The sequence below is a fragment of the Zingiber officinale genome, chromosome 7B (assembly GCF_018446385.1).
Source record: "Zingiber officinale cultivar Zhangliang chromosome 7B, Zo_v1.1, whole genome shotgun sequence".
Classification (NCBI taxonomy): Eukaryota; Viridiplantae; Streptophyta; class Magnoliopsida; order Zingiberales; family Zingiberaceae; genus Zingiber; species Zingiber officinale.
Window position 1 is genome coordinate 118341258 of NC_055999.1, and position 70746 is coordinate 118412003.

At 40.0% G+C, this 70746-nt stretch overlaps 7 protein-coding genes across 9 annotated transcripts; 4 read left to right on the top strand and 3 right to left on the bottom strand.

Moving 5' to 3' along the window:
* The first annotated feature begins 5010 nt into the window (after positions 1-5010).
* LOC122007190 (60S ribosomal protein L9-like) lies at positions 5011-7503 on the top strand. The gene is made up of 3 exons (XM_042563000.1): positions 5011-5439; positions 7037-7159; positions 7242-7503. Exons 1-3 carry the CDS (start codon positions 5077-5079, stop codon positions 7329-7331), a joined length of 576 nt encoding a protein of 191 aa, XP_042418934.1. The 5' UTR covers positions 5011-5076; the 3' UTR covers positions 7332-7503.
* A 1363-nt stretch (positions 7504-8866) lies between these two features.
* LOC122007193 (transcription factor ILI4-like) lies at positions 8867-9923 on the bottom strand. Its single transcript, XM_042563002.1, has 2 exons — positions 9379-9923; positions 8867-9281 (listed from the first exon to the last, which is right to left on the bottom strand). Exons 1-2 carry the CDS (start codon positions 9478-9480, stop codon positions 9126-9128), a joined length of 258 nt encoding a protein of 85 aa, XP_042418936.1. The 5' UTR covers positions 9481-9923; the 3' UTR covers positions 8867-9125.
* Positions 8867-12393, bottom strand: LOC122007192 (galactose mutarotase-like). Its single transcript, XM_042563001.1, has 5 exons — positions 12178-12393; positions 12018-12067; positions 11812-11935; positions 11630-11734; positions 8867-11562 (listed from the first exon to the last, which is right to left on the bottom strand). The coding sequence occupies exons 1-5, from the start codon at positions 12359-12361 to the stop codon at positions 10943-10945; spliced, it is 1083 nt and encodes a 360-aa protein (XP_042418935.1). The 5' UTR covers positions 12362-12393; the 3' UTR covers positions 8867-10942.
* Positions 12394-21134: 8741 nt separating this feature from the next.
* LOC122007194 (beta-xylosidase/alpha-L-arabinofuranosidase 2-like) lies at positions 21135-24508 on the top strand. Of its 2 annotated transcripts, none has more exons than XM_042563005.1 (6): positions 21135-21969; positions 22067-22354; positions 22435-22604; positions 22678-22775; positions 22861-23197; positions 23620-24508. In XM_042563005.1, the coding sequence occupies exons 1-6, from the start codon at positions 21535-21537 to the stop codon at positions 24320-24322; spliced, it is 2031 nt and encodes a 676-aa protein (XP_042418939.1). In that variant the 5' UTR covers positions 21135-21534; the 3' UTR covers positions 24323-24508. The 2 variants fall into 2 exon arrangements, with proteins under 2 accessions (XP_042418939.1, XP_042418937.1); XM_042563003.1 differs by having other exon boundaries at positions 21143-21969; positions 22861-23211; positions 23325-24508.
* A 3341-nt stretch (positions 24509-27849) lies between these two features.
* Positions 27850-28705, top strand: LOC122004802 (nuclear transcription factor Y subunit B-3-like). Its single transcript, XM_042559632.1, has one exon. The coding sequence runs from the start codon at positions 27868-27870 to the stop codon at positions 28435-28437; it is 570 nt and encodes a 189-aa protein (XP_042415566.1). The 5' UTR covers positions 27850-27867; the 3' UTR covers positions 28438-28705.
* Positions 28706-29893: 1188 nt separating this feature from the next.
* Positions 29894-31360, top strand: LOC122004803 (RNA demethylase ALKBH9B-like). Its single transcript, XM_042559633.1, has 4 exons — positions 29894-30440; positions 30529-30606; positions 30702-30786; positions 30904-31360. Exons 1-3 carry the CDS (start codon positions 30101-30103, stop codon positions 30758-30760), a joined length of 477 nt encoding a protein of 158 aa, XP_042415567.1. The 5' UTR covers positions 29894-30100; the 3' UTR covers positions 30761-30786; positions 30904-31360.
* A 30128-nt stretch (positions 31361-61488) lies between these two features.
* Positions 61489-63429, bottom strand: LOC122007195. 2 transcript variants are annotated; one of them, XM_042563007.1, is made up of 3 exons: positions 62550-63429; positions 62301-62468; positions 61489-62220 (listed from the first exon to the last, which is right to left on the bottom strand). In XM_042563007.1, exons 1-3 carry the CDS (start codon positions 63196-63198, stop codon positions 61751-61753), a joined length of 1287 nt encoding a protein of 428 aa, XP_042418941.1. In that variant the 5' UTR covers positions 63199-63429; the 3' UTR covers positions 61489-61750. The 2 variants fall into 2 exon arrangements, with proteins under 2 accessions (XP_042418941.1, XP_042418940.1); XM_042563006.1 differs by having other exon boundaries at positions 62301-63428.
* Between the last annotated feature and the right edge of the window lie 7317 nt (positions 63430-70746).

Consider the following 70746-nt stretch of genomic DNA (forward strand, 5'->3'; position numbering starts at 1 on the left):
GTTCAAGCTTGTTCACTTAGTTAAACAAGTTGTTCGTTTAATTGATCTTATGTGTATTGAACAAACATAAACAAGCTGAACATTAAGTTTGTTCATGAACATTCAATTCATTTACAACCCTTATATATAAGCTTGAAATATCATGCTCACTAGCAAATCAAACAAGCTTAAAGATGTAAAAGTGTCAAACAACTAAAGAAGATCTTGATAACATCTAAATGAACGAAGTTCAAGCCAAGCTGAAGCTTGTAAATGTTAAGACACTTTTGGAGCTAGAGGGGGGAGTGATTAGCTCAAATCGCTTCATTGATAATTTATTGTAGCGGAAAACTCAAAGCAATTCCTAACATTAGGATTTACTTGGTATCAACCTCCTTGAGGTGACTAATCCAAAGATCCACACACTTAACTATGAAAAACACTCCTTCAAGGAAACAATCCAGAGGTGGAGAAACCTCGTACAAGTTCACAACAAGACTTTAATAAAAGTAAGAAGTAAATATACAATACAAATAAAAATCTTTCTTACTTGATCTCTTGTTTCTTGTAGATACCTCTTGAAGCTTGGAAAGTGTAATAACACTGCTCTTCAACAACCCAAGCACCAACGATGAAGAGTGGAGAAGAAAAGTAGTGATTTGAATCTCTGCTTACGCCTTCCACGGGTTAGGGCTCCTAATCGATTAGCCTTACTGCCAACCAATCGATTACCACATCAGATATGATCAAATCCAGCCATCCAAACCTCTCAACGGTTCTTTTTTGCTTCTCCCAATCGATTACACATCTTTTTAATTGATCACCTAATCGATTATGAAATCCACTGTTCACTAATTGCTCGTAAACTTCTCTCAATTGATCACCTGGTTGATTTAGAAGCCACTATTTGTCGCAAACTTTTTAACCTAATCGAATACCTAATCGATTAACATGGCTTCAATCGATCGCCTGATTGATTCAAACCCAATCGTTCGTCGCGAAGAAACACGCCTAATCAATCACCTGATAGATTGGCATCGCTCTTGATCGATTACCGAATCGGTCCAAACACTCTCTGTTTCGTAAAGAAATGCTTCCAATAGATCACCGATCAATTGGCTTTGGCCCAATTGATTCACCCAATCAATTGCCCAACCCTAACTTGCATAATCTAAGTCTAGGTTTCTCTTGCCCAACTCTGGTCAATCGTGACCTGTTGGGATTTTTTCACTAAGTGTTCAGTTAATCTTTTACTCACTTAGACTTTCCATCTCATGCCAACTTTTCGTTGGACTTTCAATCACCAAGTGTGGTCCTCCTTAACCCCACTCAGATTTTCTTCTTGCCTAACTTAAATTAGGAGTTTTCCTTGTTAGTGTGCTGTCCTCCTTAACCCACTTGACTTTTCTTTACCAACATGCGGTCTTTCTTGACGCATTTGGACTTTTCTTTACCTAACCTCTAGTTAGGACTTTAACCTTGTCAACGTACGATCCTTTTTGACCCACTTAGACTTTATTTTGTCCAACCTCCAGTTAAGACTTTTCCCTTGCCTAACACTTGAGTTAGGATTTTACCTTGCCTAACTACAATTAGGACTTTTCCCTTGTCTAACCCTCAAGTTAGGACTTTTCGAGTCAAGTATCTAATCCTACATGACCTACTTGACTTCTCTCTTTTACATTGTCAAGTATCCGGTCAATCTTGATCTACTTGACCTCTTCTCACATATTATCCAAACATCAAAACTCAAGCTCAAAATCCACTCAAGCTTAGTCAAACTGGTCAACCTTGACCCAAGGATCATTGCACCATCAATTTCCCAGTAGTAAAAAGGAGACCAAGCCAAGTTTGAACAACTATTTTAATGACTTGGTTAATTTTAAACTTGGTTACCTTATCAAACAAGCTTTAATAACACAAAACTTGACTGTGTATGAATCATGATTTACATACCATGTTTGCCTTTTTGCTCCCTCCCTTCAACTCTGCTCGAGTAGTGCTAAGATGTGCTTCAAACTTAATTTTCACTACACTTCAACCTGCAAACAAGGTAAAGGTTCATCAACATGAAATTTTAAATTTCTTTCTTAGCTCTCTCGGACTATCTTGCCCAAGAACTCACTTAGTAGCTCTATGATAAGTGAAGGATTGGGGCACCATATACTTCATCATGGCTGTAACCACAAGAGCATTGAATGGGGAGACTAGTGGAGACTGCGCGACCCTGAACGAGGGAGATAGATACTTTAATAAGCTGGTTCGCGACCAGTGGAGACTGCTCGACCCGGAACGGGGGAGATAGATACCTCAATAAGCTGATTCGCGATCAGTGAAGACTGCTCGACCCCGAACGAGGGAGATAAATACCTCAATAAGCTGGTCCGCGACCAGTGGAGATTGCTCGACCCGAACGAGCGAGATAGATACTTAAATAAGCTAGTCCACGACTAGTGGAGATTGCTCGACCCCGAATGAGAGAGATAGATACTTCAATAAGCTAGTCAACTGTTGATATTCTTTGACTTAAGGATTTATAGTTGACGCTCGATTGTTGATTGACATAGACAAGGATTTATAGTCGCCACTCGACTATTGATTGCATAGATAAGGATTTATAGTCGCCGCTCGACTGTTGATTGACGTATACAAGAGTTTATAATCACTACTCAATTGTTGATTGGTGTAGACAAGGATTTATAGTCGCCGCTCGACTATGATAGACGTAGATAAGGGTTTATAGTTGTTGTTCGACTATTGATTGACGTAAACAAGAGTTTATAGTCACAGCTCGACTGTTGATTTGACTCGGTCCCATTGACTCCTGAATACCCGTGAAGTCAGGGAAAGAATAATTTGAGCCCTACTGACCGGCTGAGCGAGCGAAGCTTATAGCAATATGAGGGAACAAAGCCTATAGCAATAGGATGAAGCAGAGCCTGTAACAATAGGAAGGTACAAAGCCCCATGGGTGGAGGGTGTGAAAGTTGTAGCCGTAAGAGGGTGTAGAACCCCATGGTAGAGGGTGTAGAGTCTGTTGTAATATACTGTATCGGGGAGCCAAGCCCCTAGTCCTAGATCGAAGAGCGAGGCCCTTAGAGAGCTATGCCTCTAGTGTCTGATCTGGGAACTGCGCCCCTAGTGTCTAATCGGGGAGCTATGCCTTTAGTGTCTGATCGGTAAGTTGTGCCCCTAGTGTCTAATTGAGAAGCTATGACTCTAATCTTTGATCGGGGAGTTGCGCCCTTACCATGGGCGGATCCACAAGGGGGGCGGCATTGGCAGTCGCCCGTCCTTGATGGTAGTGCAACCTGTAATATTATGGGGTTTCACTAGTGAAGATAGAGGATACCGCCCCTTTTCTGTGTAAAAATTGACTGCGCTCAGCTCAGATCGTGATCGCCCCTCCATGCTTATATTCCTGGATACGCCACTGGCCCTTACTCTTTAATCAAGAAGTCTTAGCGGATCCTACGATCGAAAGAAAAAATATAATGAAAAAATTGACCGGCTAAGGATCTGAGTTAATTCCTCGACTTCCGAATACCCTTGGAGCGAGGGGAGAATATAATATGTTCGTCGAAATCCTTCAAGATCATGATGATGACAAATAATTTTTCGGCGTCATCCATCTTCACGTTCCAGACCCACAGACGACACCAATATATATAAAGCAAAAAAATATTGAGTTACTTACGGGTCTATGACATAAGTTGTGCGGAATAACATTCCTTTATATGAAGTTGTTTTCCCGGGCGACACACCTTGCACACCTCTGCACAACTATGCATCGCCCATTTTTTTTATTATTTTATTATTTTTTTTGCTTGTGGTTAAGCCGTTTAGGATTTAGAGGTTAAGTTATAGTATTAAGTAAAAAAAAAAGTTGAGGTGCTCACAAGATGTGCGGCATAAAGTGTGTGAGATAACATTCCTCTATACAAAGTTATTATCCTAGGCAATGAGCAATTGCGTGTCGTCTATTTTTTTTATTTACTGTTAAGTTATTTAAGATTTTGCCTTTAACGTTTAGGAGTTGGGTTATAATATTAAATAAAAAAAAATTGAGGTTCTTATGGAGCGTGCAGTATAAGATGTGTAGGATAATATTCCTCTCTATGAAGTTGTTATCCTGGACGACGCACAGTGCGCATCTTTGTGCGGCTGTACATAGCCCAATTTTTTTATTTTATTTATTTTTTTTTACTTGTGGTTATGCTATTTAGTATTAAGTATAAAAGAGTTTCAAAAAAAAAAAAATCAAAGGGCTCACGAAGTGTACAACATAAAGTGTGTAGAATAATATTCTCACACGTGTATAGGGTTTTGATACCCTACAGGACATTTTTTTTAAAAAAAAAAGTTATTTCCTCAAATATAAACTCTAAATATATTATTATATCTTGGAAATGTCTGATTTTTTTTTATTTTTTTAAACTTGAACACTCTAATCCAATTGAGTAGTTTGAATTCTAAAAATAAAATCTTATAATTTTTTAATGAATACTATAATCTAATTAGAAAGTCATATTATTATATTCCATAAATGTCTAAATTTTTTTTATTTTTATTTTTTTAAAAATTTGAATACTATAATTCAATTGTGAAAAGTACGAATTGTAGAGATAAAATGTTTAAATTTTTTAGTTTGAACATTGTAAATATATAAAAGAATGGTTCAAAACAATTAAATAAGTTTGACCCGAGAGCAATAACATTTAATCAAACGGTCTCAAACTCATGAAAAGAGAATCAGCCAAACTTAAGCGTTAGGTTTGACCGAAGTTGACTACCTTAAGTACAAAATTAGTGAGCAATTTAACAAAACGCTGGTTTCGTCGAGGCGGAGGACGAGACTCCAGCGAAGGCCTCGAGATCTTGACCGTTCGATGGAATTTTATCGTGGATCATGAGATCCACCTCCCTGGCAGCCGGAATCCCCATTACCAAGCGACACGTGTCTTTTAAGATTCGCGGTGATAGACGAATCATCATGTCAAACCCTAGATTAATGAAACGATCACATGATATAAGGACTAGGGTTTCTCTACTCGTTCGTTCTCGAGTCAGCGGCGGATCGTGAGACAGCCGACGAAGATGAAGACCATCCTGTCCTCTCAGACGATGGATATCCCCGAGGGCGTCACTGTGAAGGTGAACGCTAAGATCGTGGAGGTGGAGGGCCCGCGTGGCAAGCTCACCCGCGACTTCAAGCATCTCAATCTCGACTTCGAGCTCATTGAGGGCGGGAAGAAGCTGAAGGTGGACGCTTGGTTCGGATCTCGGAAGACTACGGCCGCCATCCGCACCTCCTTAAGCCACATCGATAACTTGATCACGGGGGTCACAAAGGGGTACCGCTACAAAATGCGGTTGGTCTATGCCCACTTTCCCATCAACGCCTCCATCACTCCCAACAACAGCTGCATTGAGATCAGGAACTTCCTTGGGGAGAAAAAGGTCCGATCTTTTTTTTTATCCTTATAGTCTGTGTAGTTTTATTTCTCTATTTCATGACTAGTTTCACGTCCAATCAAGCTTTAGGTTTTTTTTTGTTTGAAATTTCCCTTGTATTTTTAAGAAAACTAGGTCATGAGAGTGGGCAACGAGAGATTTGTTTTAGGTTAGCTACGGAAATATAGACATTTCGATTTGGTTCATGGAAAATTGCTTCAATTTGCGAAGATTATAGATGCATATATTGGATGTTTTGACTCAGTTCATGGCAATTTGCCAAGATTATAGATGCAAATATTAAACATTTGGATTTGGTTCGTGGCAATTTGTGAAGATTGTAGATGCACATATTAGATATTTCGATTTGGTTCACAGCAATTTGTGAAGATTATAGATGCATATAGGAGGCGTTTCAATTTGGTTCATGGCAATTTGTGAAGATCATAGACGCATATATTCCCTGTTCTAGTTTTTCCACACTCATCTACTGCTCCACATCTTTTCTGACATAATAACAGTCTAGTGTGGTGGCTTTTGTTGTTCTTCAATGTTATTAGTTAATTGCAAAGTTATCACTCAATCTTTTTTCTCTCAAAATTTTCTTAGTTGACCATTGAATTATCCTAGTATCGATATGGCAAATTATTTTGGTATTTTAGGACTATGAGAAACTACGGCTGCTCTGGTCTTCTTTGATTATATCATGTTTGACAATTTTTGAACTCTTTAGTTTTTTTTAGTCAAGGATGTGGAATGATGCTGTTCCTTTTAGCTTAGATGTTGCATTGACATTCTTGAATGATTTTCAAGACCATCCTATGCACTCTTCTTTTTTCATTCATTATCCTTTCTCTGTTCCCTATGTCCCTAAATATCCAAATCGAACAATGCTCACTCAGGGAAGAACCATACTATTGATTTGAAATCATTAGTGTTTCTAAATGTTTCATACTTGCTGTTTTTTGCAAGTGCTCCATAGGCATAACTATTTGATTCATGCTCGTCGATTGGAAACTTTTTCTATGCATTCATGATCCAATCTTTCTTAGCTTCCACATAGTATGTTTAACCTTTTTCCTTCAAGATCGTTTTCCCATGGATATGAGTAACTAATTATCTTTATCCTCGTTTGCGTATATTATGGTTTGGGCGTGTTCAAATATGAAAACATATTCTGTTTTTAGACAAGTTTAATCAGTTAGTGTTGCAAATAAGAGGCTTAAAGAATTAGTGAGCTTAGTTAAACGTGATTTAAGAGTATTTGGTGTTACTATCATGAAGATCAAATCCACTACCAAATTGTTAGGATTAGCATGGCTTGCTGATTACGACAACCATTTATATATGTTTCTACCTAAATGTTGTCTTCATTGATTCGAATACTGTTATTTTTCAGGGTGTTTTGAATTTTCCTTTATTATCCATAAACAGTTTAAACATATTAACCTACGAATTGGAGCCTATTTTTTTTTTCAGAGGCTCTTAATCTCCATTGTTAACCTGGAAAAATCTTCTAATTCCATTCATTTACTTATATACACCCCGATAGTCACCATTTATTCGCCTATGATATTGGTTCGTGATCTTAAAAATGCTCCAGGTTCGTAAAGTTGATATGCTTGAAGAGGTTAAAATTTTCCGGTCTGAGAAGGTTAAGGACGAGCTTGTCCTCGAGGGCAACGATGTTGAACTCGTCTCTCGCTCCGCAGCCTTGATCAACCAGGTCAGTCATCTAACTGCGCATTAAGTACAAGCAATCGATCCCTAGAGTGCCCTCCTCACTTTATTCCCCTTGTGCTCCTCAGAAATGCCATGTCAAGAACAAGGACATCAGGAAATTCTTGGATGGCATTTATGTCAGTGAAAAAGGAACAATCACCGCTGAAGATGCATAATCCACTTGATCCAGAAATGGAATTTCTTAGCGTCTGCTTGTTTTGGTTGTTCATTTGTGTTAAAAAGAGTTTTAGGGTTCCTCATTCGTCTTAAAAGTTCAAGATTTCTGGCTGTGGAGAACGCTTTTGTTTCTCTGTTTTTCATAACGAAACTATGAAGAAACCGTTTTTACGTTGTGTGACAGCAGAATTATTTTATTTCCTCTCAATATTTGGCATACTGTGGGAAGTTGCTTCGGGATACGTGGCTGCTTTTTTCGAGTCCACGTGTACCGGGGCTGAAAACCCGCGCGTGATTTCCTATTTAAACGCCCACTGGTTCGAGCGCAGCTCGAAGCCCTAGGCAGAGAGAGAAGGCGGAGGAGGGCGGCGATCTGCATATCTGGAAAGCCCTAGAAGGCCGTCGCCGCTGGCCGGCGTGAGAAGGAGCCACGGGGCGCTTTGGGTTCACAGCCAGGTGCGGCGGATCCGGGTTTCTCCCTTGATGTTGGTTTATGTTTCGAGCCAGCAGCGTCGCAGTCCTCCCCCACGGCGACCTTACGGCAGCCCATGGATCGGCTGGATTAGGTTCGCTTTCTCGATCTCCATCGTCTCATTTCCTTCCCTTCGTTACTTTACCCTATTTTGGTCTTCCCTTTTCCGATTCGCTCATTCCTCTGTTCATTCGTCATCTGATCTGTTTTCTCGAACAAATTTTTCCAGAAGATCAGATTCCCGCACGAAATTTTTTTGAGAAAACTTGTTTTTGAAATTTGATTAGACTCATTGACCTTGGCGATCCAGCTGTTGCTTCGTCGCCTTATTTTTGCCGGATCTGTTTTCTCGAACAAGTTTTTCCAGAAATCAGATTCGTGTACGAAATCTCTTTGAGAAAACTAGTTTTTGAAATTTGATTACTCATTAAGCTTTTCTATTGTACCAATTTTATCAACAACAGGCCCTTCAATCCGCTCCGCCATTCAATTTTCAAAAATCAAAAAATTTTCACGTCTCCTTCGAATCGTATGAAGCTCACTGTTGTCTTTTTCCCAGCGATGAGAAAATTGGAATTTTTTCCCCTTCTTTTTTTGTGTTATCGTACAAGTAAATATTTTTTGTGCTAATTTATCGATATAAACATGTCCCTCTTCTTTTGCCTTTTTACTCGTTTGTTTGTCCATTTGCCCTCAACTGCTACTTCAACTAACTCCGTAACTACCGGACTACAACCCTCTCATCAGCCGGACAGTTGGCCCGCCCACTGGGCCCACTCGTCCTCTCAGTATGCGACCTCGACGTCGACGTCTCGTCTCCTCTCCCTGCTTCGGCTATGCCAGCATTCACGTCGCTTCGAGCTTATCCTCCTCTCAACCCTCAACTGCACAAAATTCGACTGCCATTAATGATCCTTTCATGCGTCCACAATGTGTTCAAGACTTCAAGTTCTCATTGACTTAACAGGCGTCCTTGACGCCCCCAAATTGCTTCAGTGTCCAGTCAGAAGACTCAGAACATAGGAGTTAGAGCAGAGGAAGAATGCAGAATTGCTGCACACGTAAGAACAAGAGACGGACAGTGGATAGTAAAATACGACACTACATCTCGAACCTCGATTACATGGGAAGCATTACTGATTTTTTTAAGCAGATGTGTCGGTCGGTTGTCTACAGAGAAAACAACTCGAATCAGGCTTCGAGTAAGGAAAATCGCTGCTAGCTTCGTCTTCCTAACTCCTAGGCTTTCAGAACAGAGGTACGTACACTACATATATCTTTACGTCTGGAGTAAGTCCTAACTCACTATCAGGAATCTGAATCAGGAGGGGAGCAGGCTCCGGATGATCTCCGCCTCGGCGCTGTTGCTGTCCAGCGTCGCCATGAGCCCCGAGAGCCGGTCGCTGAGGTCGTCCACCTCCCTGTTTAGGCTCCTGATGTAGCTGCACGTCTCCTTCAGCAACTTCGCCGCGGACGCCTGCTCCATCCGAGAGGTTAGTAGATAATGCAATGCTCTGTCATACTCGTACCTTAACTACGTAGATAATTGTGTGCATGCACTTTTGGCTGCTTACCCGGCCAGCGCCCCGGCGGCGGGTTTCCGGGAGGAGAGACTGAAGTTTGGAGATGAGCTCATTGATCTCCTCCTCCGAGACCCTGTTCCTCCGGCTCGACATCTTAAATCTAGAACGAGAAGGGAAGGGGCGGAAAGCGGTGGCGAAGGAAGACGACCTTTATAGTGAGAACGAAAGAGAAGAAACCAATGGAAGCTAATCGACAGAAAGGCGTAGGTCCGGGATGTTCCCTTTAGTTCTCCTCACCCGACCCAACTCGCCACCCGACTTCTCCGCCAATGCGGCGGTGTTTCCCTCCCATGGCCCACGCGCTTCTGGCTCTCCACGTGTTCTTGTCCGGCGACCCACCTTCTAGCCTGGCTCTGTTTCTTTAATGTTAATCGAGGGGGCTTAAGTCTCGTGGGGGGTTTGTATTAAAATCGCGAAACACTCGTCCCCAGAGATGCCTTGTGATCCTGTCGCCTCCGTGTCGGCGTCGCGGATGGATGACCTCGTTCTCATTATTCCCCGTTTGTCTTATACGCAGCGGGGCCCGCTAATCTCCGTCTTAAGTATCTAATCACGTGTTAACGCGGTTAATGGCTGCGTAGTCGCCGTGTGAATGAGTCGGCCTCATTTACTCCCTAAATTTCGCGATGGCGACCCGTCCGACGGCTCGTGGGCCATTGGCCCATTTAAAGAGATCATGTGATTCGGTTCCCTGAGAAATAGGAGGAGATTTTATTTTGTCCCCGCCCTCCCAACTTTATTTTACCTTTGCCATTAAATTTTACCTTTATAATTTATATAAAGGAGGTGTCCTTTTGGTGCGACTAAGTAAGGAGGTAAAACTTGGGGTTGATTTCGGTACGAAGGACAAAGCCGTGTACGAGCGACCATGTGATGCGTTCCACATGGAGTGGAGCGGTGGCGACCACCGAATGAGCATGGAAAGAGACCACCCCATGTGAGCGAGCGAGTGCTGTGACAAATTAGCGCGCTGAGAATGGTGGCGACCGCACTGTACTGCACTGCACGCGGTGCTACTGCGACACACCCCGCTCGCTTTGTTGGTGGTGTTGTTGCCGCTGCCAAATTGGATGGGTCAGCTTCATGTCAACTTGTCCAACAAGTCCACATGGTGAGCTTTAATTTGCGTTTGTCATGTATAGCAGGGAGCCGCGAACAGCGGAGGAGGACGCGCGCTGTGCATCCTCCACTTGCTACGTGTCCGTCACACCGCCCCTCGATCGGACTGCTCTCCCCCTGGCTACTCCTGGCCGCTAACCGCCTTGTTGGGCCACGACTGCTCCCCCTTTAACTCTGAGTCGACTATGAAATTGTCACAAACAACAAAGAGGCCTTGATTTGGTAACTTGAAAAGTAGAGTGCATAACTGGGTGGTTTTTATTGTTTGTTTGGTTAGGCATTTAGAAACAAACTTGGAGAAAGATGAGTGCTGCTAGATAACTTTAAGCTTTTGACAAAATGAATGGGCTTTATTGGGCTCAACGGCTGCAGGCCCTCGGTAGATCGACGAGCCCAAGAAGAGCGAGCAGAGCAGAGCAGGCCAGGCCGCCGGCCTTCAGAAGGAAAACTGGTAGAGCATGTTGTGATGGTACTCCTCCCCCGCCGCCACGATCTGCGACGGGAACTTCGGGTGGTTGACGGCGTCGGGGAACCCCTGCGTCTCCAGGCACAGCCCCGCGTGCTGCTCGTAAACCGCCCCTCCCTTCCCCTTCACCCCTCTCAAGAAGTTCCCCGTGTAGAACTGCACCCCCGGCTCATCCGCCCACAACTCCATCCTCCTCCCCGTCTCCTCCGCCGTCACCGTCGCCACCCTGCTCAGCCACCTCTTCCCCTCCCACGAATCCACCACGTAGTTGATGTCGTACCCGCCGGGGACGCGGTCGATCCGCGACCCCACCGTCTCCGGCCGGAGGAAGTCGAACGGCGTGCCTTGGACCGGCGCGAGCTCGCCGGTGGGGATGAGGTCCGCGTCGACGGGGGTGATCCGGGAGGCGAAGATTCGGACTCTGTGTGACAGGATGCTGCCTCCGTCGTGGCCCCGCAGGTTCCAGTACGTGTGCTGCGCCAAGTTCACCGGCGTCGCCTTCGTCAGCGACTTTCCCCTCATCGACACGCTCAGTTGGTAGTCGCCGGAGATGCTGTACGTCACGTAAACGTCCAGATCGCCGGGAAACCCTGCAACCTCAAATTCATTACCATTGCCATTATCGTCGTCGTCGTCAACACTACTCTCATACAATACCTTGTTCTCCGTCGAAACTCCGGTAGTACAAGGTGATGGAAGGGAACTCTCCCTTTACTATCTTCTTCACCGTCCAAATAACACGGCTGAATCCTCTGTGTCCACCTGAAACATCGAACAGAGAAATCATGATCATTAATCACAACAAACGATCCAAAAACTTGCAATTTCAGTTTCCATACCATGAAGTGAGTTATTCCCATCGTTCCTGTACAGTCGATGCACAGTTCCATTAAGAACAAACCGGCCCCCGGCAATCCTGTTCGCCACTCTTCCGACTAAAGCTCCAAAGTAAACCGAATTATTCTGAAGAAAGAGAAAAAGAAGAAGACCCGGATCACCATAATTATCTTCGATCGACTCATCAAAAGCATGAGCAGATTCTTACAATGTATGGACCAAGTCGATCATAGCCAAGAACCACATCGGCCAAATTTCCTGCATGGAAAAGGAGGGAAAAGAAAAAAAAGAAGAAGAAGAAGCATGGGCCTGGTTATTTCTGATTTTTTTCAGAGAGATCGAATGGAAGAAGAAGAAGTGAGTGAAACCTTTGGAGTCAGGGAAGATGACAGAGGTGATGATGGCGCCCCAGTTGGTGACCTTCACCGAGAAGTTGCCCTTCTTGAGCTCGTAGATGCCCACCGCCTTCCTTGGGGCTACTGCATTGCAGGTGCCATTCTGCAAGGCCAGAGCCATGAGGAAGAGGAGGAAGGAAAGGGAGAACTTGCCCATGGCCGAATTGGAGGAAGAGGAAGGAGAGTTCTGTGGATTTAATGATTTTATGGTGTGGGAAAGTGGAGATTTGCAATTATTAAAATTTGTGGAATTAAAAGTAGAAAAGTCCAAAAGAGATAACGATAGCGTAGTCAGTTTTCCTTCGTAACGATGTCTTTTCGTTTGGAAATTTTTATTCTTATATTAGTAATATTATTAAAGAGATTAGTAATTTATGAATGCTTACCTCTTAATTATTAATATTATTATTATACCAAAATTAACAATACTAATATCCCACTCAATTTAGCCGAGCGATTTTGATCCTCTTAAATTTGAGAACTAGATAACTAAAAATATTAGTTGTATTTATCAAAAATCGAATAATAATGAGACAAGCTCGGTTTGAATATAAATCCTAAAATTTAACTCAAATCTCCTGATCCTTCATCCCGTGATTAAATCATCTGTCCCCAAATTTCTCTGTCCTCGTGTCCCCTTGTCGATCGGACGGATCAGATTACATCTTAAGGATATCTTGCACATCACGAGAATACTACATACATCTTAAAAATATCATGATACCTTAAGATGTAATCTGGTCCGTCCGATCGGTAAGGGACACGAGGACAGAGAAATTTGGGGACAGGAGATTTGATCTACTTAATCCCTAGTTTAAAATAAAAATATCCCTTGCATTTATAAAAAGTCTATATTTTATCAAAGAATATTACACTTACATTGAATATATTTAATCTTAAAATAACACTAATTTATAATTTTAAAATGTGTTATTTTGGAAGTGATGAAGAGGGAAACTAGAAATTAGGAACCAGGAGATCCGAGCCCGCTAAAATTAGCAATGCAATCATATTTGATTAGGTTATATGACAAGGGTATTAAAATGGTAAGGATTAAATAATAATTGGCATTTCTTTTTTTTTTATTAAATTCTGTTGATTCAAAAATAGTAAACTTTTGCCAGATAATTTACCATATTAGTCAAAAATACTAAACATACACCTAACTTTAATATTTACTAAAAATATATATTTTTTTCCTAAAATTCTCTTTATTTATTTTTTACTCAAAATAAATACAAAGTCTTTATCTCACGAAAGGGATTAGGGACGAAGGTTTCTTATATTATTAGATTTGATAAATCTTTTTAATTATATTTAAATATATATTATTTTATTTTAATGAAAAAGGAATGTACTTTTCTTTTTGTCACTCTTAACAAAATAGTTCATTCCATTAAGAAATATTTTATTTCTGATTGTTTTCTTTATTATAATAATAAAAAAAGAAAAATCTTCCAAAAATAAAAAAAAATTGGGGGAAAGAAAAGACTTTTCCTTTTCAACTTTTTGTATTAGTGAGATTAAAAGAGTACAATTATTTTTTTTCATTAGATTATTTCTTTAACCAGTGAAAATTTTAATAAAAGAATGATATTAGTGCAAAATAAAGTGTTCCTCAATAATCTAAATTAAGGAAATCCAAATAGGATGTATTAGAGTATAGATAATTGTCTTTAGTTCTCTTTAGAAGTATGATCAAAGGCTTATTTTTTAAAATAAGTTAATCTGGTGGAGAAAAGGGGGAAAAAAAGTCGAAGATAAAGGTTAAGTGCACAATACAAGTTTCGATGGATTAATGGATAAGGGTAGTGCATTATCTACCTAAATCAACAACTTTGTTTTAATAATTGATAAATATTTAAAAGCACGCCTAACTGTTATTTTCTTTAAAACAAATCATATTCATTGATTTTGAAATCCCTAACTCTTATGATTAGAAAGGTTTTTGGGAAAGGGGAGTTATTTTTCATTTATTATTAAAATTACACCTAATTCTCTCCGGACACATTTAACTTTTCGAAATTACTTTTAATTTTGACAGAGTTAGAAGATCACAAGTGCTTTGTAATTATAACATTATGACTTTAGAATTGATAAGTATAGATTTAAAGCATCTATGATACAATAATTATTACAACATAATATTGAGGAGTATTAATCGAAAAATAATTCATCAACTATGATTCCATAATTATAACATAATATTTAGCCCTCAAGTTATGGTCCATGACATCTAGATTGTTATTCAGATATTTATGATTCAATCCTCAATTATAGTGAATTTATAGGAAATTTTCTTTCAAATGAGGTGTGCAACTAAAGGATGCTGAGCTTCTAAGTTGTCCGTCGCTAACACTTTCTGATTTATTCTGGTGGTTGGTGAAAAAATTCCATGAGACCAGGTCGGTCCAATCAATAAGTCTAACTGGATTAATTATTATTACATAATATTTATCAATGTGGACCAAATATGAAATATTCATATTGTAATAGTTATGAATTATAAAAAATGATAAAACATGTAACACTGAACCTGGACAATCGGTCCAGTCCTATGAAAATTTTTCCCTGATCGTCATGGTAAATCGGGAAGAGTTCACGACGAACGGTCTAGAAGCCCAACATCTCGTGATTGCGCGTCTCGTTTGGAGGAAAAATCTCTACAAATATGTCGTAGCTGGGATTAAAATGTGGATGAGGGCATCAACTATGAATTGTAAAGAAAATGATGAACTAGATAACACAGAACTTGGGACGACCAACATAGTCCTACAGAAATTTTTCGTCGGTCACCAAAGTAAATCGAGAAGTACTCATGACGGGTGGTCCAAAAACTCGGCATCCTGTGATTGGACATTCCATTTAGAAAAAAAATTATAAAAATGTATCGTAGCTAAGGATCGAACGATCGGTGTCTGAATGACAACTTGACGTCTTTCTATTATACCATAGTCTCAGGGCAACCAGTATAAACTATAGCTGCTACACTTACAATATAGTGTTATTAGCATGGATTAGAATTGGAATACTACTATATATCATGAAATTGTTCATATTATAATAGCTGTGAATCGAAAAAAAAAAAACAGATCAAAGATAAATATGTGACCTTAAATCTCTCTAAAACCGGCTGATCCGGTGGTGGTAGGGCTCCGTCCCGCAAGATGTTAACGTCACGTGGAAGGTAAAAGTCAAGGCGATCAATGCCCCTAGGTTAGCGTCCGATCAGGCGACCCCATCAGTCGGTCGGACTAAAACAATGTCGGTCCGACGTTATTACAGCTCGGTCTCGCACCGAGCTTCCGACACTTAAAGACTATCACCAAAGTAGGCGTCGATCGACAAGTCATGTGCCGAGCGGTTGGGCATGTGCCGGGTGGACATCCGGATCGATCACAGATCAAATCACGGCCAGCGAAGCGGAAAACACGACCCATCAAACCTAGACAGCGGAAGTAGCCGAGCGACCTCCCCGCTCGGCCCAAACAGCAGAATTAGCCAAGTAGCCACTCGCTCGGCCCACTAGTAGACAAAAGCTGGCTGAGTGGCCCACCCGCTCGGTCCACTAGTAGACAAAGGCAGGATCGACTGATATCCTCCTCGAGACCCGTGCTGCAGACAGACAGCATGGTCGACGGCATGATCAGACAGAAAATCGCACGACGGAAATTTCCATTGTCTTGGCAGGATATGCTTGGGTTGTTGAAGTATGGTGTTAGGTATATGTTTTTGACACGTCATATCATGGAAAGCTTTGAGATGCGTGCACATTTTGAGGAACGTGCACGAGCATCCCTGGGAGCCCTATATAAAAGACCCCCAAGTTTCAACGAATGTATTCTCATTCTACTGTAGCTACAATTACGCTGCCACTTTCGTTTCTTTGCTTGCTTGCTGTTTTCGTCGGAAAACTGACTTGAGCGTCGGAGGAGCATCGTCGGGGAACCACTCCCTGGCTTAGCACTGACACTTTTGTGCTTGCAGGCTAGTCTCATTTGAGATCCACGCACCGTCAACAGGAACATCACATCTCTAATGTCTGTCACCTCGACTTTCGGACATGATCACCGATTATAAAGATATAAAAAAAAAAAATATTAGGTGTATGATAAAATAAATTTTAGACTGTTAATTTTTAATAATTGATGTGTGACTATTACGTTAGAGATGATATATGCATTCCGTTTACCCGGGACATTAACTGTTAATGGTAATTATGAGCCATAATCATTCCAACAACAGTATAATAAGGATAATTTTAAGAAAAGCATATGCTGACCTAATTTTGGATATTATTTTGATAATAAATGAAAAAGTGCTCTTTTGACAATTTTAATAAAAAGGTCGCTCCTTGAATTTTTGCTTAGGTTTTTTCGAGTAAAATTTAAAAAATAATAGTATATGGTGTAAAGTAATTTACTAAATGTTACTTTTACAAAAACACTGATAAATTCTAATTATTCAACATTCTTCTATATTTAAGCCCAAATCAATAGTCGCCCTTAACCTTCATCAAAATTTACAGAATTATATTAATTTTATAATGTAGAAGTTATAATTCGTGCTTCGGCCATAGTGTAACGGTAAGATGAGTGTTTGAGCGATCTTTAGTTTATTATTATATTTTAAATATTTATCAAAATTATTATTTTTATAATGAAAAAATATATAAAAATAATAAAAATAAAAAAGGATGAAATTTATATAAATACATAAAAATATGTATAAAAATTCTAGAAATATAAAATATAAAATATTATTTAAAAAATAAATATCACAAAAGTGGGGTAGTAATTATATAAAAAGATAAATTTATTAAGGTCATAAATATGATGGTAATTATGTAAAATAATAAATTTATTAAGAACATAAACCTTAACTTTTAATTTTAATTAAAAATCATAAATAAAACAATGCAAGAAAAACATCAAATTCTTACTTCTTACTTCTAGCTTTTGAGTAAAAATTATAGAAACTAAAATAGAATTTAATATTCACAAACACTCAAAAGTACTTGTAATTAGAATCTAAAAAGTGTTCTGTAGAAGCTCTACCAAATATTCCCTAAATAAATTTCTAAGCACTTATGATTTGAATCATAATTATGATGTATGTAAGTATTTTCCTTTAATGAGGTAAAAAATCTAAGACGTTGCTTTAAATAGATTTCTAAGCACTTATGGTTTGAATCGTAACTATGATATATTGTAAGTATTTTCCTTTAATGAGATGAAAAATCTAAAAAATCTAAGACATTGGTTGCTTGGAAATATTGAAATGAGCAGTACCCTAATTCTATTTTAGAGTAATTAATTTATCTTGGAGTAAAATGAAATTATGTTATTAGTTGAGAATTTATTTATTTTTTCAATATTTCTTATTATTATACATAAAAAGATAATTTTATGATTAAAACTAAGTCTAAATTACGCTAAGCAATTATTAAATAAATCAAAATTTAAATTTAATATATGGCATAAATAAAAAATTCCGCTTATTTTTGTTTGTATCAAAAAGTACTTTTTATTATCATTTTCATTAAAAGGGCACCCAAATTTTTCAAAAACATCAAAACTCATCCTATTTTTTATCCCAAAAATATCATTATCAAGCATGTAATTCTGATAAGTTGAAGCAATTATGATTAAGTTAAAAAATATTTTATGTGTAGTAATTTTGAGAAGTGAGAATAATTTTTGTATTAATGAAATAATAAAATAAAAATGATAGTATTTTTTTTTCTAATTCTAAATACTTAAATGTGCTCTCAATGTAATTTGTTGATCTAGCATAATTTATTTATATAATACTCGTTATAAAATTAATTTATTAATGAAATAATTAGTTGTGTATTAATTCATTTCATGTCCTACATATAGATGTTCACATGTTTATTAAAGGGGTCTCATTCAAATTAGAGTTAAACATGACGCGATCTACTCTACCAATTTGGTGGTTAGAGGTGTCAATGTTTAGAGGTTTGGTGTTTCAAAAACCCTAATTCTATCAACTTGGTGGTTAGAGGCATGAATGTTTTGAAAACCCTAATCATTGCTAGTTGGTATGATTTGTCTATTTTAACAAGACTTTAGGAAGTGGAAGGAGACAATGCATGAGACCACACTACTTTTGGCATTGAGTAGGGAGTTGTAGAGTTGTAGTGCTCCATGAGCAATTTCTCCACTTAGGGTTTAGGAGATGCCTTTCGATTAGATTCTCCCCTCCATTTCAGGAGATAGAAGATGCCTTTTGTTCTTTAGCTTGCTTAGTTTTATTCCATTTGATGGACAAGCTAGTGAACAAGAAAACTATGGATCGATATCATGTAAAGTGATCCTGTCCGAAAGTCGAGTCGACGGACTCTAGGGACGTGGCGCACTCTGCTGACTCTGCGTAAACTCTGGGCTGACATGGGCTCCGGTGAACCTGCAACAAAACCGAGCCGGGAAGTGGATCCCGCCGACGATCCTCCGACGCTCAAGTCAGGCGAGAAGAAATCGAAGCAGAGTAAAGAGGCAAAGAACTACAGTAGATGAGAATGCCTACCTCCGTCGAAGTTTGGGGGTCCTTATATAGGATCCCTGGGAGGCGCGTCCACGGTTCTCGAGGTGTGCACGCTTCCCAAGACGTACCTCAAAATGGATGTGTCAGAAAAGTATGTCTGACGTCATACCGCAACCGTCCGAGCATATCTCTGACATGATAGTGGAAACTTCCACCGTACGATTCTCTGTTCGGTCCAGCCGTCGACCATGCTGTTCATCGGCGACACATGTATCGAGAAGGATATCATTAGCTGTCCCCTTCGTCCTCTTCTGGTCTTTTTGTCTGTTACTAGCCCGACCGGGAGAGATGCATGGACCCACTGTCGTCCGAGAGGGGACATGTATTGGTCCGAGCGGGAAGGCCGCTCGGCCACATACTCGGACGGGAATGTCTTCGTTGATTCGCAGCTCGTCCGAGTGAACAGGCCGCCCGGCACCTCAACTTTCTAGGCGGACTCGTGAGCGTCGGAAATCCGACCCGTGACCGAGCTGTTTCTGCGCCGCACCGGGCGCTGTCGTGGTTGATCAGCTAGGAGGCCTTCTGATCGACCACACCTTTAGGTTGACTATCTTGACTTTGACCTCTACGTGTCATTGACCTCTATCCCATACGGGACTCCACTCTTACTACCTGATCATAAAGTATAATAAAATAATTTAAGAACATAACAAACATAATCATCAAAGTGAATTAATGCACCCTACAATCAAGATCCTAAAAGGATTATGAAATTCATACAATGCCATTTAGATTCTCCCGGGTGCTAACTCACTCCATCGACTTTACTAAATGCTTAGTTAGACTTTAGTTAGGGGTGCTACCTCACTCGATCGACTCTAAATTAGAATGTCTCCCTTATTTTAAAGGTGGATCATCTTTGCTTAGATATTCTATCTTTATCTCCTCCAACCAATTTCCCCTTTTACTTAAGTCTATTAAATACAAAACTATTAAACAATAAATTTAGTTGGATCAAATAAATAGTTGTGGTGGTCCAAAGGTAAGTAAGGATAGGACACAATTAAACCTCCATGTGCCAATAATATCATATTAATTCCCAATTCAATTCAAAATCATCACATTGGCTTGTGGCATAGGCAATAAACAAGTCCAGTTGAGTTAAATTTTATGATGTTCAAATTTATTTAATAAGATAATCGAGTTAAATAAAATCGAGATTAAAATAAACCAATTGTCGTTAAAATAATTATTTAGGCTTGATTTGATTTTTTTTATGAGCTTGAGTTTTGTTCAAGTTTGGTTTGTTTACATAATAGCGAAATCTTAATTCAAACTTATTTAATTGTTTGAAACTTTTATAATTTTTTATTGGCACCAAGTATTCAGCTTACACTGACTAATCCTAAGGTGACCAGTTTGGTCATACAAAAATTTTCTACTGATATTCAGAGTAAATCAGGAAGCGTTCATAGTAGATAACGTATCAGTCCAATATTCTTAAGTCAACTGCTCATTAAATTTTTACATTTAAAGTTTGTTTAGTTTATTATTAAACTTAATAATACAAACTTGTATATTCATTTTGATTATTTATTTATTTATTTAAAATAATAATTATTAATGAATATTATTAATAAATAGTGTTATGAACATTAACAAACACGTATACTCAAACTTATTTATTTGGTTTAATGAATTATTTAAATTTATTTAATTAATTTTATATGTATTTGATTTTATTTACTGCTCTACTTGTCACATCCAAATAACCTAAAATCCTATTTTTCATTTTGAAAAAATATTGTTGCATGATACTTTCGTTATAATTTGATCAACATTATCACTAAGTATATTAAAAATACTTTTTAATAGTCTTGGACAATAACATAGTAGTTAGGTCTTTCAAATAGTTTACCAAGCATTGAGGGTTAAATTTCAGTTGTAACGCATTGTAAAAATGTTTTCCCCGTCAATTCTAAAAATATTAGTTATTTAGATGGGCTTCCACGAAGGCTTCAAATTAATTTATTTGAAGAGCTAGATATCTTAATTAAAATTAAAAAACACTTTTTACTAACTTTATTTAAATTATTACATGTAAAATATTGTTATATCAAAATATTTACACTTAATCATCTTTATATCAAAAATGTCCATCCATAAATTAATTAATTGTTAATCATCTTTATTCAATTAATTACTTAGTAATCACATGTTCCTTCCCCTCAACTCCCATTCTTAAAATTTAGTTAGTTCAGAAACAACCATTTCGGTATCTTTCTCCCAATTTACATGGCGGCTACTCCACTCTGGATCATAATTCTCTATTCTCACGCCTTGCCTTGCCATTTCGTCCGTCCTCGATTTGGTCTTCCTTTTCTCACCGATCGCGAAGATCCGTGTAGTTTTTTGTGATTCGAGTCAAAAAAAAAAAAAGGGGGAATTTTTATCCGACTCAATCGGCCAATTAACAATTGCAGCGCGGTGGAACAAGAGTTTGAGATAAAGTCGAAGCTTTATCTCTCCCTGTTAATCCGATCGAATCATCCGCGTCGCCATCCATGACACCGAAATCCTCGCTGCGTCCGATCTGCGCCCTTTCTTATAAAGGCGAGATTTTTGTTGGATAATTGCAGCGAAGGTTTGGTTAGTGTGGCAGTAACCACTGTGTTAATCTGCGGTAATGGCGGAGTAGGGAAGCGTACCGAAGTCCCCTTTCGCCATCCAAAGTATTCACGCGCTCTGTGTCTGTGCGGAGAGTGAGCTCGTGACCTAGCCGCCGCCGCTGCTTGTGGGAGGAGGAGGAGGAGGAGGAGGGAGATGGGGGAGCGGTCAAAATCGCACCTTTTGGATCTGCTCCTGGCGGCGCTGTGCTTGCTGGGCGCCCTGCGGCCCAATGTCTGCGCGGCCGCGGACGTAACCGCCGGTCCGTTCTTCGCCTGCGACGTGGCGGCGAACGCCACCCTCGCCGGCTTCCCCTTCTGCAACGCATCGCTCTCAGTGCACGAGCGGGTCGAGGATCTGCTGCCCCGCCTCACGCTGAAGGAGAAGATCGGGAACCTGGTGAACAATGCGACGGCGGTGCCGCGGCTCGGGATCCCGAAATACGGGTGGTGGTCCGAGGCCCTCCACGGCGTCTCCGACGTCGGTCCGGCCACGTTTTTCTCCCACTTGATCCCCGGCGCCACCAGCTTCCCCCAAGTCATCCTCACCGCCGCCTCCTTCAACGCCTCCCTCTTCGAAGCCATCGGAAAGGTGACATTTTTACCCAATGCCGCTAAATCCCAAGTACAACTTCCGCCGACAAACATCCGCAAGATCGCGTCTTGCAAACAATTTGTTTCTTTCTCAGGTGGTGTCGACCGAGGCGAGGGCAATGCACAATCTAGGTCATGCAGGGCTGACGTTTTGGAGTCCGAACATCAACATTTTCAGAGACCCTCGGTGGGGGAGAGGGCAGGAGACCCCCGGGGAGGACCCTTTCCTGGCTAGTAAGTATGCCGCTGGCTATGTGAAGGGTTTGCAGGAGACCGACGACGAAGACCCCGAAAAGCTCAAGGTCGCTGCTTGTTGCAAGCACTACACTGCCTACGATGTCGATAACTGGAAAGGCATCCAACGATACACCTTCGATGCTAAGGTAATAGATAACTGCAAGCTCAAGGTTTGTGATCCGATCTATTGGGCTGTGACTGAAACTCTTTGGGGTTGTTTTTGTAGGTGACGAAGCAGGACATGGATGACACCTTCCAGCCCCCCTTCAAGAGCTGTGTGATCGACGGCAATGTGGCGAGTGTGATGTGCTCCTACAACCAAGTCAATGGAAAACCTACTTGTGCCGACCCTGACCTCCTCGCCGGCACCATCAGAGGAGACTGGAAACTCAATGGGTCTCTCTCTTCTTCGTCTTCTTCCCTTCTCCAATTCAAGTTCATGAAGCTGACAGTGAACTCATGCTTGCAGATACATTGTTTCGGATTGCGATTCGGTGAGTGTTCTCTACTATGATCAGCATTACACTAAGACTCCTGAGGAAGCTGCGGCCATCTCGATCAAATCAGGTTAATTTTAGAGATTTAAATGGAGTTTCGGTGATTTTGAGAGGAGGATTTCGGGGTTTCGGCATTAACGTGGAGTTTTGTCCAGGGCTCGATCTCAACTGTGGGACTTTCTTAAAGGAGCACACGTTGGCGGCGATCAAGGGCGGGCACCTGAAGGAGGAGGACGTCGACAAGGCGATCAGGAACAACCTCGCCGTGCTGATGCGGCTCAGATTCTTCGACGGCGATCCCCGGAAGCTCCCGTACGGTAACCTCGGCCGTGACGACGTGTGCTCCGCCGCCAACCAGGAGCTCGCCCGCGAGGCCGCCCGCCAGGGCATCGTCCTGCTCAAGAACGACTTAGCGCGGCTGCCGCTAGACGCCACCGCCGTCGAGTCGCTGGCGGTGATCGGCCCCAACGCCAACGTCACCGTCACCATGATCGGCAACTATGCAGGTGCGCGCTCTGTTTTCTCCGGCGATTTCAACGACGGAATCGTTTTCTGTGCTAAAAATTCGATTTTTTGGGGGTGAAAGATTAAAAATTTGATTTTTAATCGATTGTTTCAGGGCCGCCGTGCAAGTACACGACTCCGCTCCAAGGTCTCTCGGCCAACGTCAAGAACACCCTGTATGCGCCGGGTTGCGCCGACGTGGGTTGCATAGGCAGCAGCCTCCAGTTGGCGGCCGCCACGGACGCCGCCTCCAAGGCCGACGCCACCATTCTGGTCGTGGGCGCCGACCAGTCCATAGAGAGGGAGAGCTTCGACCGGGTGAGCCTCCTCCTCCCCGGACTGCAAACAGAGCTCATCACCGAGGTGGCCAAAGTGGCCAAGGGCCCGGTGGTTCTCGTGATCATGTCCGGCGGCCCCTTCGACATCACCTTCGCGAAGAGCAACCACAACATCTCCGCCATTCTCTGGGTGGGGTACCCCGGCGAGGCCGGCGGCGCCGCCATCGCCGACGTCATATTTGGATTCTTCAATCCAAGTGGACGGCTGCCGGTGACGTGGTACCCGGAATCCTTTGCTGACTCCGTCAACATGACCGACATGCGCATGCGGCCGGACCCCAGCACCGGCTACCCCGGACGGACCTACCGGTTCTACACCGGCGAAACCGTGTACAAGTTCGGCGACGGCCTCAGCTACAGCAACTTCACCCACCACCTCATCTCCGCCCCCAAGCTGGTCACCGTTCCCCTCGACGCCACCCACGCCTGCCACTCTCAGCGCTGCCTCTCCGTCCCGATGGCGGACTCCGGATGCGGCGCCGGCCCACTCAAGTTCGACCTGCGCCTCCAGGTGCGCAACGCCGGCGCGGCGCGCGGCTCCCACACGGTGTTCCTCTTCATGACGCCGCCGCCAGTACACGGGGCGCCAAAGAAGCACCTGCTGGGGTTCGAGAAGGTGTTCGTCGAGCCGAGCGGCGCAGCGGAGGTGGCGTTCAGTGTGGAGGTCTGCCGGGACATGAGCTTGGTGGACGAGAACGGCGAGAGGAAGGTGGCGCTGGGGGCGCACGTGCTGCACGTGGGGAGCTTAAAGCACTCCGTCAGCCTGACGATTTAAGGATCAATTAATTAATTTGAAGAAGGAAAAAAATAAGGAATTATTAATTCATTCCAGTAGAAATAGGAATTTAATATTAGTCGTCATTTCCTAGTTTTATTCTAGTGCAAATAAATTGTAATTTGGATTTTAATTTTATTTTTCTTTGCGTCGATTGGAAAAACCATTACAAGATTTATTAGACAAGATTTATATTATTATCAATTAATTGTTCCTTCCGGTTTGGGCGGTACGATCCGAGCTTGAGTCCGCCTCGGTTAGCTTAAGTCTGCCTCGATTCGAACTCGGCTGGATTTATATTGATTGAACCGCCTCGGTTAGCTTGAGTCTGCCTTGATTCGAACTCGGCTGGATTTATATTGACTGAACCGGAGTCCAAATTTAAATTTCTTTGTGATTGATCGTAAGATATAATAAATTAATTAATTCAAAAATATAAACAAATATTGTATCTAACATTCAATACATTCAAAATTAAAGCATAAATAAAAACTGCTATTAAAATTGTGCTGAGTCAGAATCTCATTCTAAGGATTCTTATGGTTCCGGAGAATTCAGCTATAGGAGAACCAGGAACGGAGAGCTCTCCCTATTTTTTCGGTCGACTTTTAGTCTTAAGAATGTTGGTTTTAAGAACGAGTGATTGCCCTTCTCCGTCCCTTACTGCCCAACCGAGGAGTGGACAACTAATCCGTTCCACTTATTGAACAGGGTATATGGTCGGTCCGTGACCCCTGGATGCCGAAGGCGTCCTTGGGGTGATCTTGTATTTCTTACGGGGTGGAGACGACGAGGTCGGTCCATGAATTTTCTTTCCTTTTACCACATTTCGCTCAAAGGGGTTGAAAGGAGATAGTGCATCAAACTATTCGCAAGGGCCAACTTGATCCTCTTCCCCAGAGATCCCAGATGAGGGAACCCCTATGGGAGTCGTCGACTCCAACTATCGTCCATGTACAATCCATACTAGATCTGACCAACTGATCATCCTACCTCCTCTACATTCTTGACAGCTCATTTCTTCTTAGAATCAAACTTATTAATTATTATATCATTATCAATTTTTTCAACAAACTTCCGTTCAATATAGATGACCAACTTCCATTTTGTTACGAAGTGTTGTTTTAACAAATTTCATAGATGAAAATTCTCGTTCCGTTGTTAATGTAGAAACAGGAAGAGTTAAAATAAGACGAATTAATCTATCAATTAAATAAATATATTAGATTTAATATATAAATAAATGATATAATTATTTAATTATGAGATCAAGTTTAAATTTTTTTATTTTTTTTAATAAATTAACTTTGAGCTCGAGTCACATTTTAATCGAGCCGCTCGACTCACAGACGATTGGACTCCTTTAAATCCCTATTTCCGATTACCTATTTTTTAATTCTTTAATTTTTATATCGACCAGGTTATTTCAGACTTGTTTTGTTTCGAAAATGAGATTTTTTTTCTTTTGTCTTTTACTCAAATGCCGTCTTTGACTTTAAAGCACTTTGAAAAAATGGCAAAGAGGTGTTCCGACATCATCTAAATAGGATCTTTTTGTTGGATTCCCTCCGACAATTTAACAAATGCAACGTTGACTAAATATTTAGTCCATCACAGTTATCATCACCACCCTATCAACCGCCAATCTAACGTGATAGACCCCCGGAGCTATTAATGAGATTTGAGGTTGAAATTTTGATAAAATCTAGATAAATGTTTTTTTTATGTATTAGTCATTATTTTAAAGGTTAATAGTCAGTCGTGATTTATCTTCTTCGTGTTGACCCTGGGATGAATTGGCGGGGGCGTTGAGGACGAACGTATTTACCTTTTGCCACCAATAATACAATATTTAAATTGAGACACCCATAATTTAATTTCTAATTATAATATATTTATAAAAAAATCTAAATATAACATGTAATCAAACTATATTGAGCTTCTAGATTTATCATCATGCATATTTTCTAATTTATCCTAATTATTAGTAGAACAATTTTATAGGATCGGACCAATCACCCCTAAAACTAGTTAATGAAGTTAACCAGATTTTCAATTTTTTTCAATCTAACATAATACACACAGGTTAATTTGACAAAAAAATAGAAGGACATCTCAACTTATATAAATCATGAAAAAAATATAGGGTCACTATATTAGAACATGTACCCTTATAATTTTTCCCCTTTCAGAGAATATGAGATTGTCTGAAGAGCCACAAAAGTGATGATTTCACCTTTTACTTTAATTAAAAGAATATTTTATATATATATAAACTAAAAAAAACACACCATTAGATGTTTTATCCCCAAAATATTTCTTATTCAACTATTAATAACTACTAGAATGTATAGAAACAACTTTGTATTTGTTATAACATATTTAAGATTGAGAGTTTACAATTTAATTTAATTAAAGTGAAATACATGATTTTTCACATTCTAACAACTACCGAGTAGTATTATATACACACTTGTATTTAAATCCTAAAACATATATTTTAAATCCTAAACAATATTATATTAAAAAAATTATCAACTATGAAAATTGTTTAAATTTTATCAAAGTCATTTTAAAACAATAGAAAAAACTATAAAATAACCGCTACAATACTATTACACTAGTACTAAAAATAAAAAACAACATTGTACTAACTATTTGATAGTGTATACATATTGTAACACTAATCAATACATAATAGTGGAACCAGCTCAAGTGATATATCCATGTTGATGTCAGGCCGTGTGCTACTAAGATCGACGCTGACACTATCACCCCAGGCTACATAGGACATAAGTGTTGATGCCGATGTCGTCACCCTGGGCTACCTTACTCCTTTTCTCTATTTTTCCTTTCTCCCGCGTAATTCTCCTCATCCTATTGTGCCCCTCGGCTACCGTCCGAGTAGCCATGAACCTGACTCCACCCGTGTCAATACATCAACATTGAAATAAGGGGTATTACATATATAATTGATAGTCATTTATTCCTTGGCTTATTGATACTCATCAAATCTAGTTAAAATGCTTTTGCCTAATTAATCTCCCTCTTTTCAGGAATGCAAACTCAATGAAAGGCTTTGTGGAGAAAGGAATAAAGTGTTGTTGTCCCATTTGGAATCTAACTTTTGTCCTTCGCCACTTGATGCCTTCAATTTGGTTTCATGTCCTTGTCATATGTCTCTCGCCTTGCCTTTCCTCTATAGAAACATCATAGACTTCCTTCTTATGGTCAAATAATCGACTTATTAATGTTTAAGTTCGCGTACAATTTATCATTATACAACTCTTAGAGACTCTTAAAATAAGCTAAAAGGGTGACAATTGTCACTCATGAGCCTCTAGAGATACCAATTTCACGAGTTGTGTTGAGGTGTGGTCGGACGGAGATTTAAATAAATATTTTTTTTAAATTATAAATAATTTTGTAAATAAATAAATAAAAAAATTGGGGGATTAAAGGGTGTTCCACGTTCCCTCTCGTTTCTTTTAAAAACCCCAAACCCTCGCCCCCACATTCCTCCGTCAAATCCCTAAAATTGGTCGATGAAGGGCAAACGCAACGCCCACCGGGGCGGCGGAGGCGGCGAAGCCCTGTCGGAGACGGAGTCGGACGCCGTGCTCGGCGGGGGATCGAGCTCTCCGAAGGAGCAGGACCGGTTCCTGCCGATCGCCAACGTGAGCCGGATCATGAAGCGGTCGCTGCCGGCGAACGCGAAGATCTCGAAGGAGGCGAAGGAGACGGTGCAGGAGTGCGTTTCGGAGTTCATCAGCTTCGTCACCGGCGAGGCCTCCGACAAGTGCCAGCGCGAGAAGCGCAAGACCATCAACGGCGACGACCTCCTCTGGGCCATGTCCACCCTCGGCTTCGACAGCTACGTCGTCCCCCTCAAGGCCTACCTCAATCGCTACCGCGAGGCCGAGGGCGACCGCACCCTCGCTCTCGCCGCCCACCACCGCCCTTCCGCCGACCAATCGATGGACCAGGAGGCTGCCTATAGTACTGACAATAACAACAACAGCAACAGTAAGTACAACGCCGCTGGGCTAGGGCTTACCGGAGAATCGTACCCGTCGGCGGGGATGGACGGCGAATGGGCTCGTCGGAGAAATTGAAAGGCAGGTCTTTTCCCCCAATTCTTCGGTTTCCTCTCCGATTCAATTCCGCTTTGAGATCGGTGCCACTGATCCAGGCTGTTGCTTTTCAGATAGTATTTATAGTTAAAATTTGAAGAATTCTGTAAAAATTTAAATCGTAGAAAATAATAATAATAATTTAAAAAGAATTGCCATGGGGTTGTTTAGTAATAATAATAAATGGAGTGGTGTAGTAAATAAAAATAATTTTAAAAGAAATTTGTGATGGTAATGCTACTCGAGTTTATAGGTGTTGTTATGATAATAAATTGGATTTAAATCGGATTTTATATTTTCTGTTCCATATCAATCGGATAATATCCATTTTAATATTTATACCTATTAAAAAATTAAATATTATATATATATATATATATACTCTAACAGGTTTGAAGAAAATTATCTTCCCTAGTTGTTTGGGATGCTGTTTACTATGGGGTCGTATGCCAAGTAAACACTAAAATAAAGTCATTTATGATACAACTATTTAAATTAAAAATAAATTAAATGGTAGAATTTACTTTGTTAGTGGATTGTTGATGGCCGTACAAGGTTCCTTTTGCTTTTGCCTTTTTAAGTATTCCGAATCCACTTTCAATTATTGGGATTCTAAAGCATGGAACCAACTTGAAGTAAGTTTTTTTAAAATTAAATTTAGTATATTTTTTTAAATATTTTTAGTTAAAATAACCTTTTAATCTTTTTAAAAATTCCACTAGAATATTGTCTGCCGTTAAAATATCAATAATGAAAATTATAAAGGTTGTGTTGACATTATATATTAACTTTTTCTATAAATACAATTTTTTTTTCAATTTTATAACAAATATTTTAGAGTCTTGAGAAAGAAGAGTCATTATTTCTCAATTAGTCAATTACATTCTCTAAAAGTTATATATTTTTCTAAACAAATACAAAACTATGAGAATATTTTTTATAAATTGAAACTGAATGTCTTGTTTAAATTAGATAAAATTGAATCATAATCATAATCATCATTAGAAAAGCGGATTAATGCATGAAAATTAATTGATTTATGTAATAAATTTCTATTATGTACATTAATTCTACAATTTTCCCTGACAGATTTATTATAATAAAATATAGATCAATTCTCAACAAATTTATACTTGTTACTTAATATCCTCCTTAGTATAACAAAATCTCTAAAAGAAGGTAAAATTTAGATATTTCCATTTCATTTTGAGACATTGAAATGAGTACTATGTCATTAAAATATTATATATACTTTTAGCCTTTACCAAAGTATTTCGGATTTTTTTTAAAGGACTCTATTTTCTTCCTCTTTATTAAAGTTTGTTGTAGCTATAACCATGGGAGCGGATCTTCTGGACCAGGAATTCCTGGTCCCTCCTTGGACCACACAGGTGGTATAAAACTCTCCCCTACGTGCAAAGCACGTGCACGCCAACGCCCAAAAGAACCCTAGCCTCCTCCAACTTCAGCGTCGCCTCCCTCGACGGATCGAAGCGCCTCTGCCACATCCGCGGCAAGATGCACAAGAAGGTCTGGATCGCTGCCGGGGACATCATCCTCATCGGCCTCCGAGACTACCAAGACGACAAGGCGGACATCATCTTCAAGTATATGCCTGACGAGGCCCGTCTCCTTAAGGCCTACGATGAGCTCCCTGAGAACATCCGCCTCAACGAGGGCATTGGAGGGCTCGACGAGGAGGACGAGGCCGGTGCCGATGACTACATCGAGTTCGAGGATGAAGATATCGACAAGATCTAAGGTAGTAGGATTTTCAGAAGATGATGATTCAGAGGAGATCAGAAGGTCTTGGATGGTGAAGAGGAAGAAGGATTTTCAGAAGATGGAGAAGGTTCACGGTCGGCTGGTCAATATTCTCGAGGGGCTCGGGCTCCACGCCGGAGTTTTCAGCCCCGCCGAGCAGAAACAGATCGTGGATTGCATCTATGTCCTCCAGAAGAAAGGCCGGAACGGTGAGCTCAGAGGTATGGATCACCATTTCATCTTACCTTTATTCCTGCATTTTGATAATAACTGGCGTTGTTCATAAGGTTAACTGGTATGTTTGTTCAGAACGAACGTATTCGGAGCCGAGGAAATGGTCAAGTTCGGATAACAATTCAGTTCGGTTGCTGCTACAATTACGCAGTGGTAATTTTACAGCTCTTGTAATTTGTAGTTATTTTACTGTCCTTTTTTTGTGTGCGTGTTTTGTTTTTGCTAAAGCAACCATTTCTGATTTACAGGACAAGAAGGGCAACTCTCCAGGCATAATTCGCGACGAACAAGTCGATCCCATTTCTGATTAGCTGCTATACCTCTACCTGTTGGGTATGCACTTGAGAAATTTGCTATATTTCTTTTGTTTTTGTTTCCCACATTTTTCTGTAACCATCTGTTGATTGTAAATTTGTTTATGCTCACCATATCGTTTGGAAATCCTTGCAGCTCTGTGCTTATTCTGAACGGAAATGGAGCTGAAATCGCTAAGCACTGTGTGCCCGCTGTGCCTTCAAGTATAACCCCAACCAGTTCAATCTGGATGACTTCCCTCCTCTTGGCTTTGGTTCGGCTAGCCACTCAAAGAAAACGACCCGTTCACTTAGACAGTGAAAGTGAATTCCGTCTGTTTAAGTAACATTGTCATGGATGTCTCAGAGGAACTGCCTGTTCGGCAATGAACAATTTTCTTTTTGGACTTGATTGAGCTTCAAAGCTCCTCTTTTCTTGTGTTATGTATTTGTAGATTTATCTGATTGATTGGATAAGGTTTTTTGCATTGTATAAGCTATAAAAAATATTGACAATAACACTGCATCTTGCCATTGATGGTGATTTTGTTTTGTAATGTTGATCGTTGAAACAATATCTTAAGTAATTTATGAGCTTAGCGTTTGGTTGTTTAGCCATTGTGTTAGTGTGTTGAACAAATGACAGAAATTATGCATTGCTCAGAATAATGCAGAATTCTACAGCATCGTGCAAGCAAATGTTTCGTTTATATGAACTCAAGGACACGAAGAACATCCAATTTAAGGCAAAAATTTAGATGCACAAAGGTGATTCTCCATGACATAATGTAGTATCACTACAGATGAGTGCAAAATTATTCGAGGATGAAATAAGAATTTGAACAACAACATGCTCGTGTTCCCGAGAAGTCCTTGAACAAGGCGTAAAATCACGAGAATAATAAAACATGCAGTAGTTTTTCACAAAAATATATGATCAGAGCAGGCATGACATTGCCAGCTATACTAGTGTTCTTAGTCGGCTCAAGGTATTAGAGCTTATTTTCAATCATCAAACAGAAAATTTGAAGCTTGAATTTGATCTGGGCGAAACATCCAAAGATGTTCAGCAAAGGGGGAATGGGATCGACTTGTTCGTCGCGAATTATGCCTGGAGAGTTGCCCTTCTTGTCCTGTAAATCAGAAATGGTTGCTTTAGCAAAAACAAAACACGCACACAAAAAAAGGACAGTAAAATAACTACAAGTTACAAGAGCTGTAAAATTACCACTGCGTAATTGTAGCAGCAACCGAACTGAATTGTTATCCGAACTTGACCATTTCCTCAGCTCCGAATACGTTCGTTCTGAACAAACATACCAGTTAACCTTATGAACAACGCCAGTTATTATCAAAATGCAGGAATAAAGGTAAGATGAAATGGTGATCCATACCTCTGAGCTCACCGTTCCGGCCTTTCTTCTGGAGGACATAGATGCAATCCACGATCTGTTTCTGCTCGGCGGGGCTGAAAACTCCGGCGTGGAGCCCGAGCCCCTCGAGAATATTGACCAGCCGACCGTGAACCTTCTCCATCTTTTGAAAATCCTTCTTCCTCTTCACCATCCAAGACCTTCTGATCTCCTCTGAATCATCATCTTCTGAAAATCCTACTACCTTAGATCTTGTCGATTTCTTCATCCTCGAACTCGATGTAGTCATCGGCACCGGCCTCGTCCTCCTCGTCGAGCCCTCCAATGCCCTCGTTGAGGCGGATGTTCTCAGGGAGCTCATCGTAGGCCTTAAGGAGACGGGCCTCGTCAGGCATATACTTGAAGATGATGTCCGCCTTGTCGTCTTGGTAGTCTCGGAGACCGATGAGGATGATGTCCCCGGCAGCGATCCAGACCTTCTTGTGCATCTTGCCGCGGATGTGGCAGAGGCGCTTCGATCCGTCGAGGGAGGCGACGCTGAAGTTGGAAGAGGCTAGGGTTCTTTTGGGCGTTGGCGTGCATGTGCTTTGCACGTGGGGGAGAGTTTTATACCACCTGTGTGGTCCAGGGAGGGATCAGAAATTCCTGGTCCAGAAGATCCGCTCCCCTATAACCATGTCTATATTAAATAAAATATTTTAAAAAAAAATTAAATAGAAGAATAAAGGTCAGAGGAAAAGATTATTTTACCTGCATAATGACGTCACGCAGAAAAGCACAACGGAAACGACGCGTAAACAGATGGGGCAACGGCGACGGATTCCGAAGAGGAAGCATAACGGGAATATAACGAAGCTGACGGCGTTTTTGCTCCGATCACTGCAGCGAACAACCACAAACATATCATTATCCGATTAAATGTTCATCAATTAATTAGTTCCCGATGATTAATTTTGAATGAATTTTAATGAGTTTTGATTTCTTTTATCGGGAGCGTTTATGTCAGTTCATATTCCGGTGTTTGTTCTATCGGCGAAGCATCGACGCCGGTCATCTGAGATTATGTACAGAGCCGACGGTTCAGGTCACTTCGCCGGATCAATTCCAGATCCGTTTCCCCTGCCCTTTTTTGTACAAAAAAAAAATGCCAACAAAGGGATAAAAATGCTCCGAATTGGCCTCCGACGGTCGCCGTCGGAACCGGCAATGTTGGCTGGGAGAAGAGTGAAAAAGTGTTTCTCGAAGTTTCTCAACGAACCTGATTCTAGATCGGCGGATCGGACGGCGGAGATTTAGGCATTTTGTGCATTGGACATCCGCGAGAGGCGGCTGGGGCGGGGTTGGAAGGCGGTCCGCCCCCGCTGCTGGTGGGAGGAGGGGCGGATGAGGGCGCGGTTCACCCACTCGCCCTCCACCGCCCCGATCCGGACCAGCGAGTTCGCCATCGCCGACCTCATCGCGTTGAGCCTATTCGACGGCGAAGCAGCGGCGGAGGAGGCGAGCCCCTTCTGGAGGTGGCAGCGAGGATCCGGGGTGGGTGGAGGGGGAGCAGAGGCAGGTGCGCCAAGCAGGCGCAGATCGGTCGCCGGCCGCCGCAGCCAGGGAGCCGGCGGGAGACGCAGATCGGTCGAGGGAGGACAAGCGGACTGAGGTAGCAGAGAGCACAGATCCGGCAGCGGCCACGCGGACGCGCTGGTGGTGGAGAGCGAGCAGAGAGGCTGGTCGACGACGACGCGAATCCCGCGCGGCCTCCTGCCGGCGACACCGATCGCTGGAATGGAAGAACCGATCCAGCGGACCTTCTAGAAGATGACGCCATTTCTTAATACCTTGTTAGGTAGCTAAGTAGCTAACCAGCTATCGATTGTGGCAAACGTAGAACAACTCCGACGTGGTATTTATAGGTAAACGAGCGAGGGGTACGAATGTCATAAAGTGGAAGTTTGGGCGGGAAGCGATAGTGGGCTTACTGTGATAGAAAAGGCCCTTACACTTGCATCTTATTACCACCATGCCACCGAAAATCCGTCCTCCCCGCTCAGACATGCGTATTATCGTGTCGATTTCACCAACGTTTCAGCCTTAATTTTCCCTTTTTTAAAATCAAAATAATTCCTTTTTTATCGTGTGATTATCCTTGGAGACTTCGGACAGGTGGCTGTCTGTGAACACTGTGGACCTGTGGTTGGTTGGAGATGGAGACACGCCGCATTGACAGTCGTCGATTAGTTGGGCGACAACGGCACGTTACGTGATTGGCGGTCGAAAGTAGGGCAAACGAGCCCGCAGCCCAGTCAAATTTTTTATATTCAAATTTATTCGATAACGGAACATAATTGAGTCTCAGATAGGTCAAACCGTCAAACTATTAATTCAAAATTAACTTAATTTTTTTAACGAATATAAATAAATTATCGAACAACAAACTTATTTACGAATGGCCAATTTATTTACGACCTAGTTTAAAGGGTGTGATAGGGATCTACAAACAAACAAGTATTAATGGTTCACTGAAAAAATAAAAAAGATTCAAGTGAGGGAGCATTCGGACCTTTTGAGCTGAGTTTCCATAGTAATAGATTGCATTTTTTTTCTTCAGGCCTTTCAGATCCTCCTTAGCAATTTGGTGTTCCAACTGTTCTTCATACTTCGGAAGGTCCTCCTTCTTAATTCCCCAGTCTGATCCAATTTTCAGAAAATCAAGGTAACACAAATATTGTCGAAAATATAATGAAAAGCATCATAAGCTGCAACAAATGAAATTAGTGCACTTAATTTTGTTAATTTTATGAAATTCAGCTAAAAGCAGGGCATGTTCTTACTTGTCCGGCCTAAGGAGTGGCATTTTGATCCCAACATCAAAGCTTCGGTACTGAGATCGTCGGTAAGGCCTCTCCTGAGGAAACAAATTGTTTTGTACTTGTGTTGATAAGGAATGATTCACTAACATCAGATAAACTGAAATAGTAATGTTACACATAAGCGTTCATAAAAGAGGTGATGAAACCACAAGTGCTAATCTAGCAAAAACTTTTGGTTTATAAATTTTTTGATAACATCTAGTTGATTGAATGAAATAAAGCAAGAAATTAGCATTCATCAGAAAGAAAGTACCACTGATTGTCACATTTTGCTAGCAGTGAAGCATCAACCAAACGACATGGTGATTAACAGAGAAATTGTCATGTCTTGCATTACAGATTATGGCTGATGCGGGAATAAAGAGGGCCCACCAAGCGTGGGTCAAAAGCAGAGACAGTAGTTAACGTGGAGGTCACAGTCAGGATGATCAACGTTAGGGAATCAACGAGCTCACCAAAAATGGACCGAGCGAAAGTCGATGTCAACTGTCAATCGGGCCTGAAGGGTCCGATCAGCCAAGAGGCTCATCGGAGTAGATCGCTCGTCCGGCTAGGGTCACTGCGAAAAAAACATCAGATGCTCACAACTGACCAAGCGAATGCTATGCCGACCAGAGCATATGTCCGGTCGGGCAAGAAACAATCTACCGAACCGAGATCCTACGGAGAAGAGAAGCTGAGATCGACCAGGTGGGGAATCTCAGCCGAGTGGCACATCCGCTCGACCAAGTAGTGGGACCCTCTCATATCTCGTAATATCCCCCTGGTGTAGGACCGTTAGATTCGATAGAGGGGGGGTGAATATCGATTCGAAAATATCGAGTAAAAATACGCAGCGGAAAAGTAAATGAACACAGTGTTTTTTACTTCGTTCGGAGCCTGTGACAACTCCTACTCGAAGGCCCGTACTCCGTGAGTACTTTCGTTGGGCAATCACTATCAATTCGAATATTACAAAGTTAAGTACAAGAATTGACAGATAAAGAAAATACCGACAATAGAATTAAAACAAAATCAGCAATGAGTCGGAGAGCTTTTCGTGGCGTCGCAAGAGCACAGAGCAGCAGATCTTGGATTCTAAGTTCTTATTGAAGCTCTACCCATACCCCTTCTTTTATATGAAGCTCAGGGCGCCCCGGATCCCTTCCAGGCGCCCTGGTGAGACGTGGCAGGTCCAACCAGTGAGCTCCACGTGGCGACGCGCAATCGGGATAAAACTTGCCTCCCGGGCGCCCGGATCCCCTCAGGGCGCCCGGACCACCTTTCTCCAGAACAGGTCCTTCTCCTGCAAGACAAGGTTAGTCCGAGGCAAGTATAATAAATTTCCTGCAAAACAAAGTGTTAGCACAGTTCATGAGTTTGACATGAAAAAGTATGACTTAGATTCCGTCTTTCCGAGACCGGAATCTAGTCACGATCTCGACTTAGATATCCGAAATGGATCTAAGCTGGATCGACGCCTAATGTTCCCTTCCCGGGAACGCGTCCTCGCAGTCACTCCCCTCCAGTGACTCACCTTACTTACCTGCCAGACGTCCGGTCAGCCCTTCGACCCGTCTGGACTTCTTGCCAGCTATCCGGTCAGCCCGTCGACCTAGCTGGACTTCTCGCCAAGCGTCCGGACAGCCCGTCGACCCGCTTGGACTTCTCGCCAGCTATCCGGTTAGCCCGTCGACCTAGCTGGACTTCTCGCCAAGCGTCCGGTCAGCCCGTCGACCCGCTTGGACTTCTTGCCAGCTATCCGGTCAGCCCGTCGACCTAGTTGGACTTCGTGCCAGACATCCGGTCAGCTCGTCGACCTGTCTGGACTTCTCCTGCACACTGGATCAAAGTGTCAGACAACAACAAGACTAACTTAACCTGATTTGTCATTCATCAAAACCTGCGTTAAATCGTTAGTGCTAACCGCACCAACACCTGGGAGATAATGTCGTTGACAACAAGACATGGTTAACAGACAAATCGTACGACGGAAGCTTCTACTGTCATATATGGGATTTACATGCCCTGTTAAGGTGTGATGTCAGAGACACTTTTCTGACAGGTCTTTTCATAAGATAGTTGGGAAAACGTGCCCGCATCTTGAGAAGTGTGCACGTCGCCTACTGTAGTACTATATAAAGGGGGTTCATGTACCGGTGGAGGTACGTGATACAGGTTATTTGTGCTTATGCTCTCATTGCTACTAGATTGCTCTGTCGTCTTTTGACTGTTTTGGTGACTGACTTGAGCGTCAGAGGGCCAACGACGGGGGCTCCTTCCCTGGTCCGGCACTGACGTTTCTTGTGTTACAGATCGGAACGGAGTCTTCACACGGTCAACCGAGAAGCCACATCCTCAGCTAGCCTTCTTCACCATTTTCGGACATGATCAATGGCGATTATGGACTTCGTTAACACAGATAATATTAAAAGTTGTACTGGTGTAGTTCATGAGTCAAAACATCCTTGATAGTGTTTGATGCGACGATAAAGGTGGATTCCCACAAAATGGATCAAAATGGGGAAGACTGCCCCCCGCCCCCCCCCCCCCCCCTCCGCTCGGTCAGATTTTATGTCTTGACCTTGTAAGGAACTAGGGCGCTAAACACGCGAAAGCGCAGCAGAAAACATCTAGTTCCTCCAGAAGATCCATGCGAAAGGAAACCATATACTAAGCTTCTACATGATGTTGGGAGTTATACCTTCGATGCGTGCACTCGATCTCCCAACAGCTAGGATCTTAGCACGATCACACGTTCGTGCCTCTAACGATATCCACACGAATAAGCTTCTCATCCGTCTCACGAACTCAAGGATTGGAGAAGAAAACCACCTAACGTTGTGCTAGTAACCAAGCAAGGTGGTTCAGTGGAAGAAAAAAGAAGAGAGGAAGATGAGAAGAAGACCAAATGAACACCCTTCTTCATTGGCCAAAATTTACCTTTTGTACCCCTAATGGAATACCAAAAGTCCCTTTTGCCTTTTGTTCTTCCTTCACAAATGACTTTTAGTCATTTTTCATGAAGAGCCTTTGATGTCTTCTATGAAAAGCCTTTTCATCTTCTTTTACATGATCAATTCAAAATTGATCTTTCTCCTTCCTTGGTGAATTCGAGTTCACCCAATGAGTCTAACTCATTTGACCTCATCAATCCAAATTAACTCCATGAACATCAATCCAAATTGACTTCATGAATCTAATTTGAATTAGACTCAATCCAATATTGGATTGAGTCTAATTCAACGAGTCTAATTTAGATTAGATTTAATCCAATGATCCATCATATGAACTCATCTTCAAATCAATTTGTTCTTTATGTATGACTCAATAGATTCTCGTAACATTGGCAATGTATCCAAATTAACATTTTAGATACATAAACAATGAGTGACATCTAGCAATGCATCATTGCTACCCAAGTGATGAGAATGTCGAGGTCCGACTTAACCTTTCCGTGGCTATTATCTTGTATAACTTGGTCCTTCTATCCTTGATATCTAGATTGATTAATAAGGCATAAATCGTGTCATTCTCTTATCAATCAGAGCACTTCGTGAAACACTTCATGAAACACTTCGTGTTGATGTCTGTCTGTCAGGCGTGATCGAAACTCCTCGGAGCAGTCGTCGAGCGCAGTAGCTTCGTAGCAGGAGCCCAGAGCAGTCGGAAAGTCGTTTGGATACGTTGAAGCACGTATGAGGGTTCTATATTTGAAGCTTGCTCAACCCATCCTTTTATAGTCCTTTGGAGGAGTCTCCAGAGCTTATCAGATCCCAAAAATTTGGATCAGATGAGGAGAGTTCGAATCTGGCTGATCCCAGGCGCGTCCAACTACTTGTCTGACACAGTAATCTTCCGAGGGCCATAACTTTTGACTTCGAACTCAGAATCAAGCTCTGTCAGTTGCTACGCGTGCAGAATTCGAAGCTATACATTTGTATCTACAACATAGAGTTATAAAAATATATGCATAAATAGTTTATATAGATTTATAATTTAGGTCTTGTCTTTCTGAGACCAGAATCTAATCAAAATCTCAATTTAGGGATCCAAAATGGACCTAAGCTGGACCGACGCCTATTGTCCCTTAACCGGGGCGCGTCCTCACAGTCACTCTCCTCCAGTGACTTACCTTTACTTACCTCTTGCCAGACATCCGGTCAGCCCGTCGACCTGTCTAGACTTCATGCCAGCTATCCAGTCGGCCCGTCGACCTAGCTGGACTTCGTGCCAAATGTCCGGTCAGCCCGTCGATCCATTTGGACTTCGTTCCAGCTATCCGGTCAGCCTGTCGACCTAGCTGGGCTTCGTGCCAGACATCCAGTCAGCCCGTCGACCTGTCTGGACTTCTCCTGAACACTCGATCAGAGTGTTAAATCAACAACACGACTAACTTAACCTAATTTGTCATTCATCAAAACCTGAGTTAGACCGTTAGTGCTAACCGCACCAACACCTTATGTAGCGAGCCATAGTAACTTCAGGTCTAAGGATTATTCGTACCAATAGTCACATGAGAATGTTTATGACACTCATATAACGATTCATGAAACATTCTCATGGCGGGTCATTCAGTATATATTCTCTAATATATACTCATGTGTCAACATGATATCTCATATCCATGACTTGTGAGATTAAGTCATCCGTTGACCTACATGCTAGTCTTAACGCATTAATATTATCCTTGCATATTAATGTTTGATTAGGAATAGCTAAGAGTAGTGTTCTATGTATATCTACAATATCTCACTATCAATTCAACTAATTGATATGTTATAGATTAGAACCTCGTACTCTAGGACATTATTATACTTATTCATTCGGCACTGAATTGAAATAAATATAATAACCAAGTTTATTTTTATTAATAATGAAATATGATAAAAAAAAAAAGCTCTTTACAATCATCTCATAATTGGTGTTAGGGCTAATACTAACAGACCCAGGGCAAGGAAGCCATCCTCATGGCTAATCGACCGACGACCTCAGCCGACCGGGGATGTGTGCTGATTGGACACGTTGTTCCTTTACGATCAAGTAAGTGGCCGAGTGGGAACTGAGTCGTTAAAGGCAAGCCGTGAGGCCGAAATAGCAGTCACCCCCAAGGGATGGCCGGTCGGCCTAACGCGAGCCCCACGAATATGTGGTTTTGTATTTTTTTTTTTTTAGAAGTTTGTGCTGTAAAGAACAAAGAATATCCTGCAAGCAAGTTGCACTTTAGAAGCTTCTCGCCTACCCAATCACAGAGATTTGCATGCCCTTTTAAAGAAAGGTGTTGGAATCACTTTATGACCTATCATTTCTTAGAAATACTTTGAAAAGTGTGCAAATGCTTTGAGACGTGTGCTTAAAATCAATAGTGACACTATAAAAAGTGATCTCCTTCTATAGGCGAAAGTATGCTATACTCTATAATTTTACACGCTCTTTGCTACGGTTCACTTTCACTATTTCTCTCTACAAATCGATCATTGACTTGAATGTCGGAAAACCAATACCGAGGACCCCTTCCCTGACCCGATGCTAATGTTCCTTGTGTTAGTGGACAACGCGGAGTCTCCATTTGATCAATAGCAGAGTCGTGTTCCCAGTTAACTGCCTTCATCGCTTTCGGATGAGATCAGTAGTGTTCTTTCAGTTGGTGTAGAACAAAATTATATGAGATCGAATTAAGCAACCCTAGTATGAATGAATAAAGGTTCAATGAGTTCCAAAACTTGTGAATCAAATACAGCATACCATGCAATTATTTTAAAAGGTAAAACTGGAAATTAATGCACTCAAAGGAGCATTGAATTGGTATACACATAATAGCTTTTCAAAAGAAAAATACTTACTTTTCCCTTAATAGTTTTGATTGCTTTAGCATACTGGGAGACAGCAGCTGGATCATCAGGATCAATTGTGATATTTTATTTCCAAAGGGTAACATCAAATTTGTTCTTCATCTCGTAAAAGATGCTCTTCAAAATCTCTCCCAACACAAACATTTGATCATGAGCAACAAGTACCAAGAGACATCAATTAAAATGAAAATTATCTTTACACTCAAAAAGAAATTCTGACAAAATTACAGCACACAGATTATCAATTTCGTATGATAAATACTTGAAATAGATATATTCAAGATAAGGCTAGTTAACAGCCCCTAATCAATCATGGTAAGAGGCAAGTTTGTATCTAATTTTCAATTGTTTTTGCAAATGTGTGGTTCATATATCATGCAATAATAAAATCTTTCATCTATATGCCTTTCAACTTTTAAAAGAATTAAGCTACAGTCAAACCATTTTAAAAATATTTTTGATTGTATCTGCATCCAGCAAGTCTCCTGAGGAAGTTAATAAATCAATTATTAAAACATATCATTTTGGTTGTATGCCCTTACAACATGGTATCAATTCTCATCTTCAAAGACTAGAGCTCTCCTATCTCATTCTTTTTAGCAAGGCCAATATTCCTCTAGGTTTACAAAGTACTAGTGCAGAATCATATCTTCAATTTAGTCGTCATCATCTTCGTGCCAGCCTATTTTGTGTCATCTATATAGATCATATATATTCCAAAGCTAAAATTTATGCAAGTTATATCACTGGTACCATTCAAATATTTTAAATTACTTTTAATTGCATTAACAAAAGTCTTCTTTGATCTCTTTCTACAGCCCTTCCTTTCATACCTTTACACCTAATTAGCACACAAATCTACTTAGCATTCTCAATTATTCTAAAAACATCGATCTATCAGACTAGATCATGCAAAAGTCGTAAAGAACGTAAATTTTGAACGTTATGCAAAAAAATTCAGCAACATTAGCGCAACAAAGACAGGAATGCAGAAGCGCTATTGATCCAACCACGAAGGCACGAACTTACAATACAAATAGATCAAAATCAAGGACTATGCGATACGTCTGGTACACTGTACAACTAGGGCTCCTAGACCTCGAAAGATCAAACCCCAAACACCAGAATCACGTAAATAATAACAAACGGGAGCAAAGGTATTCAGATATAGCTTCTCTGGATAAAATTGGACTAGATCCGCCGGTTCTACCGGATTTGAATATTGATGCGGTGATAATGAGGAGTCCTATCCTACTGTCACGGTGAAGATTAAAGGAGGTCAAAATCAAGACGGTCAACACTTAAAAGTCATTTACCGATCGGATATCATCTTTGACTCGGCCATGAGCCGAGCACTCGATGCTCAAATAAGAGGACGCTCAAGTGAGCAGTATGCAGAAACCGAGCCGAACGGTTCTTCTGCTTGGCCTAGCAGCAGACTCGACGTTAGCCGATCGAGCACGCAGACAGTAGACTTCCGGTCGAGCAGCTATCCCGCTGGGCCCAGCAACAGACCACGCGGACAGTAGACTTCCGACCGAGCAACTATCCCGCTCGACCCAACAACAGGATACGCGGACAGTAAAATTTCGATCGAGCGGCTATTCTGCTCGGTCGAGCAACAGACACAGTAGACTATCTTTTGACATCCTTTTGAGAGCTAGTGTCGTTGACAGACGATATGGTTAGACAGAGAATCGTATGACGGAAGCTTCCACTGTTCCGTCAAAGATATGCTCGGCCCGTTAAGTTACTGTGTCAGGGACACTTTACTGACAGGTCTTTTCAGAAAACGCTTTGAGACACGTGTCCGTCTTTGAAATACAGGAGCTCTATAAAAAAAAGCACAAGTATCGGCGAAGATATGCGATAGTTACTGTTGAGCTACAGTATTCTTGTTACTCTGCTCTTTGCTTCTTCTTCCTTGTCGGAGACTAACTTGAGCGTAGGTCATCGTCGGGATCCCTTCCCTGACTTGACATTGACGTCACTTGTATTGTAGATCGGAGAGAAGTCCACAGGAGGTCAACGGAAGCGCCACATCCTCAGTATCTATCTTATCAATTTTCGGACAACATCGAATACTATTTCAAACGACATCGATTAGGTTTCAGGAGACGGAAGGGATCGTGAGAGGAGACGAGAGACCAAAACCATGGCGGTCGCTGCTCGCAGTCCCGGCTTTGCTTTCCCCTTCGATCGCAGAGATGCGGATCTTCTACAGAGATGATCGCATTAGCCGCCTGAGCAGAAAACGTCGTTGGGTTGACATGCATAGCCGTTGGATAAACATCGAACAGTTGAAGATGAAGAGTCGGACCACCCGAAGTGAACCGGCTGACTATGTAAAGGAGCAATTTGACTTCACAATTTTGTTCAAATAAAAAATAAATAATCGTTCTTAAACTTTTAATTTTAATAAATATATACACATTGTTATTTAATAATGAATTTAGCATATTTGTAGGTTATAGCAATTTTTTAAAAAATAATAGAAATAATATGTAAATTAATTACTTATTAATTCAAATTTTCAATTGAATATTATTTGACAAAGTATTATTCTTTTATAAATTATCAAAATTATATATTTCTGCCAATATTATTTAATATATTTAAAATATATAAAATTAGTGAATAAATGTTTAATACGAGTGATTAATTTAGTAGTTAAAAGGAAAAAAAATATTAATGATGAGTTACGTTTCGAATTCATTTATGTTATTTATTTTTAAAAATTAATTCGATACTCATCACTTCCAGCAGTTTCTCTACCCATCGCTGAGCTGTTGGCTGTCAACTCCAGCGAGACATCAACAGCCAGCTGGCGATGGTGCTACGCCAGATCGCTGGCGGTGGTCCGACGGTCAGTCGCCGGCGGTGCTCCAGTGGGACGCCAACCGTCGGCTGTCGTAGGCGGTCCGGTCGATCTCCGACAGTGAATATTTCAGAAGTTTGATAATTTCAAAACTTAAAGAGTTACAAAAGTAGAACAATAGTCGGAATTTTTTGGGGAAAAAAGAGTTTTCCATGCTAGAAATCAACAAGTTCTTGCGAGGGAAGACAAGAAGACAGAAGAGAGAGATTGCATAACAAATCCCAAAGAGATCAACATTTTAAACACCGAAACCCAAAAGCAACACCAGACTCGATGCTAATTTACAGACATCATCTCTTACCAGATCATTTGTTTGCCTTCAGATGAATCGAAAGGCATCGACGGATCCGATCCTAAATATAAACATCAACGCCATCCATGATCCGATCGGTCGTTTGCCTTGGGATGGATCAGGCGGCGGATCATCCGGGAACAGGACGACGCAAAACCCTAAAAAAAAAAAAAAAGGGAAAACAATCCGCACGCGTATTTATGAACGGCGAAGGCGATTTAGACGCCGTAGAGGGCGTCGGAGAACTTGTTCTTGATCCACTTGAAGCTGTGGGAGAGGGAGGACTTGAGCTTGCGTTCCATGGCGAAGGAGTTGTAGGCGGCGATCCGGCGCTTGCGCTTCTGTTCCGGGTCGGTCGCCGCACTCGGCCCGTTGAAGTTGTAGGAGTTGGAACGGTTCTCGTACCCTAACTTTCCTCCGGCGACAGGCGACGAGGTGGAGTAGTAAGCGGAGGAGGACTCCGGGAACGACCGGCACTTCTCCATGAGGAAAGGGAAACAGAGGAAGCAGAGGAACGAGGAAGGGGAGAGACGGGAGAGGGATTCATATGGGGAGAGTGGAGTGGGTAGTTTTTCAAAAATGTCCCTTGATAGTTTACATTTTCTTAAAATGTCTTTTGAAATATTTATTGTTGATAAAATGTAAGATATAGAGAGCTTGACTTGTAAGATTTTTATTAGTAAATATAATTCATAAATTTTATTTATAAATAATTTATAATTTATATTTTAAATTAAATTAATTTATTTAATTAATTGGTTGCTTGAACTTGTCCATCTAGTAAACTTTTAGCTACCAAATGTTTATTACTTTTTAATAAAATTATTTTACAACTTTGAAGTGCCTTTTTAAAATTTTCTTGCATGAAAGGTGATGAAAGGGAAAGGAAGCATGGGCGATGTCGGAGGGGCCCAGGCTACATTTGTGGATTGCGGGGTCCTTCTTGTTGGGTAATTGGCCAGCCAATTGCATCTAGAGATGGATTTGCTTTTAAAGGTAACGACAAATAATTAAATTTGTGGAAAAATATATATTAAACCTCATACTATCTATGAAAAATTATATTTAACTATTATATTATAATATTAATTTTTTTATTTGATATCGTTTTAAAATTATAATGTAATATAAACTAACTAGAGAAGATAATAAATTTTTATAATCTGAATTATAAGATATTAATCTGATTATCTTGTAAGGTTATTTTTTAATTAAAATTTAAATATTAAATATACCCTTAGTCCATTTTTAATTTCAATCAGTCATCGACATCGCTTCCGTTGCAATTGTTGGATGCTGGGTGCCACCTTCATGCATCGTCGTCGACCGACAGTCAGCTGACGTTGTCGGCCACCGCCTCTGGGCACCACCGTCAACCATCGTCGGTGGTCATCGGTCGCCACCGCCACCATCGAGGACCACCTCCGGGCACCGTTGGCCACCAGGCGCCGCCTCCACCTCCGGACACCGTCAACCACCGCCTCTAGTCGCCACCACCGGGCACCAATGTCGCTATCGTCACCGCCGTCGGCTGCCACCATCTCCGGGTACCGTCGACTACCGCCATCAGCCGCTACCTCTAGCTCCCGCAGAGGTGCAGCAACTGTTGTCATCGGTCGTTACCTTCAGCAGAGGTCGCATAATATTTTTATTATTTTATAATAATGCAAATTACTTTCTTATAAAAAATATTAGACACCAAATAAAAGAATATAATCACTCTTATAATTAAAAATTACATACATTATATTAGTAAATATAGTAATCTAATTTTAATTACATTACAAGCTAAATTACATTATGTGTAACCAAACAAAATCAGATTGCTAACTTCTACGTAATATAAAAAGTACATGTTAGGTTTTATAATAATGAATTTATATTATTTTAATTTTATTTTTTTAAATGATAGTATGATTAAAATAATAATTTAACGAGTAAAACAATTAATGAAATTATGTGATACTTATCATATTTCAAATGAATCATGATCATTCCTGTAGAAGCTAAAGTAAAATAATTACAGAGACTCTGTGAAATATTATATTTTAAATAAATATTATATAAATACTATCTAAATATTGATCGACTAAGTATAAGTTAGTATGTAATTTCTACGGGTTGAAACTAACCATCTAACATTTTAAATAAACATGAGAGAGTGATCAAATAATGTAACACTATTTTGGATAGTTTACTTTAAATTAGTAATCATTTAACTTTAATTCGAAATTTGACGATTGATGATTTTGCAAATGACAGATCTATTTTGTCCTCGTATTTTTAATTTTTTATTGATATATATTTGAATAGGAGGTCAGATCCTCTAATTCATTATTTGCTGGATCAGTCTTCCCTAGCCCTATAAATTTATTGGTGGGATGAGTTAGACTTTATATTTAACAGGTGAAATTAAATCTACTCTACTAAATAAATAAATAGGCGTCTAAGATTAATTTAAGAATTTTGGATTAGAGGATCTATGCCCTTGAATAGCTAAACGTTATGTCTCTTCAAATGGGTCTAGTGGTTAGCACATGAGGTGTTGTCATAACGAGATTTGAGATTCGAATCTCGACAAAATCGAGGTAAATACCTTCCTTATGTATTAGTCATTATTCCAAAGGCTAGTAGCCGTCCGTGATTTACCTCCTCCATGTTGACCTTGAGATGGATTGACGGACATTAGGAACGAACGTATTCATCTTTTGCCATAATTGAACCGCTAACGTTATCATTTTGTACAATAGAGTAAGATTGCAATAAATTTAAAATATTTTCATATTACTAAAGGTTATCTAAAAGAATGTTAAAGTTGTCGTACTATTTTTTCAAGATTCTACGTTGAACCAAGCCAGGATGTCTTATTTTCTTCATTTAAAAATATCCTTAATACAATTTTATTGTAATAATTTCGATTACAATTATTATAATATAGAGTACTTTTAATTAAAATTTATTCAATATTAATTCAAATTACTTTATTGCTAATTAAAACGGCTTCAATATTGATTAGAAAATCTTAATATTGTTAAATCGTTTTAATTTATTAAAACTATTCTAATTTGATTAAAAAATTAGAGTAAATTAGAGAAAAATCCGCAATCACAACTTTAACTTTGCATGCAATCCCTATGTCTAAAAAACTTTATTTTCACTCCCTACATATAAAGTTTCATTTGCTTCAACTCCCCCATACAAATATCATTACCTAATTGCCCTTCAAATTTTTTAGGTACAAAAAGTTCAAAAATGAGTATAATTCATCTTAAATTCAATACTTTAAACTAGAATCCAGTATATTTCTATAAAAATTGACGCCTCTTATTTTTTAGGTATAAAAAATATAAAAATAAGTATAATTCCTTTTAAATTCGGCATTTTAAATTATATTTCAGTATATCTTCTAAATACATTTCAAAGAAAATCTAGTATATTTTCTATTCAATTGAGTACTATTTAAAGAAAATCTAGTATATTTTTTATTTAATTAAAGTAAAAAAGGAGTCGTACTCAATTTGATAGAAAATATATTGAATTCTAGTTTAATGGGCTGAATTTAAGAAAAATTATATTCATTTTTGGAATTTTTATACCTAAAAATATCATGGGTAATTAGGTAAATTAGTATCTATTATATTTGACTAAGGAGTGGAAACAAATATTTTGATATGTAAAATTGAGTTAATGATTGGGGACTGCATTACTCTAATATTATTATAACACTTGTAAGCAAAATTATTATAAGATAAAATAATTTTAATTAAATGAATGTTATAGCGAGAGTAATTTTTAGATAAAAATAGGATGTATTGTTGAGTTTAAGATGGTCTTCTACTTGAAACAAATAAGGGACACAATTTAATGTTGTGCCATTTTACACTGTTAGATTTAAAGGAGCTCAATCTAATTTTTTGGTTGCATGACTTAAATTTATAATTTTCAATAAATTTTAATAAAAAGATAAATAATACAAGTTTAGAGATAATTATTTATAGTAAACTTCCAATTCATATAAAATTTATATTAAATTTTAATGATATTATTTATTGTTATTTATAGGGGTGAGAAATGGTTTATGAGTTAAAAGTTTGACTCAGTTAATTCAAAAAATCAGTTTCAAAAATTATTATCGGTTAAACCGACTAAATTGAATTGTTACGTCTGAATTGAAATTGGGAGTTTAAAATCCCTAATTCTATAATTCGGGGTTCCCCTAATTTCCCATCCATAATTTGGGATTCCCCTGCAATATGGTCAAGACCTTCACCAGTCAGACCAAGTGCCCAATAAACTAAGGTATATGCCTCTTGGAGCTGAACCTTCCGATTTTGCTCAATGTTTTGAAAATCGGACCGGTTATTGAGCCGGTATAATGACCGGATCGAGATTTTTAAGATTTGATCGATCGAACGATGGTTCAACCGTTATATATATATATATATATATATATATATATATATATATATATATATATATATCTATCATGCTTCAATCCTGATTTCGAGTAGTTTTGATCGATTTTGAGTAGTTTTGACCGGTTTTATACGATTTTGACCGATTTTTAAAAAAAAATTCGGCTTTAATAGTTGACCAAACCGGATCAAGAGCCGGTTCGCGGTTCAACCGGTCGGACCGACCGGTCTGGTCCGATTTTCTCAACACTGATTTTGCTTGCTGTTCCAGCTGACATCGATGAAATATTACAAATAGAATTTTTGAAGCAAAAGATTGTTCATATTACTACTGCTATATTTTCTGAAACTTTAGTCGAACAGCTCCAGCAGAACCTAAGGACATTCAATTCTAAAAGTTTTTAATCACGCTGTTAATACGTTTAAAAAAACGTAAATGATATTTTTTCTGATACATTTGAGTATTTTTCTCATTGTATTTTTACTTCTATTACCTACTGTAATAATCACATTTTGTGGATAACTCATTGCATTTTTTACTTTTACTAACTACGTAATAGTCGCATTTTGTGAATAATATCTGAATATAAAAAAAAATATTGAGATGAGATCGTAAATATCTCAGGATAATTTTAATGTAATCAATCGAGTTAAGTTAGATCCTGTGTATTTGATACCTTATGGGTAGAGACTTAGGGATATAGAAAGTCAAACGTAAAACGCAGCAAATAAGAAAGATGACATAAAATGTGAGTCGACGGACTTGGTGCCTCCGAGGGACGTCGAAAAGCTATAGAAGAGTAAATCGGTTGAGCGAGAAGGACGTGTACGGTACATCCCTCGAAGAGTCGGAGAAGAAGTTTGCTCGAGGGGAATGTCAAAATTGAGTTCGGGCGAGCTCAACTCCAGACGATTGAGATCACCCAAGCAACCGAGGCTCGAAAATGATTAACTTGGATGTTGACTATGAAGACCCGAGGCGCATCACTTGGCTGGAGGCGTCTCGAATGCCTGAGTAGAAGAGCTACAACGGAATAAACTTGAGGCGCCTTAGTTGGATTGAGGCGCTTCGGATGAACAGCACTCGAATCACCTCAGTCAACTGGAGGCATCTCATATGAATAGTAGTCAGGGGACCTTCATCTAATCTGACACGCCTCAATTGAAGAGTAACCATTAGACTATCGTTGAGTTGAAAGTAAAGTTTTATTCAGTTAGAGGTGTCTCCAAATAATCTGAGACACCTCAATGCCACGTTATTATCGGTAACTTTTTTCTCAGAAACGCTATAAATATCACCATAGAATTAGGAGTTCAATAACACACTCTGTAATCATTTTCTAATTTATTTTTAAGCTTCAAAAGTTTATAAGAAGATACTCTGCATTCATAAAGAAAATTTGAATTGAGCTTTCCATGTCTAAATTAATAATTATCTAATTGTAATCAAATAATTTCCAATCCCTTATTTCTTTTATGCTTTCTATTTATATTTAATTAAACTTGATGCGAGGCATTACATTTTGAAATGTGAATATGACATTAACTTGCTTGACATAAGGTGTATTTTATTATGATATCTTGAAACCTTGGATTAGTTTTTCTAGCTATAGTCATCTTTAACATGATTATTATTATCTTGAAGATAATTGATGCAGCACGAACTAATTGTGCTGCTAAAAAAACCTGAACCCAACTTGTAAAGAGGAAAGTATTATCAAATTGGAGATGCCTCAACACATGATCATAGATTCGAAACAAGATTTTTTATCTATAAAAAATGACTTGATTGTCTCAAAATTTCTAACAACTTCATGATAAATTTAAACAACCTTTTATTTAAAATAATGAAAATAAAATAAAACCGCAGATTACATCATCAACAAATAGGAATAATAAAAAATTTCAAACATGTTTGTTTATTAGAATATTGTAAGTTCCTGAAACTTTCATCTGGTTATCTCTCTTTATGAAGTCTTACTATTTATGACTTCATGACACCCTGTTTTAGTTTTAAGATGTGAGATTTAAGTTAATAAGGAAACTTTATAAGCTTATATAAGTGAGCTATTATTACCATGGGCTTAAGCATTTTTAGCAAGTTGTAGAGTTTAATAAATAAAGTAATGGCACAATTCTCTCAACTAAGAAGGTGATAACACCAACGACTCATGGCTGGAAATAGCAATTGTCATACCTCGAGTGTCACCCTTTCTCATGGCTGGAAAAAACAACATTAACAGTGGGATAATTCCATCCATACATCCCTTTTTGTGGTCAAAAAGGGTTAGAGAAGATTGATAGCACCCAAAAAAGTGCTAATGGGAAAATCTTAGTTGGATTGATTGATTAAGATTGATAGTATAAGAGTTAGAGAAGAAGTGAGAAATAATTAGAAATTAGAAAAAATGAATGATTTTCCTAGAGTTTTAAAATTATAATATGAGCTTCCAGGTTTAGTTTGTATGCAATATCTTATTATATTAAAATAGCCAAAAGTCCTTTTATATGATTTGAATTTCTGGAATATAGTATAATCATAAAAAGATAAGAAAGAAGGGAAACCCCTTTTGATTTGCATTCTTCGAACAAAATATCATCCTTGGCTATGAAATGAGTGAGCCCTAAATCTAATTCATTTGCTCGCTGCTTACCATCACTACAAAAAAAATCAGCATTAGAGACGGAATTTTCCGTCTCTATTCCGTCGCTAAACTAGATTAGCGACTGATTAGCGACTGAATAACTGCGTCGACACGAGTTTTGTCGCTGACCGTATTTAGAGACGGATTTTTAAATTCCGTCGCTAATTAGAGACGGAATATATATTCCGTCTCTAAAATATAGCGACGAGAATTTAATAATCAGTCGCTAACCATAGAATCCGATCTCTAGTTTCTGTCTCTAATTAGAGACGGAATATTAAAATTCCGTCTCTAATTAGAGACGGATGTTTAATATTCCGTCTCTAATTAGAGACGGATTTGTTATGTTCCGTCGTAAGTTATCGTCATTTCAGACAAATTCAGGTCACTCAGCGACGGAAAATTATAATTCCGTCGTAAGGTATCGTTATAACAGTAAATTCCAAAGTGAAATTAGAGACGGAATATTAAATTTCCGTCTCTAATTAGAGACGGAATTTTAATATTCCGTCTCTAATACCTGGAAATTTTAGCAGCACAATTTGATTTCTACAATTATCCTTGTTTACATTTCATATCAATCTAAACCATCACATACAATGGTTTCCAAATAACACAATACATACACAATTAGACAATGACAATACAAAATAATATATGAATGCAAATATCAAACCAAGTATCCAATCCAAGCACACTACATTCTTACAACATCTCCAATAATAATAATACAAACACAAAACTAAAACTAAATATCCAATTAAAAAACAAAGATAATTATCCAAACATCTCTAACCATAAACACCTGATTGTATAGTACTACAACATCTGAAATTAAAAAACATAATACAACACCTTCTAGCAAAGAAAATCCAATCCTAAGCTAGCGAGTAGTAATCAATCCTGCAAAAATGTTAATACGATAGATTAATAATAAAACAAAGAATAAACTAGTACACAATTATGTGTAACATATTAAATTTAATATTATGAATTTATTTTACATACTTGAGTGCTAGTTTAGATATACGATGATGGTGTCGTATAGATATCAATGTTCCTGAAAAGATATAATACAATGTTAGACATAGTTTCATTAGTGAACAAAAAAAAATTAAAAAGTTAAACATCAAGATACCTATGGCAATCTACGGATCAGGGGGATTATTAGGGTCTTGAGTCTCCTGAGAGGCAAAACGATGTGGCGTTGCACTCATTTGATCCAAGAAGGCTTGCATATCTCGCCCAATTTTCTCAAGATCCAATCGGGATTGTCGCTCTGCTCGAAAATCTGCCTCCAAGTTTGAGAGACGAGTCTTCAAATCTGCGTTTTCTTGCTCTAAGACGTCTACTCTAGCAGATGATTCGGATGCACTCGATGATGTGCTGGGACGACCCCTGGCCCTAGGAGTCATCGCCTGATCATATACAACTCTCGCCTGGGCCCCAAGACCATAGAGGGTGGAGGTCTTTTTCCTTCCACCAACCACATCATAATAAATTTCATTTATCTGGTCAGTAGATAAAATCTGCTCCTCACCTCCCTCTAAACTAGGCTGAGACGCCTGTGCCACCCTAGCCGCAATTTCCTCCTATTTGCATAAAAAAAATATTATCAGATATTTACTGAAATGATAGATAATCATTGTTAATAGTTAAATATATTCAAGTATAGATTCTTACGTCTAATGCCGACGATCGACGATCTATAAAGTTGCCATCTTTTGACTTGTGTGTCTTCGTAAATATCTCCCAACAAGTAGGAGGTCGCTGTAGATCATGTTCCTGAATATTAAAAGATGTAAATATTTCCAGTGGTATGTTCTAGGTACAAAACTCTTATAGAATTTTAAAATTACTAACTCACCAAGTCTAAGGCATGCTCGACGATCGATCGGGATCCAGCGGTATGTTTTGTCGCTCCGGTACTAGGGCCAGCCAACTCACTCCTTCTATTGGCTCGAGCTATCATTGCATTTTCCTGCCATCTGTCTGCAGCCCAAATGGCTCTCCATGCATCCCAAATGTTCTCAGGTACATAGGATGGTTTTATTCCCTTTTGTCTTGCTTTGTATAACATGTCTTTGTATAGTTTGGCACAAGCTGCGTTCCAGGTAGCATAAAATTCTGCCTCGTGCTCTGTCTCCCAAGTATATCTTTTCTGCAATAATATGTTCACAAATTATTATAAAAATATAATAAAATCATGATAATTAAAATGACTTACCAAAAACTCATCGTAATAAAATTGCTTCATATCCGGGTCTACCCGCTTCCATGTAGTACCAGCAGGACTAAATCGCTCTTTAAATTTTGAGGTGATGTATGCAGCTACTCTATGACCATCTGGGGTAAAACTGCATTTAACAAATAAAATTAAATAAATATGTTAACAAAATAAATGCAGTGAATAAGACTAATAACACTAATACTTACCAACCCCCGATAATCCGTAGAACAATCTGGCCACCAGCGTCAGACATGTCTATATCTGTAGAATTACATTATAACACATACGCATGCACACTATTTTTTTATCAAAAAAATAATAATGACTAATAGAGTAAGACAAGTGATATAACCATGAATATTTAGATCTAAAATTTAACTTAACAATGCTTAACATGAAGATATAACAATTTTAATCGTTAACATTTTGTAGATCCTCCTCACTAGACTCTGTTAGTTCAATAAGTTCCTCGCTGCTGGATATTTCTTCATCATCTATTTCCTCATAAGGTACATTAACATCTACAAGTAATTGAGATGTTGATTGAATCTGAGAATCTACTGAATATATCTCCACTGTATCATCTTGAAATGCATCATGGTTTTGGTTCATGATAGAGTTGGGCATTTCTATGGTAGAGTGTGGCTTTGTTAAACAAACTGCTAACCATTCACTAGCTCTTCTCCTCTTCGTGGGATATTCAAGATAGAAAACTTGTGAAAATGAAAGGTTCATACTTGTTGAAGCTTTTGTTTGCATTACCTCAACTAAATTGTAGTTTGGATGTATTTGTACTGTTCTTGGAGTCGGATCATACCAAGAACATTTAAATAACACACATCTTTTGATGGGTAAAGCGAGATATTCAACTTCTATGATTTCTTCAAGTCTCCCATAATAATCAAACTCAGAATTATTGTTGTTGATAGATCCTTTCACACAAACACCGGAATTGAAAGTTAGTCTGCGTGAATCCCGTTGTGTTACGTGAAATTTAAAACCATTAACATAGTAGCTAGAGTACACTATTATCTTACGGAGAGGTCCAGATGCAAGATTGATTATCCTGGAATCTTGCACATTAGATATTCTTCGATCGGACACCTATAACAATAGTAGAATATAAAATAAACCTCTGATAATTTAATATGGATGTAAGAAATTAAAATTATGCTCTAACTTACATAGATTTGAAACCATAATGCAAATTCCGTCTCCAACTTTTCAGCTATCTCACTTGCACGAATTGATGGATTTTGTACTTGTAGTTGTTGTTCATACAAGCTGAAAAATAAGGTAATTTTAAGAAAAATACACTATCGGGAAACAACTTATTTTTTGATAAATGTTTGATTCAAGAAGTCAACTTACTTTATGTAGGGTTTGACTTCATCACAGTTTAAGAGTATGTATGTCCTCGCAGCATGATATTCTTGTGGAGTTAACCATCTAGAAACAGATGCTCCCATTGGCTTGCCAGGAAACTTGAAAATAGAAAGCATAGATGGGTCTATAGGTTGTGCATCATCTGAATTTCTAGGACACTTGCGATGTCTGGTTTTTACATTATCAGCAAAATAATAGGAGCAGAATGAGGATACTTCTTCAACCAGATAAGCATTACAGATTGACCCCTCAACTCTAGCTTTGTTACGAACATTATTCTTTAATTTCCTTAAAAACCGTTCGAATGGATACATCCATCTATACTGGACAGGACCAGCTATTCGTGCCTCGTACGCTAAATGTACTGGTAGATGTTCCATTGAATCAAAAAAACTGGGTGGAAAAATACGTTCAAGCTTACATAGTATGAGAGGAATGTCTGTTTCTAGTCGAAGCATATCATCCATCATAATACACCTCGCAGTCAAATCTCTAAAATATAGACTCAATTCTGTGAGTGCTTGCCAAACATTTTGAGGAAGTAAGTCATGAAAAGCTATTGGAATAAGTCTTTGCATGAATACATGACAGTCATGACTCTTCATTCCAAACATCTTTAACCTGTTCATATCCACGCATCGAGCCATATTCGAGGCATACCCATCTGGAAATTTAATTTCTTTCAACCAATTACATAAAACTTGTTTACCGTCTTTGTCCAATGTATAACAAGCCTTTGGGAATTTATTGGTTGTTTCATCCTGATGCAACTCTGGTCTGCTAACTAGTTCTTTTAATTCCTCACGTGATTTTGCAGTGTCTTTAGTTTTTCCATGCACATTCATCACAGTGTTAAAAATATTATCAAAGAAATTTTTCTCAACGTGCATTACATCTTGCAGTAGCTGATAATTGGGAATGACCAGATGGAATCCCTCCCCACACTTCTCTTTCACTAGCCTTTAACATGTCATACATTTGCTGAACTTCAAGTGTTGGTACATCATCTATATTTGAATGATCAACAGCGTTTATAGCGTCATAAATCATTGATTGCATTGCATTCTCATTAGATGATGATTCCCCTACAGGAGTTGTGTCTGATGAAGAAGCAACCGAAGTTCCAATACGGTGAGACAAATAAGGCTCTCCATGACAATACCAGTTGTAGTAATTTGGAACAAATCCTTTTTTACATAGATGTACTTTGACAGTATCCTCATCATGGAAAGCTTTATTTCTACATTTGGAATGATTACATGGACAACGTAACGTGACACCATCCATACATTCTGGATGACTCTTCGCAAAGTTCACAAACTCTTCAACTCCAGCAAAATATTCATCTCGGATAAATCCATTTTCTAATCGATTGTACATCCAATCTTTGTTCAAGTACATTGTATCCTAATAAACATAAGATTGATTACTTAGTAAGTATATAAGTAATATAATAGAGGTACTACACATATGATTCAATATATTCAAAAACCATACCATGAATACAAAATATTAAGTATATAATTAAGAAGTTGATATTTAAATTAAAAAAAATAAAATAAAAACACATTTAGATAATTTTAAATCAATTTCATAGGTGTTATCAAAATATCATATCATAATAGGTGGCAGTCGTATGGTGTTTTATTTTTTGGTCTCTAAATCATCATCAATCCTTTCTCTTTCTTGTTTTCTTAGTTATTCAAATTTCTTCATATTTCCTCTTGGTCCTTACCTTTTGATTTTTATCCATGGATTATTAGATTTGTTTGTATGCCTAGTTTTAATCTATCTTTAATATATTAGTTTGGCTTTAACTACTGGAAGCTTTAGAAGTTACTACAATATGAAATGTAAATCCTTCCATTGACTTTCTATATTCATATCCCTATACCAAGGCCATTTTGATCATCTTTGGTTAGGTTAAGGCTATATCTATGTCTCAGTCAATGATATTCTCATATGTATTTTGATTATCTTTTTTTAAATTTCAGTCTAACTTTACAAGAATGAAAATCAAATACAATCATGTTCTAATTTTCAAACAACTGAATATCTATAAATGAATGACTGCACAAGCAATAGACAATTACATGTATTTAACCATTTTTATTGAGGGATAACTTCTCCATTAGTCAAAATCATGACAAATCACTATCGATGATAAGGTGGAACTATTTTAGGATATTTGTGCATGGTTGATGAGAACTAATTATAAACCTACAAATGGACTTCTCTACTAAAATGCACAGGTTTCTTTCATTTTGGTTGACAATCAGAAGGGCAGCCAAATTCAAAGCAACAAGCAACCTTCTCAAAAGAAACATGAATTTCACAATTAGATTTTTTCTATAAAACAGAAGTTATACATGAGTTTGCAAGCAGCAGAATCAACAAAATGAAGCATGTATTTGAGGGAATGTATTCATATATTTGTACCAGAGACCGAATTAAAAGTTTGGCACTCATACAACTTGATGCAATACGAACAAATTGTGCCACCAAAACAACTCAACTCTCAACAAATGGGGAAGCAAATAATATTATTAACTCAAGATGTACAAGGGATCCAGCCCCTTTATGTTTTGAGGAGAAACAAGAAAGGAAAAGAGAGATTGAGGAGAAAAATGAAATCACCAGCGACGTGATGCTGCTTTGTGAAAGGGATGCTGCTGAGCTTCGATGACAGGACGGGGAAGTCGTGGCGCTTCCACTATTCCTACTGGAACAGCAGCCAGAGATTCGATGACTGGACGGGGAAGTCAAGAAAGGAACAGAGATTGAGGAGAAAAGAGAAATTACCAGCGATGGAGCACACTCTGCAAGGAAGAAGCTCGTTGGCAAGGATGACGAACAGACTGCGTTGAGCCGAGTCGGAGTCTGGCAGCGACAACTGTTCGAGCGTCGGAGGAGAGGACGCCGGAGGAGAGGACACCGGGGGAGACGGAAAGAAATGCAGGAGACGGAGCTCGAGTCGGAATCCAGTGCCGACAACTATTCGAGCGCCGGAGGAGAGGAAATGCAGGAAATGGAGAGGCCGAAGTGAAGAACCCGTGCCCTAAATCCCAATCATAGCGACGGAATTAATAATTCCGTCGCTAGTTAGAGACGGAATTAATAGTTCCGTCTCTAATTCGCCTAGGTGGGGCTTAATTCCCTGTTTGAATAGCGAAGGAATAAATATTTCATCCCTAATTAGAGACGGAAACAAAATATCCGTCTCTATTTAGAGACGGAATCAAAATATCCGTCACTAATTTTTACAGATTCACTCATTTAAAATTTTAAAACAGCGAAATTAGAGACGGAAGTATATTTCCGTCTCTAATTAGAGACGGAAGTATATTTCCGTCTCTAATTAGAGACGGAATTATATTTCCGTCTCTAAGTCCGTCGCTAAATGATAATTTTCTTGTTGTGCATCCTGTCCTTGCAAACTCTTCATCTGATTCTCTCTCTCTTTTATAGCAGTGTTTCATGGACAAATTTTATTATATTACTTGTTTGGGTGTAGTTGCCATTTTCGGAGAGGTGGAAACTACTAGAGGAAGAAGTAATTCGACCAAGGAATTATGACAGAAAACAATTGGAGTTCGAGACTTTAAATAAGTTGAGTCGAGTTAAGTTTTAGGGTCTTCAAGCTTATTTGATAAGGTAATCAAGTCGACCCGACCCGAGCTTAAAATAAACCAAACTTTTGAAATGAGTGTTCAAGTTTCGCTTGATTTATTTTTTACGAGCTTGAACTTGTTTGAAGCTTGGCTTGAGTTTGGTTCGTTTAAATGTTATCAAGCTCTGAATTCAAGCTTGGCTTGAGTTTGGTTCGTTTAAATGTTATCAAGCTCTGAATTCAAGCTTGGCTTGAGTTTGGTTCGTTTAGATGTTATCAAGCTCTCAATTCAAGCTTGTTTGATTGTTTAACTTTTAATTGTTTGATTGGTTATTGAGTTTGATAATTTAAATTTATTTATTTATTTATTTTATTTTATTATTTGTTTAGCATATTGAAAAAAGTTTTATTAATGAATATCGATACGGTGCATGATAGTGGGGTCGGACAGCGGACGTGGTCGGAAGTCAAGCCCTTGGGATGGTCAGAAGTCAAGCCCGCGTGACGGTCAGAAATCAAGCTCACGTGGCGGTCAGAAGTAAGACCTACGTGGTGGTCAAGAGTCTGGCCTATATGGAGGTCAAGAGTCTGGCCTACATGGAGGTCAAGAGTCTGGCCTACATGGAGGTCAAGAATTCAGCCTACGTGGAGATCAAAGGGTCAGGTTACAAGATAGTCCTGGTCAGGCACAAGTGGCAGTCTGAGCGCGTCGAGTAGGAACTCGGAAGCAAGGATACAAGCCAAGATTTATAGCCTTTGGACACAGGATACCTGGACCAAAGCGTACAGGTCGGGATGTGCAAACGAAGGATACATGTCAGGATTTATAGCCTTGCGGCACAGGATACCTGGACCAAAGCGTACAGGTCGGGATGTCCAAACCAAGGATACAGGTCAGAATTTATAGTCTTGCGGCACAGAATATAGGGACCGAAACATACAGATCGGGATGTGCAAACCAAGGATACAAGTCAGGACTTATAACCTTGCAACACAGAACACAAGGACCAAAACGTGCAGGTCGAGATGTGCCAGCTAAGATACAGGTCAGGATTTCTGGCATAGGACACATGGTTTAAGGCATACAGGTCGGGACAAACAGAATCGGACTAACGCGTACAGGTCGTGACAGACGGAATCGGACGGAGACGTACAGGTCGGGATGCAGACGGAATCAGGATAGGGCCTACAGGTCGGAACGGATGGAATCGGGCCAAAGCGTACAGGACGGGAGGTGCAAACCAAGGATACAAGTCAGGATTTCTGGCATAGGACACATGGATTAAGGCATACAGGTCGGGACAGACAGAATCAGACTAAGGCGTACAGGTCGGGACAGACAGAATCGGACTGAGGCGTACAGGTCTGGACAGAGACGGAATCAGGATAGAGCGTATAGGTCGGAACAGATGGAATCGGGCCAAAGCGTACAAGACGGGAGGTGCAAACCAAGGATACAAGTCAGGATTTCTGGCATAGGACACATGAATTAAGGCATACAGGTCGGGACAGACAGAATCAGACTAAGGCGTACAGGTCGGGACAAACGGAATCGGACGGAGGCGTATAGGTCGGGACACAGACGGAATCAGGATAGGGCGTACAGGTCGGAACGGATGGAATCGGACCAAAGCGTACAGGACGGGAGGTGCAAACCAAGGATACAGGTCAGGACTTCTGGCATAGGACACATGGACTAAGGCGTACAGGTCGGGACAGACAGAATCGGACTAAGGTGTATAGGTCTGGACAGACGGAATCGGACGGAGACGTACAGGTCGGGACGCAGGATAAGAGGAACCAAACCAAGACATACAGGTCACGATACAAGGTAAGGCAGGTCAGGAGTTCACAAGACAGGACACGCAGGACAGGGTTGGGTGTACAGATCTGGATTTGTGAAGCGGCAAACGCAGGTTAGGAAATATAGGTCTACACCTCACAGAGCGAGGGCGGCAAGCATAGGGACCCAGTCCAGGGTTAACAGATTGAGGCAAGCATACACTACACGACAAACAAGGTAGGGAATCATAACAACTTGTTAGGAAATAATCACTGTCTGTTAGAGAATATGTTAACGGTCTGGTGCTCACCACCCGCTGATTCCTTCCTAGACCTATAGGAGGACACCACGTGTCACTCACCGTCAGACAAAGCCTGACATCCAACATTCCCTGACACCCGTCAGACTCCAGAAGCACTCCTTGCAGTATAAAAAGGGAAGCTTTGTCCCTTACGCAGGTACGCTCACTCGTCTTTTCACACTCGTCTTTTACTTTTCATCTTTTCTCTGTGTTTCTGGGGAAAAAGTACCTGACTTGAGCGTCGAAGGACCTGACCGGGGACTTTTTCCCTGGTTCTGGGTCTCTAACGTGAGGCGGCTAGTCTGAGTGTGTGCAGGGCCTTCACCTCGTCATCTATCGACCTCTCCAGGGAGATATCCAGTCAACCAGGCGTATCAACAACCTTCCGTCAACACCGGTGATAGCGCGACTGGTCTCTGTTCGACTTAGCTTCCGGACGGGATCAAATATGATTCGTGAACATTGTTCATGAACATTGTTTATGAACATCGTTCACGAACATTAACGAGCTGAACACATATGTGTTCAAGCTTGTTTGTTTAACTTAACGAGTTGTTTAAGTTTGTTTGTTTAATTAATCTTATATATATTGAACGAACATAAATAAGTTCTTACTAAACCGAATATCAAATTTATTCACGAACGCTTGATTCATTTATAACCCAAGAGTCATCCGATTTATTGATATGACATGGAGCCATTTTCAGTACGCAACTCTAAAGATAGGTGTGTGAGTTGTTTGCTGACGTGCAACAGATACTAACGATCAACAAACTGAACAGGTTGGCAGGAAGGACTTTGGTTTTTGTCAACTGTTACAAAGCTCTTGAAGGAGTTCATTCCAAGGCTTTCACATGCATCTGGTGGTCTCATTTTTCAGGTACTAGATCATCTTTAATACTATCATATTATCTTGGCCAAATTCTGTTAATGTTAACAAAGGTTAGTTTGTTTAAGTTCATTTTCGAGAAGTGTGGTTTCATTGGTTTGGATATTCTCTTTCCTGGTGCAATGATTCTCTTTCAATAGGGCATGAATATATCAAATACCTCCATTGTTTTCTGACTTAGGGATGACTACATTGAACTTATCTCGCCATTGGATTTTATATAAGAGCTTATAGTTTGTAATATTTGTGTAAAGTTTCAATACTGCTCTCTATTTCGAGAAGTGTGCTCATTATGATCAAGTTTACAGGAGGTTGGTGAATACATGAGCCAGTTCTTAAACCAATGTAAGAATGACGCCACTCTCAGTGTCAGTTTGTATCTTTACAAAGAAAGCATTTTGTTCAATTTTCAGTTGTTGTTTATTATCGTTGTGATTCTGGTTGCTGTCTCTTCTTCCGCTTTTTGTATGAATTTGTTCTGTTCTTTGGACTCTTGATTAATTGATCTTGTTAGATTTGCAGAGAGATCTCGAAAAGATCGGAATCGGCATCCGCATCCGCCGTTTGGCTCTTCTTGCTGGCGCTCTGGCTTTTTTTAGCGGCGTCGAACCAGTGCGCGTCGATCCTCCCCATGGAGAAGAGCTCCAGGCTATCGTCGTCGCTGATGGCGGCGGCGGCGGCGGCGGCGTCGTTGACGGAGGAGGAGCGGACGAAGCGAGGATTGGGCGTCCGGTACGCGTTCGCCGGCTGGTACTTGAATCTGCTCTGCCCCAAATTGACCAGGATCATGGCGTCGGCGTTCGATCCGAGGACCGGGAACAGCGGAGCTTTGTACATGTCGGAGTGGCAGTGGACGACGTGCACCAGCTGGGAATCCACCGTGAAGAACACCTTCTTCTTCCTCGGATCGAACCCACAGCCGATCACCCTGTTCGCCTCCGCCCACTCCGCTTTCTCCGATTCGAAAATGAGCTTCTTTCCTGCAAAACTTTCCCCCTTTTGGAAACCTAGATCTGGTGAGCGATGAGGGAAGGTTTCAATTTGGGGATCGTAAGCGTACCGTCGAGATGGACAGATCCATTGGAGTGGAAGCCGATGGAGCCGGGGTATGTGCCGGAGAATGATCCGCTGGGAAGTGCTCCGCCATGGGCGAGGCCCAAGGAGAGAGTTGTGTCCTGCCCTTCTTCTTTGGCGCATGCGTTGGGTTGTGGGATTGGAGGCTGATCGGCTGCAAAGGGATTTGAAATTTCTGCGATCAGCTTGGCGCAATCGGTTTCCTTTCCGGCGTCCGTGGATTTGGTTCGCTTACTAGTTCCGGAAGGCGGCGGAGGCGTTGGTTTCAGGCACAGGACGGTGACCTCGAAGTATGCTTCTTGCGGGAAGGAGGAGAGGCCGAGCCGCGGGCCGGGGAGCGGGAGAAGCATCCTCGCTGTGGCAGCGGCTCCCTCGCCGCGGAGAGCGAGCGGGCTGCCCCTCCTCCCTCTCGGGCGCAGCCAAACCGTCTGCGAGAACTCCGACGACCCCGGCAGCACCTCCCAGTTCGCATCCACATCGCCGCCACTACCCTCTCCACTGCCCTGCGCCGCGGCGTCCTGCGGCCAGCAGCCGGCGAACACGAAGCGCGACCAGCCGTGCTCCACCGCCTCCTCCTCGAGCCGCGGGTGGTCCTCCCAATCGAACCGGCTCGGTGCCTCGCCGGCGAGTTCGTGGTCGTAGTGGAGGTGGTGGAAGAGGAAGCTGGCCTTGCGGCCGGTGCTGGAGCGGTAGGCGAACTGTAGCTTGGCGATGCCGGCGTGGAGGCTCTGGCTTCTGGCCTTGCTTGCCGATTGAGGCAATCGCGGGGTGTCCGCAGCGGAAAGCAACCGCCTGTTTCGTCGTCGTCGCCATAAAATTAGGAAGAGAAGAACAGCGGCCGCGGCGGCGATTGCCGGAGGTAGAATTTTGACCCATAACCTCATCTGACTATCTGCCGACGTTAAATTCAACGTCGAAAAAGAAGGAGAACGAGAAATCCGGCATCGATCGGTGAGGCGTCCTTCGTTGCTGTTATCGCAAGGATCGGAGTCTCAAAAAGTTGGCGTATCAGGAAGAAGACGACGAACTCCGGCCCCGGCTCTGGCTCAAGAAAGGAATAGTAAGAGAGAGGATTATTCAAAGGAAACCGGTGGAATGTTTAACGCTCAACCAAATCAGTTATTATGGTAACATTTCACTTGGCCTCCTATACTTTATTTATATCTCCAACATACTCCTAAACTTTGTTTTTCATTTTTTTTATAATAGGTAGACAATTTACTTTTTACCGATTAGTTTTGAAAGCGATCGGTTCTGATTCAAGTACAGTGGACATATGATGTGTCATACATGATGTGAAAATTGAACTCTAGTAACAAAAAGATAGAATTCATCATCCTATTAATCTCACACGATCAACTCTACGATTATATGTGAGGAGATAAATTAAGTAGTCGTTTGTCAATATGAAGGAGGGTTTTCTTTTTTCTCAACTTTGTTGAGATTCAAATTCTTATCTTACGATAACAACTCTACCATGCATTAGTCAACTTAATTTTATCCCAAGGATGTGAAAAGTGAACTTTTAGTTGTATGAGAACTTATCATAACTCTCATCATTGCATCGTGCCTTCGGGGCATAGATGATCTTTTATTGATTCACCAATCGGATACACATTTAGAAGTTGATCTTCGAGTGTTTTTTCTATTGCATTATGCTCGTGGGGCTGCTCATAAGGATACAATAAAATAAAAAAAAATAGAAGATAAAAGAGAAAAAAAAAAATCAGGAAACACAATCTGACTGGTTTTGATTTGATGATTTTGTTCAGTGGTTCCCAAATGTGACAAATTCAGCAGCAAGATTTTGAACCTTTTGATTTTTAGATTTTCATAGGGTGTTTTCTGCATAAAGAGTTTTTATTATTTTTTGTACTTAGGTAAAGATGAATAAATGGATGGACAAGCCAGCCATTATAAGTGGCAAATAAGCTAGACATTAATTACCATTAATGAAGCCTAAACGCCGTGGATTCATGGTTTTTGATTTTTTTTTCTTCTTCAAAAATATCATAATCCAAAAACGTTGAATTTTGTCTCGTGTAATCAAATGTCAAAGTTGAAGATCGACGCGTCACATCACCAGTGTCCAGTGCCGAAAAGCATAGGGAATGCCTAGGGCCCTAGTAAATTAAGAATCTTATTTTTTATATTGTAATGTTATTTATATTATTTTTTTTAAAAAAAATATTTATTATTAATTTTAGACTAATTTAAAAACAACAATTTTAATTTTAAAATATTTTAATTTTATTTATGGTTGATTTTTTAATTATATATTTTATTTTTAAAAACCTATGTTTTTTTTTCTTATTCATATATGAAAAAGTCTTTTTTTTCCTCCCTCGCCTAGTGTGATTCCATGTTCTTCTTCTCCATCGCCTATGATCCTCTGGAAAATTAATACTTTAAAAAATAATAAATTCAGAATTAAAATTAATACTCAAAATACTAAACCTTGTAAAAAATTAAATTCTTTTTTCAATACATAGGTAACTTATACAATACAACTAACACTACATGTTAGTATAGCTTAATAAATTTTCCAAAATTAAAATTAATAAAGCCTTATTTACATATAATAACATTTTAAAAAGATTAAATAATTTAATAATTTTATCAATTAAAATATTTTAATTATGAAAAGTTAAATATAAAAAATTTAATTAGTTAAAATTAGAGAATTAAATATTATATTTTAAATTAATATTATTATTTTTAAATATTAAAAATCTAAATATTTTTTATTTTTTCCTAAGGCCTCAACAATAGTTGAGATTGCATCGGTTAGATCTAATTGACTTGCCTAGTTCATTCCGTCCGATCAAATTGACTAATTTAATCATCCTAACCAATTCATCTTACATGTTTGATCTAACAATATCGACGGTCTTAACTAACCCATCTAAATTGTTCGATCTAACTAATCTAATCAACTTATTTAGACTAACTCAACAACTTGAGTTAATGACCTATTAGATTTTGTATCTTGATTGACTAGTTTATTTGATTCATTTAGATAAACAAACTTAACCATTGACTAAGTAACTTAATTAATCTTTTAATCTGCTTTATGAAAAATTTGGTTAAATAATTAAAATGCTAAATAAAAGTCAATCTTTTTAAAATTATTCATTGTAGTTTCGAATTATTTATTGAATAAAAATATATATTTATAATTACATGTACAATCATAATTTTATAAAATTTCAGAAAATAAAACAATGGTTAAATTTTATGACTTAAATCTAAAATAATGGGATTTTAGATTTTAGCAAAAAGATTGGTGGGACGTAGAAGAAAAACTTCACTACTTTCTTTCATACATCTGTTAATACCTTTTCCTTTGGTCTCTTCAACCTTTGTATCGTGATATCTAAATATTGCTAGCGATATAGCTTTGTATCAAGATTTACGTAACCTCTTTTGTATGACCTTGGATCATTTAGTTGTGAATAGTTGTTCTTTGGATCATAGACACTAACTATGCACATAAATAGAGAAGACTAACGACAACTTACATATATATACATGATGCATCTGTCGCATCCCGAAGATAAGATTGTCCGACGGAAATTAGATAGTGCCTCTCCTATAATAATGACAAATGAAATATATATATATATATATGACAACTCACAAGCTATCAACCGTCACACGGTTGGAAGTAAATACAATCATGCAGTTTATAAACAGTCCACTCGACTGGAAGTAAACACAAGCACGTAGTTGATAAACAACCCATACGGCTGAAACAAAATACAGCGGAAGACATAAGCAAAATATAAAACAACACAACATAATAGATTGACTATATGTCGGCATGACTAATACCACAATAAAACCCAAACTGAATAAAAGTGGTCACAAAGCTCAAAACCATATACAAAACACAATACCAAAACTAAATACAAAATACCAACGGTGCTAATGCGGCGATAGAGGGAAACCCACCTGGCATGGGGTCAACTGTCAAGGTAGAGGTCAAAGTCAGAGGGCCAACGCCTAGGTGTCAAAGGGTCAAACGAAAGACAATTGTGACAGCAGGTCAGGATAATCAGGACCCCGACTGGCGCGAGATGTGTTCGAGCGGGCCACATGTCTAACTCTGGATGATACGTAAGGCAACCGATGCGTAGTACGGAACAACCAAAGGAGACCAGATATCTTGGCCGAACGGATGGGGGCATATTACTACACAGTCACCGCACGAAAGAGCAACTGAGGTTGACAGAGCGAAGGGGTCTTGGCCGAGTGGCTATCCCGCTCGGCCAAGCAGCGAGACCTGGCCATCAACGGAGCGGAGTCCTGGCCAAACGGCTACCCTGCTCGGCCATGCAACGGGACCACTGCAGTATCTCTTAACATCCTTTTGGGAGATAGTGCCGCTGACACAAGGCATGATCGACAGGCAGATCGTACGACGAAAGATTCTACTATCTTGTTAGAGATATGTATATCCTATTAAGGTATGGTGTTAGATGAACTTTCCTGACATGTCAAAGCACTTAGACAACAAACAGTATAATGATCAGTAACTCATTAGAGATCAACAACAAATTTGTTCAAAACACTTAGACAATGTATATGACAGTATAACCATGTATGATATACAATAATAGATCATCAAATGTGAGAGCATCGCTCCATCACAAGAATACGTCATATGTGGGAGCGACGCTCCACCACAAATAATTCTTCGTATGTGGGAGCAACGCTCTACCACCAACAATCCATAGTATGTGGGAGCAACGCTCCACAACAAACAATCCATAATATGTGGGAGCAATGCTCCACCACAAACAATCTGCAATATGTGGGATCAATAGTCCACCATAAATAATCCGCAATATGTGGGAGCAAATCTCCACTATAAGCAATTCCCAAGTGACCAAAACATCTAGCTATCTAGCTAGAGGCTGAGCGAGATTACTCTACCACAGATTACTATGGGCAGTTCAAAATGTCAGGGTCCTTATCTCCATGAGATCACTGTGGGCAAACAGGAAGTAGCTATCTAGCTACGGGTTGCGTGAGATCACTCTACCACAGATCACTGTGGGCAACCCAGAGTGTAATAACCCAAGGATAAAACAACAATCAAACCATCATATGTGAGAGCTAAGCTCCACCACAAGAAATACAAGTGACCAAGACATCTAACTATCTAGCTAGGGACTGCGCGAGATTATTCTACCACAGATCACTGTGGGCAGTCCGAAATATCAGGGTCATTGTCTGCACGAGATCACTCCACCACAAATCACTGTGGATAGACAGGAAGTAGCTATCTAGCTATGGACTACGCGAGATCACTCTACCATAGATCACTATGGGCAGCCCAAGATACAACACTCACTGTCGACTGACTCTGACCTCACACTACAACGAGAGGGAGCCCTGGTCGATAGGAGACATGCAGATCTAGATGTATAACAATCACTATCAACTGGCTCCGATTACAAGGGAGCAATGGTCGCCAAACTAGTTCATACTATATGGGAGCAATGGCCGTCAAACTAGCTTGTACCGCAAGGGAGCAATGGTCATCAAATTAGCTCATACCATAAGGGAGCAATAGTCGTCAAACTAGCTCATACCACATGGGAGCAATGGTCGTCAAGCTACCTCATACCGAAAGGGAGCAATGGTTGTCAAACTAGCCCATACCATAAGGAGCAATGGTTGTCAGCATGCATATAGTCCAATGATGAACATAATGCAAATAACATAATATCGATATAATGATCATCAATGCAACAACTTCCTCAACATAGGTACAATATAATCAACATGATCCTCCAATAGTACACATCAGACAAGTATGGACACATCACACGAGTATAATCCACATGATGCCTCTAATAATACATACTCGACATGTATGGACACTCAACGTAGGTATAATCAACTAGATACCTCTAATAGTACACACTAAATATATGTACACACACCACAATACAGGTATAATTGACAAGATACCTTCAATAATATTCACCTGACATGTATGCACACACACAACACATGATAAATCCAGAATCATGATCCATCAATCACATACACCTATATGCATGAAAAGATCTAACATGTGTCTACCAATAATATTTACAATACGTAGCAACACCTATATACGTGTACACACTAATAATATATAATTAACATGATAACTCCTACAGTACACACCATACACGTCTGTGCACTATAGAGTAAGAATAACCAAAGATGAGACTATATAGATAATAAACAGATCATCTCAAAAATCAAGCATATAAGTATCAAACGCAGATAAAATACGAGTGGAGTAAAGATAAAGCAACCTAGTCCATAAGATAATCCATACATTAAGTTCAAAGTGTTGGATCGTGAAAGTCGATAGAAGGGGGGGAGGTGAATATCGACTGAAAAACGTTTAAGCGAGTACGCAGCGGAAAGAAGAAACACAATGCTAACACGAACTTTCCAAAGCCCGCACTCGTTGAGTGCTTTCGTTGGGCAATCACTAATAATTCGTAAACTTGTTACAAAAACTAAGTACAAGAATTATTAGAAAGAAATACCGACAACACTGAAAAGAAAAACTTGAGCCGCTTGATGTCGGAGTAGCTTCGCAGCGTCGTAGGAGCACAGCACAACAGAGCAAGCGTTGAAAGATCTTGTTGTGAGTTATGTTTTTACTCTAGGGTGCATCCTCCTTATATAGGAGACTCCGGGCCCCTGGAGTGTGACGTAGCTTGTCCAATCATGAAGCTCCACGTGGCGACGCGGCGAGGGGATAAAGTTTGCATTCTGGGCGCCCGGACCTGCGAGTGCCCGAATCCCTTCCAGGCGCCCGGACCTTTGTTTTCCGGCAGCTTTAACTCCCTGCAAGAAAACATTAGTCCGAAGCACAAATACAAATTATATATCCTGCAAAACAAAGTGTTAGCACAATTTTTATAATTAAACAGGAGTATTAATTAGATTCCATCTCATCGAGATCAGAATCTAGTCAAGATCTCAACTTAGAGTTCTAAAATGGTTCTTAGTTGGATCGACGTCTAAGTTGCCTTCCCGGGAATGCATCCTCACAGTCACTCCCCTCTAGTGACTTACCTCAACTTACCTGGCATACGTCCGATCAACCCTTCGATCCGTCTGACTTTGTGTCAGCTCTCTGGTCAGCCCGTCGACCTAGCTAGACTTCGTGCCAGACGTCAGGTCAGCCCGTCGACCCGTCTGGACTTCGTACCAGCTATCCGGTCGACCCGTCGACCTAGCTGGGCATCGTGCCAGACATCCGGTCAGTCTGTCGACTTGTCTGGACTTCGTGCCAGCTATCCGGTCGGTCCATCGATCTAGCTGGGCTTCTTCTGCACACTTGGTCAAGGTGTTAGATTACAATGAAACTAACTTAACCTACTTTGTCATTCATCAAAACTTAAGTTAGACTGTTAGTGCTAACCGCACCAACACAAAAACTATAGAGGCCAAGAAAGAAGTATTGCCTTTATCTATAAACCGCGCAAAAACTATCTTCATGTCAAAGTGCTCGTCTCATATCAGAGCCCTACAACACCCATAAAGATTAGCCAATTCTATCATGAATTAAATAGCTAACATAAATCCTAAGTTAAATCAATTAACCCTAACTAATTCATCCTAATTAGTAATAAACTTTGATTAATCCAACTCATCGATCAAACTTAGTTAAGCCCAACATAAACCCTAATTCTTACCTAGTTCGACGGTGGTTGGTGGAGGTTTATGGCTAGATAGGTGGTCGAAGCTCTGGATCACCAACGAACAGTCGCAGGGCACCGACGTACAGAGAGATCGACACCCCAAAAATTGACAAGCGGTAGCTCTCACCACAATCGGCGACGTCAGCTCATCACTGTCCCATCTCTTCGGTGGTAGCCACCACAACGATCACAACAGTGGTGAAAACACTAAGGGAAAAAAATCCGTCAAGCAGCAATCTAGTCGTTGTGATTGCCTATAGCCACCAACGTCTGGCTGAAGGAGGAGCAGTGACAACGGAACAACGATGATGGGGCGATGGGAGAAGATCAGTGGTGATGGATCATAAGCAATAGGTGGCGGCATCGGGTTGCCTTCACTCGAAGAACTGGCGATGTGGAGGAGACGAATCGGGTAGCAGATTTCGGGTAACGACGACAACAGGATAATGGCTTCGTCGATAGACAATTGACGATGGTGCGAGGGTGCATGGGGTAGAAATCGGGAGCTAGGGCTCGACGGAAAAGGTGAGATCGGGTGCTCGGCTCCCGACGAATGCTTGGTGTCCGCAGTTAGGGTTGGGAAGGGGGTGGTTGGCATCGGTAATCGAGAGATGCGACGAGGCAGATCAGGAGAGAGGCAGCGACCGGATCTACGTCGGTGACGAAGAGGAGGGGGAGTGGTCGGCGATGAATCGGGAGAAGAGAGGGATC

What these genes read in the sequence shown, in the direction of transcription:
- LOC122004802 (XM_042559632.1), top strand. Translation starts at nt 27,868, where the DNA reads ATGAAGGGCAAACGCAACGCCCACCGGGGCGGCGGAGGCGGCGAAGCC.
- LOC122004803 (XM_042559633.1), top strand. Translation starts at nt 30,101, where the DNA reads ATGAGCTCCCTGAGAACATCCGCCTCAACGAGGGCATTGGAGGGCTCG. An exon ending in CCGGAACGGTGAGCTCAGAG is followed by an intron (nt 30,441 to 30,528) that starts GTATGGATCACC and finishes ATGTTTGTTCAG; the next exon opens with AACGAACGTATTCGGAGCCG. An exon ending in GCTGCTACAATTACGCAGTG is followed by an intron (nt 30,607 to 30,701) that starts GTAATTTTACAG and finishes TCTGATTTACAG; the next exon opens with GACAAGAAGGGCAACTCTCC.
- LOC122007193 (XM_042563002.1), bottom strand. Translation starts at nt 9,480, where the DNA reads ATGTCGAGCCGGAGGAACAGGGTCTCGGAGGAGGAGATCAATGAGCTC. An exon ending in GCCGCCGGGGCGCTGGCCGG is followed by an intron (nt 9,282 to 9,378) that starts GTAAGCAGCCAA and finishes CGGATGGAGCAG; the next exon opens with GCGTCCGCGGCGAAGTTGCT.
- LOC122007195 (XM_042563006.1), bottom strand. Translation starts at nt 63,198, where the DNA reads ATGAGGTTATGGGTCAAAATTCTACCTCCGGCAATCGCCGCCGCGGCC. An exon ending in TGGATCTGTCCATCTCGACG is followed by an intron (nt 62,221 to 62,300) that starts GTACGCTTACGA and finishes AAAGTTTTGCAG; the next exon opens with GAAAGAAGCTCATTTTCGAA.
- LOC122007190 (XM_042563000.1), top strand. Translation starts at nt 5,077, where the DNA reads ATGAAGACCATCCTGTCCTCTCAGACGATGGATATCCCCGAGGGCGTC. An exon ending in ACTTCCTTGGGGAGAAAAAG is followed by an intron (nt 5,440 to 7,036) that starts GTCCGATCTTTT and finishes AAAATGCTCCAG; the next exon opens with GTTCGTAAAGTTGATATGCT. An exon ending in CCGCAGCCTTGATCAACCAG is followed by an intron (nt 7,160 to 7,241) that starts GTCAGTCATCTA and finishes TGTGCTCCTCAG; the next exon opens with AAATGCCATGTCAAGAACAA.
- LOC122007194 (XM_042563003.1), top strand. Translation starts at nt 21,535, where the DNA reads ATGGGGGAGCGGTCAAAATCGCACCTTTTGGATCTGCTCCTGGCGGCG. An exon ending in TCTTCGAAGCCATCGGAAAG is followed by an intron (nt 21,970 to 22,066) that starts GTGACATTTTTA and finishes TTTCTTTCTCAG; the next exon opens with GTGGTGTCGACCGAGGCGAG. An exon ending in GGCCATCTCGATCAAATCAG is followed by an intron (nt 22,776 to 22,860) that starts GTTAATTTTAGA and finishes AGTTTTGTCCAG; the next exon opens with GGCTCGATCTCAACTGTGGG.
- LOC122007192 (XM_042563001.1), bottom strand. Translation starts at nt 12,361, where the DNA reads ATGGGCAAGTTCTCCCTTTCCTTCCTCCTCTTCCTCATGGCTCTGGCC. An exon ending in ATCGACTTGGTCCATACATT is followed by an intron (nt 11,936 to 12,017) that starts GTAAGAATCTGC and finishes CTCTTTCTTCAG; the next exon opens with AATAATTCGGTTTACTTTGG. An exon ending in TGGGAATAACTCACTTCATG is followed by an intron (nt 11,735 to 11,811) that starts GTATGGAAACTG and finishes TCGATGTTTCAG; the next exon opens with GTGGACACAGAGGATTCAGC.